The sequence below is a fragment of the Strix aluco genome, chromosome Z (genome assembly GCF_031877795.1).
Source record: "Strix aluco isolate bStrAlu1 chromosome Z, bStrAlu1.hap1, whole genome shotgun sequence".
Classification (NCBI taxonomy): Eukaryota; Metazoa; Chordata; class Aves; order Strigiformes; family Strigidae; genus Strix; species Strix aluco.
In genome coordinates, this window is record NC_133971.1 from 27,254,418 (window position 1) to 27,326,506 (window position 72,089).

General features: G+C 42.0%; 1 protein-coding gene across 1 annotated transcript; it reads left to right on the plus strand.

The window, feature by feature from the left end:
• The first annotated feature begins 351 nt into the window (after positions 1-351).
• On the plus strand, positions 352-13,982 carry ENC1 (ectodermal-neural cortex 1). The gene is made up of 3 exons (XM_074812787.1): positions 352-580; positions 5,193-7,005; positions 10,695-13,982. The coding sequence occupies exon 2, from the start codon at positions 5,205-5,207 to the stop codon at positions 6,972-6,974; it is 1,770 nt and encodes a 589-aa protein (XP_074668888.1). The 5' UTR covers positions 352-580; positions 5,193-5,204; the 3' UTR covers positions 6,975-7,005; positions 10,695-13,982.
• Positions 13,983-72,089: the final 58,107 nt, after the last annotated feature.

Sequence of the window (72,089 nt, forward strand, 5' to 3'; positions counted from 1 at the left end):
CCCACTGCGCGGCCCGCGGGCAGGGGAGGCCGTCCTGCAGCCCCCGGCGGGGCGGCGCGGGGGCACCTTTGCACCTTCCCTGCCGCCGGCCGGGACAAGACAGCGCAGCGCTGCTGCTGCTGCTGCTGCTGCTGCTGCTGCCGCCGCCGCCAGCCGCCGCCGCCGCTGCTGCTGCTGCTGCTGCTGCTGCTGCCGCTGCCGCGCTGCCCGCCTCCGCCTCCGCCTCCTCCTCCTCCTCCTCCCCCCGTCCCTCCCCCGCCTGTCACTCACTCGCTTTGCATAAACGCTCCCCCCGCCCCCAGCCCTTATACCCTTTCTCCGCGCTGCCGCCGGGGCAGAGCTGCGGCCGGCGGTGCGAGCAGCGGCAGCCGTCCCCTTCTCACCTTCCTTCCGTCCCTTTTTCCCACCTCCCGCCCTCCTTCCGCGTCCCGCCTCCCGCCAGCGGCACCACCTCCGCTGGCGCTGCGCTGCCGCTTCTCCGCGGTACCGCCGAGCCGGCAGCCGTGCTTCCCGCCCATGCGCGGCGCTGCGCCGCCCGCGGAGGCCGAGGGACGCCCGCGCTCGCCCAGGAGCCGCTGCCGTAAGTCGGTGCCCGCCGACCTGTTGCCGCGCCGGCCGAGGCGGGGGGCGGGCGGGCAGCGCGGGTCCGCGGGGGGCGGCCGGGCGGCGGGGCTGCCCCACGCGCGGGGCAGGCGCTGCCTGGGTCTCCGCTGCGCCCGGAGCCGGGCTGCCCCGCTGGTCCCCGGCGCAGCCGGCGCCCGGCCCTCCTCCGCTTCGCCCGGAGCGCCGGGGAGCATCGGCCCTTCTGCAGGCAGCGGGGCGCTGGACGGGCGGTGCGTTGACATCCGTGGTAGCTGTTGTCTCCGGTATGCGGCTGCCCTCGGACAGGGCCAGCTCCTGTTAGGAAGCCTGATCGCCTTCCCGGTGGGCTTCGGCGTCCTCCTCGGGGCCCCGGGAGGTGCAGAGCATCCCTCGCGGGCGGGAGGCAGGGCAGGGGAATGAGCGAGCGCCTGGCTGCTCCCGGAGCTGGCTGCGACGCTGCTCTCCCCGCGCTGGTGGAGAAACTTTTGCACGAGGTTATTGCTCTATAAAGGAAACCAAATGCATTTTAACTTCTCATACTGTTTCTTTATCAAGTTGGGAAGAAATCCAGCAAGTTCCTTTTCAGAGACGGAGTTGTTCAGGCGTTATGATGGAGTGAACTGGGGGGGGAGAATTTAGAGTTTGGTTTCTTTGTCTGCGTGTGGTGAACAGTAGTGTATTCGTAGCAGGAGCAGCGTGTTCTGCTTTCCGTCTCACTGCAGGTACTAGGAAGCCACTGAGTTTGTGGCTTAGAGGACTTGAGGTAGGGTCAGGGTTTGGCTCTGCAAAACTGATAGTATCGCTGCAGATTTAGCAGTTGAAAGCGGTATTAGTTAAATCGATGGGCTGTTTAGCAGATTTCCTCTCCTTCAGCGGGTTCGCTGGTTCTAAACAAAACACAACCACTACCCTGTAATTACAGAGTCATATTAAAATAGGCTACATCAGGGATGTGTCAGTAATTTGAAAATACTTGATTTTTCATTTGATTTAGGCTGAGACCTGCATGCTGCAGAGCTGTTAAGTAGGGCAGGGAGTCTGTTGTTCAGTCTTAAAGTAGTGTTCACTACTGGGGCTGCTGTGACAAGCAGCCTGTTGAAGTGTAATTATAAATCAAAGTCTTGGTTCAACCTCTATTCCTAGATAAAATCTGTATCTGTAATTTACTGACCACTTCTTGTCTTTTGCATACAAATATTATTTCTAAGGAAAAAGTGCCTGAAGGGAGTTGACTCATATTATTCAAGATGAACATTTGCTTACTGACTGTAAATTACCTCTGCTGAAGTATTTGAGTCTTGCATAATTTCCAACACCAAATAGAGAAATCAGAGATTTATACACTTTAATATTCTTGTAAGATTTTGGACTGAGCTAAGTGTCAGGAATTGCAAAAGGACATACTTACAGAAACAGTCTGTTAGTAAATTATGATAATTGCTTGTAAGGATGTTTGTTCGACTAGTCCATGTGTAAACTCATCTCGGCAACCACAGTGGAGGAAAAAGATATATATAGATATGTATCTTTGTTCTGTTTGGGGAAATACATTAGCTTATCTTAAACGTGAATTGTCATACTTTGAATTGTTCTCAGTAGATGACATTGTGATGATAAAGGCAGTATTACTAGAATAAAGACCAGTATATATAAAATCTGCAAGTGCTTCCTGAGAAATGGCATTGATCACTGAAAAAAAAATCTTCTATTTTAGTGGGGTGAAATGTTGAGCGTCTTATTCAGTGGCTGTCAGTGGCTCTTAGTTTTTTTACAGTGCTGTCTGTAACTGTGGCTGTGGGTGGGCTTGGGTAACACACAGTGATCTGTTCCTCCCATCTGCATATTGTCTGTAGCCTCCAATGTATGCATCACTGCAGGGTGGGTTTTTATGTTTGATTCTATTTTGTTGTGGTTATGGGCTCATTCTGAATGATGCTGAGCAAGTGATGCTGGCAAGAGTGCAGAGTCTGCTGAAAGATCTGAATGCCTGTGTTTGCAGCGTCTGATGTGAACTTTAACTGCCCTATTTCTGAACCCTGCGTGCATGATAAAAGAAAGTTTCCAGTATATGCCAAATTCTCCCAATGTGTGGGGGGAAAGGAGAAGAGCTGTGTTTTCGTGGATGTTTTGATATGCCTAGATTGTGGCCTATACACATTGACTTAACCGAGGTGGAGAGCAGGGGGGCAATGAGCATCTTCAGATCCTGGTGACTCTATTGTCTTTGATTAGTGGGTGTTTAGCTCCCATCCTGCTCCCTGGTGAGGAAACCTTGCAGGAGTAGGTCCTCAGTGTGAGGAAAGCCGATCTGTAGAGATCCATTAAATTGCATTGCATCATAAAATGGTAAAGTGCCTGGAAAAGTTTGAAAAAATTGCAGGAGGTGCTTTGTCAATAAAGGGTTTACCTTCCCATCCGTGTTTCCAAACTGTGTACTAGTATTTCAAGCCGTGACCCTTTCTGTAATCCTTCAGTTCCAGCAGGTTTCAACCTGTATATAGTCAGTATAACCTTTTTGGCTATAGATTAAATGGGTAATTTTAGTCTGAGATTAGTGCTCAGTATCCTTGAATGCCATCTGAGTCTTTATTTGCCAGACAATACAATTGCATTAAAGGTAATTTAATTTTTCTTGTAACAGGATTTGTAATTTGAAGACATACCAGCCTCCTTAATGGTCATTCTTAGTGCATTTAATAGGTTGGTCTAAGGAGCATTGGTAAAATACCTTTCCTTGTGGCTGTGATGGGAAGGATTCCTCTCTGTTCTGGAGGATTTTGAGTTGAGTACTGTATATTGAGCTGTGTTGGTTGTTCTTTTCAATCCCAGTTAAGTTTCATCAGGGAGGTCATGTTTCAGTTTAAAGGAAATGGGCTATGGTAGTTTTACAGTAAGATATCTCTTTGTTCCTTAATTGATACTGGTTTGTGGGGCTTTTTTGCTGTGACTGAAGGGAAAGATGTATCACAAACTTGCTGTTGGATGGGACAAAATCCAATTATTCTGTATGTTAGCACAGCCAGCAAGGAGGCTATGCTGCATTTATTCTGTAGGTGTTGCATATTGCATATGCACAGATCACTTGTTCTGAAATGGAGTCTGCTGCCCAAATTAATGGCTTCGATCTTGTTAAAGGTTCTGGTCTTACGAATCTAGAAAAATATGTGTTATTTATTAAAAAATGGGGGGAGGGGGTTTTGAGGCTTGTAAAGCTCTTGTGTTGAAGGATGAAGTGTGGGAGTAGAGTTGTACAGTTCTGTACTGCTTAAACATGCTCAGGAATATGAAAATGTTTGAGTCTGTGAGAGAGGGAAGTATATCCACATTAAAAACCTCCACGAGTGGCCTCAGGTCATGCTCTGACTTTGAGCATTGGGCGCTTCCCAGATAGACTTTTGCCCTGTTCCTTATTTGAAGGTGCAGTAAAAGGGACTCTGGGCATACGAGTATCATAGTATTTAGGGAAGTTTGGTTCTCGTATTTCTCCAAGCTTCCTCTGCAGTTTGGAGAGAGAGAAGTGAAAGTATTACAGTAATGGTCACAGCCACAGCTTGCACTGGGCTCTGTATGCTTCACCTCCTATTACTTGCCCTGTGGCTTTTTGGCCATTAGCTTTATATGGCTGCCAGTATTCCTCCCTTTCCTTATACTCCATGCTACTTTGGCTTGGCTCTTAATTAAATCTGGAAACTTGCTGCTGTAATCATACGTAGACCTGCATATCATGGCAGGTAACAGTAACATTCATCTCCAAACAGGGACCAAAGAGCATTGTGTTTGTTAGGAATAGAGTAGGATGGGATAGATCTTCTGTTTTATGCCTCCTCCAAACCTCGGAATGAACCAATGGCTTGTGGTCTGAGTACCTGACTCAAGGCAGCTTCAGAGGTGATACCTCGGAGACTTCAGCTGATAGTCAAAACACATTGTTCTGCTGACTCTGCCAATGTGTGTATATGCTGTATCACTATAGCAGGCAGCTGCTGGCAGAGTTTGAGATGTAATCTCTGAAATTTGTCTTCTTTTTTTTTTTTTTTTATGATTTCACGAGTCTAAATTTATGATCATTGCTAGGTTTTTATTTTAAAGTTCCCTTTTTTTCATTCTCTGCTGTTGCATATGGAATTATTATATCAAAGGGAAGTTTCCTAATGGGATTAGTAGGTTTTTTGTTCCCTGTGCAGCTTTTGACATTCCTTAGGTATTCTGTCTGGTAGCTCTTCCTGCTATGATTCAGTACAGGAGAATGTTTCAAGCATATGCATGTGTACGTATGTAATGAATCAACTGGTCTAGGTTGGGGAAGGGTGAGAAAATCGGTCCTCGCTCCTTTTCTTTCTCCTCTGACTTACTTGCTTACTGTATTGCTATGAAAGTTGGAGATCAGGTTTCCCAAGATAAACCTGCTCTTGGGCAACAAATTTGGAGTATGTCATTTATGAAACTCATCTTACAAAAAATAAACACATGCCAAAGGTAGATGCAATTCTCTGTCCACTCATCTATAAATTAAGGCTTTTTTTCCCATCTTATAGTGAATAACAGATACACTTTTTGATATGTAAAAATAACTCTCATTAATCTTATTAATTTATTTTCTTTGTTTATAGGTGTGAAAGAAAATGTCAGTCAGCATGCATGAAAATCGCAAATCTAGGGCCAGTACTGGCTCCATAAACATATACTTGTTCCACAAGTCATCCTATGCTGATAGTGTCCTTACTCACCTGAACCTTCTGCGTCAGCAGCGTCTCTTTACAGATGTACTTCTGCATGCTGGGAACAGGTCATTCCCCTGCCACAGAGCCGTTCTAGCTGCTTGTAGCCGCTATTTCGAAGCAATGTTCAGTGGAGGACTGAAAGAGAGCCAGGACAGTGAAGTCAACTTTCATAATTCGATTCATCCTGAAGTCTTGGAGCTTCTTCTGGACTATGCGTATTCCTCCAGGGTTATCATCAATGAGGAGAATGCAGAGTCGCTGCTGGAGGCCGGTGACATGCTGGAGTTTCAGGACATTAGGGATGCTTGTGCAGAATTTCTGGAGAAAAACCTTCATCCCACCAACTGTCTTGGCATGCTGCTGCTGTCGGATGCTCACCAGTGCACCAAGCTCTATGAACTCTCTTGGAGGATGTGCCTTAGCAACTTCCAGAGTATCAGTAAAAGTGAAGACTTTCTTCAGCTGCCAAAAGACATGGTAGTGCAGCTCCTTTCCAGTGAAGAATTAGAAACTGAAGATGAAAGGCTAGTATATGAATCGGTTATCAACTGGGTCAACTATGACCTGAGTAAGCGTCACTGTTACCTGCCCGAGCTGTTGCAGACAGTGAGACTGGCCCTCTTGCCAGCCATATACCTTATGGAGAATGTGGCCATGGAAGAACTTATCACCAAGCAAAGGAAAAGCAAAGAGATTGTAGAAGAATCAATACGATGCAAGTTAAAGATCTTACAGAATGATGGAGTGGTCACTAGTTTGTGTGCCAGACCCCGTAAAACTGGCCATTCGCTTTTTCTTTTGGGTGGCCAAACCTTTATGTGTGACAAGCTGTACTTGGTGGACCAAAAGGCAAAGGAGATCATTCCAAAGGCCGACATACCAAGTCCACGGAAAGAATTCAGTGCTTGTGCCATAGGCTGCAAAGTGTATATCACTGGAGGACGAGGGTCAGAAAATGGAGTCTCCAAAGACGTGTGGGTGTATGATACCCTTCATGAGGAGTGGTCAAAGGCTGCTCCCATGCTGGTAGCTAGGTTTGGGCATGGCTCTGCCGAGCTTAAGCACTGTTTGTATGTAGTAGGAGGACACACTGCAGCAACTGGTTGCCTTCCAGCTTCCCCTTCAGTATCCTTAAAGCAAGTAGAACAATATGACCCTGTGACCAACAAATGGACCATGGTCGCCCCATTGCGAGAGGGAGTAAGCAATGCAGCTGTAGTCAGTGCAAAGCTTAAGCTGTTTGCTTTTGGAGGTACCAGCGTTAGCCATGACAAGCTGCCCAAAGTTCAGTGCTATGATCAGTGTGAAAACAGGTGGACAGTACCAGCCACCTGCCCCCAGCCCTGGCGCTACACAGCTGCAGCTGTTCTGGGTAACCAGATTTTTATTATGGGTGGAGATACCGAATTCTCTGCGTGCTCCGCTTATAAATTCAACAGTGAAGCATACCAGTGGACTAAGGTGGGAGATGTGACAGCAAAGCGAATGAGCTGCCATGCAGTAGCATCTGGAAACAAGTTGTATGTGGTTGGAGGCTACTTTGGCATTCAGAGATGCAAAACGTTGGACTGCTATGATCCCACGTTGGATGTATGGAACAGCATAACAACTGTGCCCTATTCGTTAATTCCCACAGCGTTTGTCAGCACATGGAAGCACCTCCCCTCATAATTGTGTGTATGTTGCAATTACAAATGACCAGGTAAGAAATAACACCTTTGAATTACACTGTAATAATGCTTTTCACGTCTCTGAGGAGTGTGAGTATATTCAATCCAATTTTATAGGTGGAACAACTGAGACACATACATTCACAGGCTGTTATAAGCCAGGCACTATGTCTGTGACAAAGCCACATACTGGAAGTAGTTTGCCACGTATCTTGCACCCACTTCTCTTTATGTGGCCTTTTCCTGCATGATTGAGATATAAAGGACTGAGCAAAAATAACGCTTTCAACCTGTGGGGAAATGCAGATAATCTTTTGGAAATCAAATCCTGCTCAGTGTTTAAATACTAAATGCATGCTAAACATGGGTTTGGTGCCATTTTCCTGACAACAGAGGCTAGGTCACTCTATATATCCAGAAACAGTGCCCAAAAAAGATACTGTAAATTCTGATCTGAAGCCTGATAGTGAATTCACTTGAATTTCCAGGCAGACAGCATGCTTTCTCCATGCAGATAGCCATTAAGGAAACTTGCTGCCTTATGAAAGGTGTTTCACAGGCACTTCAGGCCTAATTTTCCATCTCACCCAGATAGGTGAGATAGGTTGCACCTGCATGGACCAACATTGTATTTGCTCCACTGATACACTTTAAAATACAGATTTCTTTAAAATAGTTATGGTCATATATGTTGGACTAGATATAGTGTCAGGAAGACATATAATTAATACTGCTGGCTGAAATAATTACTGGTCTATAGCACACACTGTTCCAAAACAATTTAATTATACATAATGGGCCAAGCTCTTACCAGATGCAACTTCAGCATTGTATCTTCTCACCAGCAAGTCTGAATTTGGCCTTGGTTGGTTGTTGTGAATTTCTGATTTTTAGAAGGAGCAAAGATTCACGAAAAAAACCCACTAAAAAATCTGGGTACTTACACATACTGCCAATATTTTTCAAATCTGTTTATTTCATCCTAAGTACTAACTGTTACTTCAAGTGTTTCTCATTTTTTCTTAGTTTTATCTTTTCTAGAGATATATCACTTTTGTCACTGACATTTTCCAGAACTATTAATCTGTATATTTTACAACAAATCTGGCAGTATCCTGTTAGTGTTGTGTTGCTCTCTTCCCCCATTCCACCCTTGGGACTTCAGTTCAGAATCACAGTTGCCACCAGCCAACCAACCAAATATAGTGGTATGCTTACTCCTAAATAATCCATGCCCTGTGAGTGGTAGTTCCTTTTTGGATTTGAACAGTGTATAGCATAACCATGAAGGCAGGCAGGTTAAAAGCAACAAGGCAAGTACAGTTGCAGTAATTCAACAAGCTCTGTGTTTGCATCTAAGTTACCTAGGCTCTCCAGAAAATAGGAAGAAAGCTTGTGTATGAAGACTTACCTAGGTTCTTCTGTTTGGGACAGATGGTTTTATTTTTTCTGGTGTCTTTTGCAGCTGGAGACATTTGCCTGACTCTTGCAGTAAACATGAAACCCAAATGTCTTTGAAGCAGTGTAGTTAGAACTATATACCTAGAAATTAAGGATAGTTGTGAAATTCCTTTCTCTGTGTTACAGGATTTATCTCATAGTTGCCTTTCAGCTGACTGGGAGCTTTGGTTAAGTCAAGAATACAAGGTTGGGCCCATGCAAAGCAGCAGGTCAGCATGGAAATCTAGTGTGAAATTGGGCTGTGTTGTGCCATCAGCTACTCTTGTCCCAGGTGGTTGTTTGTCTTGAAGACACTGCCCTCTCTCCTCTCCTTACTTCATTTTTCCCAGATTTACTTTTGGGAAAGAAGGACAAACCCTTGAGACTTACCAGATCCTGGGTGCTGGGAGTAATCACACCCCTGACAACCAGCAAATGGAAGCCCCGATTTCTGTGTGGTGGCTTCCTCCCTAGCTGGGAACAATGTCTTGACATCTTCAGTTAATTTCTATTATTACTGACTTTCAGCAGTGATCAGTGTTATCAGAGTAGCAGTACTGAATGCCCGAACTCTGGTCTGTGCCAAGAAAAATATTGACTTATCCTTCTGAGACTGACTTAATTGTTCTGAAGTTTACAGTACATGAGAGGGAGTGTTTTATTTTGAAAAAGAGTCCTCAGAATATAACGGTGTAAAAAGCTTTCCTTTGCTGTGTGGTATCTTGTTAAAAGCCATTATTTTAGCTTAACTCACACACAAGATAACTGGCTGAACACAGCCGTAGACTGAAATCTCTCCAATGCTGTGTGCTCATCCAGCAAGTAGTTTTGTTGTTTTTTTTTTTTTTTCTACTGACTCCTGCTGCTTTGTCAGTGGGTGGGAAGGACAAAAAGGAAATTACTTCTGATTACCCTCTGTTTTCATGGTGCTGTGTGGCCCCAGTCTGACAGCTTTTAGGAAGACTTCAGTCTGCTTTGTCTCATTCCTCAAACTTGGGGCTTCTGAGTAGGATTTTTTCCCCCCCCTCCGTTTCAGACTTGTTTATAATTTTTTTAAAGTTCATCCCATGACAAGGAACATTGTTTTGGCTTCAGTGTTGGTAATCCCTTTCAGTGGAAAGAACGACATGCTATGCTAAAGAATGTCTAGGAAAGACTAATCAACACTAAGTGCAGAGACCTTTTTTCAGACATAACAAAGATAGTGTGTTTCAAGCCCACAGTTGCAAAGAGTCTTGGTGCTGTGGGCTGTTATGTAGGCTGTGGTGTCTCCTGTGAGTGTTCCCTGTTGTTCTTAGACATCACAGCTTGAGAGAGATGTGGTATTATGTTCAAGTGAACTGTGAGTTCGCTGGAGCTCCTTTGCATCGTAATGATGTAGGATTTGCCTCCTAAAATCCTAGCAGTGCAATCAGAAATGACTATGATGAGCTGATGATGGTTTGGAAGCTGGAATTTTAATACAGATTCAGAGTGTTAAGCAAAGCAGGATCTCAGCATCCAAAGGCTGAATTTCTCATTAAAAATTATTTATTCATAAAGGACTCTAGGGTGGAGTTATTGATGCGTGGTACGTTGCTGTGTGAAAAGAAATGAGGCAGACTTCTGCTCTAATGAATAGTAGATAAGTTTTAAGTAAGGGGATTATATGTCCTTTTCTATATTGTGAATCAATTAAATTCAGAATTCTTCATGGTGAACGGAGGCATTGGGGTGAGACACCTTCACCTCCCCTTCTGCTTTATTCCAACCAGGTTTGTGTTGGCCCAGGGATAGAAAAAACTCTTTGTACTAAGTGTTCATGGGAGCTTTTGTGGAAAAGAAGTTGCACAATGTTATGTTTGCTTGAAACAAATCCACAAACCTTTAAGATTTTGGGTGAACACAGAACTGTTAAAAGTATGCAGGATGCAGAGCCCATCATGTTGAACTGTATTGGGCCAGTTTGATTTAGGTTTCAAATGACTGACTTTATAGCCAAAAAATGAAATGGTCTTTCTGGGGTCAGTAGGATGGTAAAATATAATAATAAAGACAGAATCTGACCCTAAATAATTATGGTTTTGGCTGGCTTATTTATCAGTAGTTGGCTATCACACAGGAATGGGGGAGGGTGGGGGGTGCAGGGGGTGGGAAAGCCATCAACTGGATTGTATCCTAAGCCTAGCTTTTAGATTTTCTTTGACATCTAACAAAAACCTTATGGTACATTGTCTCAGCAAAACCCTTTAAGTCTTTTTTCTCTTCTTTTTATTTTTTTCCCCTTTTCCCATGCTTTTAGTTTACTCCTTTATTTGGAGAGGAGAATTGGAACCTCAGATCTGGAGAAAAGGTTTTAATGAAGAAAAATCGTTCAGCGTCTCTTGCATTTGAAGAAAATCATCAGCACCTTGTAAATTATCTAACCCAGACATGAAGGAATGGGAAGAAAAAAAACCTGTCTTTAATGCTTCAGCACGTGGTTTAAATATGAATGGACAAACCTATGATCAGGTCCTTGTGCTAGTAATTGTGGATTAATGCCAATATTAATCAGTCCTTCAAAGGAGAAAAAGAAGAGACAGAACTTCTCTGAGCTGTGCAGCACACAGCACTCAATTTCCATGGACTCCGCTGTTTGTATGTGAAATTTGAAATGGTTGTCACCTTGCTTTGTGGTGGTTTGAAGTGCCAGCGCCAGCTGCAGGGGAAGCAGGCCAGATCTGAAACAGTGCGATGCTGCTGTGAATGAAGAGACAGCGCTATTGCTGCTGAACTCTAACTGGAGCATGCTTGTCTGTGGGCAGTGCCTACATCTTTTAGATCCCATGTTGCATTGTCCTGTGTGCAGTGAGTGACCTTCCACTTGATAAGGAACAGACCAGTGGTGAAATGTTTTTGCAACAGTGGGGAACAAAAATTACATCCCCCAAATGCTCCTTGTTCCTTTTCCTCCCTGTATTTATAAGTAATTCAAACTGTCCCCTTCCTGTTATGTTACTTGTAGATATAGTTATTTATTGTTCAGTGCTTGCATGCTGAAGCAATGCCTGCAATGGTCTTCATGTTGCAAGGGCTTGTGTGAATTGTATGTTTTGCACATTTTGTGATCGCTGACTTGCTCTGCTGCACAAAGAAAGAAAACTGTTGGATAACAGTTGGAAGTGGGAGGGAGGGGTGGCTTCCCAGTCGGAAATGAAAGAATTACAAGGCAGGATCTTAAATTACACGCGTACTAAAGGAAGAAGCCATGGAGGTCACTTTCTCAGGCCACCGGCTCCCCAGGTTGCATGTGGTGTGTCTTGTAGATGGTGTCCTTGCTACATTTCATTTGTTGGTCATGCCTTTCAATTTCTAATCTGGAAATAGCCAAAATCTCTTGCAGCTCTCTCTTTGTGCAGCTTCCTGATTGCAACGCAAATACTGTGGAAGAGCTTCTGGATACCAAGCCCAGATGAAGTCATTGTCCAAAGTTATTTATTTATTTATTGGGTTGGAGGAGGGGTACCTACAATATAGCCACATTGACCTGAATGAGTGGAGTATGGTGATTCAAGAATAAAAACAAAAAACCTCAAGATAGGTTAGTGATGAAGTCTTTAAAAACAAACAAAAAACAAACAAACAAAAAAACAAAACAAAACAAAAAAAAAAAACCAAGAGCAGCAATTTTGCACTGACTGGATTGCCTCATCCATCTGGATTTCAGATGATCATCTGAGTGGCCAGGTGTCAAAGACCTAAGTGCTCTGGCAAAATTCTTATGGGGATAGAAAATGAATTTCAAACCTCTTAATCTTAAAAATAGCCCTCAAACTCTGCTGCCTTTTATTTTCCTTAGCCAGGTGTGTCTTTAAACACTTGGTTGCTCAGAAGCGTCAGACACAATCCTGAGAAACCAAACTGATTTTTACATAAATTTATTTATCAGTCTGGTCTTGAGACAGATGAAGCTACTGTTTTTCTTCTGGATTTCAGAAGCTTATGTTTCACAGGTGCTTTCTTTGCCAAATCCTGTCATGAAGCCTGTATTGTATTGTGGTTTTTTGTAAATGTTTCTGGAGCCCAACTTAACAGGCACATTCAGTAACATGGTGTGTGCTGTGGTATAAGTAAACAGCTGCATGCGTGCATGCAAAACAAAAATAATCACATTGGTGATGCTTGCCTTTCTTTGTGTGACAGTGATGTAGCTGTATTTGTGAAAGTTTTGTCATCTGAAAATGTTTACACTGGTCACTGGAAGTTTCTCTGTGCTGCCTTACATTTGACTTGCTGTTTGGAGTAGACCCTTACATTTCAGAAATAAGAGTATTTGGAGTTCTGTGAATACTGAGAGAACATTGATTAATTAGCAAAGGCATTACCATTTTTTTAAAGGGTGAGGCCCAGCTAGATGTGAACAGTTACAGTTCCTCTGGTTAAACTGATTTCTTGAAATGATAGATTTAAAAAAGGTGTTTAAGCCTTCCCTTCCCCCCTCCCCCAGCATTGGTTCTTTTCACTTAGATGGCTTTTAAGCAATAGGAAAACATCCTAAATAGGGTATCTCTCCTTTCTATGTCCCTGTACTTGCACAGGTTGCCCTATTGAAGCAAACAGCCTTGAATTGCTTTTGCCTTTCATCTTACGGATCACTCCTGGGAGTGGGAAGAGAGCCATAAAATCAGACTTCCTGTGTTTTGCATGTCCTCTCCCCAGGCGCTAGTGAGTGCAGGAGGTACAAGGAAGAGAAGAACTGGGTCCCCAGGGGCCCTCTTGTTTGAATAAGGGCATACAGGTTTGAGACCTGTTTTCTGCATCGAGCTGATTAGAGTCCAGACATGAAGCTGCACTGCATCTACATCTACTTAGCTTATGAAATCTGTTTTGTAGCACCATGCAACTTCCAAAAGTGGGATGAATTTTCTGCAGCTGTTTCCAAAGTTGTGGTCTGCTTTCAAGTCCTCGATTAATTCCTGTGTGTAGGCTGAAGGAAGCCAAAGTCAGGGTGGGCCTCTGGCTCTGCATGGTATATGCTAGGCTCTTGCTGTTTGAATTGATGTGGGAATCCTGGCTAGCTAGTTGACCATTCCAGTCCTGCAAAACACCCCACACTTTGAAGCAAAAGCAGTTCACAGAAGAGTGCACACAAAAACCCTGGCATAAGACAGGAAGGTTCCTCTTATTTTGCAGGCTGGTTGCTGTAGAAACATATAACAAAGGACAGCCTTCCTCTTCTGGTATAATTGTGCAGCCCCTTTTCTCTAGGTCTGACACCTGTCTGAACAAGAGTGATTAGAGCAGAATAATGTTCCCTTCCTTGGCTTTTGAAGATGTGGTTCATGTGCTAAAAGAAAAGTGTGCAAGTGAAGAAGTAAAATTGTCTGTGTTGTATCTTTTTGTTTGCTACTACATTTTAAGGTTTTGTAAAACTTGCTTTTTTTTTCACAATGTGAAACTGAAGGTCAATAAATTATTAGAGATTTTGTCTCCATGGAACATTTACTTCAAGAATTGTCTCTTCCTCCCCTCCCTCCCCACCCCCAAATGCTTTGAATGCCTTATAATGTCCTTTACATATTCTCTTAATAAAAGCACATCAACAACATATAGTTTACTGCCTTGGTTTAAGCTTCTGCTTCAGTTGCACTTCCCTTCCCTTTGTTCTTTTGTGTTGCTGTTACTATGATCTTTATCTCAAAGTTCAGCAGTTAAGACTCAAAACATTTAAGAACAGGAAATGCAAGTTTGTTGGTGCTTGCAGTAGAGTTTAGCTAGAGAGCTAGTGCCTGATACGACTTGGAAGTGGTATTAGGTCATCTTGAACCCTTCCTAATTATTCTCAAGGCAAAAAGTGCTGGCTGTGTGTAAAACATTCCAGTTGTTCTATATAATGCACACATAAAGCCGATCTTTTAAGCTTACTTATATTTTTATGTGTACACAGGGTGGTGGTTTGTTGTTTTGGTTTTTATAAATGCTGTTGAGTTTCTGTGTTGGCTTAGAGCCCTCTGGCCTTAAGGTGTTGCTGACTACTGTCCAGGTCTAAAATAACATCATGCAGGGGCATTCATGCACATACCATGGAGGTTCAGTTGCGCAGGTCTGCTGAGTATTGACTGCTGTCTGCCTAGAAAAGAATGTTCCTCAAGTGTGCATCTGTTGCACTGGAGCAAAGGAACAGGGCCTTTCTTCCTACTTGGGTTGTTTCACTACCTACCATCTCATCCCTTTGCCTATACAGCTCTGAAGGAAGAAGTAAAAGAGAAGGTGTCCACAGGTCACAGCACAGTGCAGCAAGGATGCTGATACTTCAGTTGTCATCACTAGCCTATACAGCGTGACTTGTGTAACTTGAGCACCTGGGTTCCTGGCCCTGGAAATGAAATTGTAGTGCTTGTTTAGCAAAGATAAAGGCAAGATATCCGCAGGAAGTATTGCTTTCTGCAAGAATCTGTAAAATCTTCTGATCTACCTCTTAAAATTTATACAGCTGCCCTCTGAAACTCACAGGTTTCTTCAGGGTGTTTACTTGCCCAAAAGAGACAGGGCCATATACTGACTTTCAGGCCTCAGCAGTGCTCAGTTAACCTGGGTTTGAGGTGTTTGCAATCAGTTTTGGCTGTGAGAGTGGGACACTTACCTCAGAGAATCTTGAAATATGAAGGATACTGCAAGAAATCAGCCTTCTCAAGAACAGGATAAGGTTAAATCAGTTACAGTGCTCATTGCAAGCTTTTTGCTGGACAGTAAGCTAGGTTAGGTTTTTTAATTCAGATTTCACCAGAGCCTGGGATGCTTACTGCAGCACTGGGAATAAACAGACTGCTGTAGAGTGACTCACAGGTGTCATTTTAGGGCATCAGGTTACTTATTGGATGATTTTTGTCTGGTCATGGATTCAGACTCCGTTGCTTGGCTCTGCATGTGGAAGACTTCTCAGACTGGAGGTCCAATATTTATAATGAGAATTTAAAATAGATAATTACATTTAGATTTAAAACAGCTGATAATTTGTAAAATAGACACCTGCAAGGTGTTGCTTCTATTCACAGTACATATGAATACTAAATGCCTTGAGAGATTAGAAAGGAATCAGCTCATTAGCATTGAGTATGGTTCCATCAAGGATACCTGGGTCATCAGCCCTGATCTGGAAGTCTCAAAAGGCTCTGTCTATGCTACTAAATTGAACATACTTTGGAATGGTCTCTGACATTGAGGCCAGCTGCCATGAAACAGCCATAAACTCTTCGAGCAGTCCCTTGTCCTGGAAAGACAGGGTGTCTGCATGCAAGCTGCTTGGGGTGACTTCTGGAGTGCTCTGGCTCTTGAACCCTGCCTGGGAATGCTACAGAGGAGTACAAGTTGGCATGGACCAAAACCATGATGGGGCTGCTCAAACAGTTTAGCAGAACTGATGATCTCCTTCCAGTGCCTGGGAACATTCCTGAGCGCAATTTAATATATTGCCATCATCCCAGCAGGGACATCTTGAGTAACATCACGTTTAGGTCCTGGATAACTGGGTGGAAGTTGTCTGACCCAGCATTAGTGACCTAAATGCTGTTGGAAGGTGGAGGAAGGAATGCTGTCTCTGAGTCACCTGGACCTTGATAAGTGGAAAAGATGGGTCCCAAAGAGGGGGAGACACGCCACTTCTTCAGATACCATGACACAAAGCTTTGGAAGTGAGGAGGGGAGAGGGCAGGAGTGCCCACATGTAGGTGAAGAATGGTTGGTGTGCCTGAAGGTAGGAGGTGGCAGTGCCCTGCAGGCTTTGCAGCAGCAGCATGGTGTCTTCTGGTTTGAAAAAAAAAAAAAAAAAGGAGCAGAGCTCTGTTGCAAAGAGACAGCTCAAGTGTCCATGTGGGAATGCGTATGCGTTCCCATACTCCTGGCTAGCAAACACCGAATGAGACAAAGTTAAGACTTTTGTTTTAAAGGATCACTAGTCCCCAGCTTTACCAGCATATTGTCACTTTTGGCCCTTACACTGCTGTAAGACTTGCATCGTTTATTCCCCTTTGCAGTGTGAAAGTCTGTGATCTGAAATGGTAATCTGGTCTATCATCTGTGTATGTGCGTGCACATAAACCATACAGAAACATAAATGTCATAGAAAAATTATGTGTTTATTCAAATCTTTACAGTTATGTGTGGGTGTGTCATGAAGCAAAGTAAAACTGCCTCAATGGTAACATATGCACATACACAACAGGACCATCTGTCCTCTATGTGTCTTTAATAATGGTCTGTGAATGTTAATGTGTCACTATTTGTTAAAACTACATTTAAATATGAGAATTACTCTTAAAACTAAAAATGTATGTAAGGCATGACTGTGAGTTAAAATCAGTGATTAAATACATTACAAATCTCTTTCATAATCATGTTTAGACTATGCTCCTAGCCGGACAATCCTCTGACAGTCTCAGGAAACTAAATTAGACAATGTGTCCTTTTTTGTGTGTGTGTGTCTAGTTACCCTAGAAACCATAATCTTTATCTCTTAAGCGATGGGGAGCTGTGAAGGAGGAAAAGCCACAGGAATTTCTGCCAGTACTCCTCCTAATCCTACTCTTACATTATCAGACATTTAGTAAATTACTTAACGCTTGTGTATTAGATGAAGTTCATTAGATATTTTGTAATCACTGTGCGGAATTTGTGAGTCATAGCCCATGATCTGATTCAGAGTTAAAGTTTATGGTTGACTGTGTTACTTAATTGCAATTATATATTTATATAAGCCAGAGTCACAAATACAGACTAAGATTTTACAGATCTGCAGTTCTTTCCATGAGATTTCAACATACCTCATCACATTTCATCCCAACAGGTTTATGAGGAAGCAAAAATATTTAGTCCCAGGCTTGGGCCAGGAAGCTGCGGCATGGGGGATTTGTTGAGGGATGCAACAGGAATCGCAGCAGACCCTCCTCAGGTGTCCTGGCACTTTTTCCTGGAGCCACTGCATGCACTGCACTAGTCAGTGAGATGTCAGGCTGCTTTGCGAGACTGGCTGTGAAAACTTGTCATCTCATTCACATTGTTAATTGGCTTGAGAACAGGTTAAATTGTTTACAGAGATGTTGTCTCTCAGGACTAACAGAAGTAGGGAGAACTTGCCACAAGGTAAACAAAAGTGAGCTGGCTTTTTGTATAGTGGTGAGGAACCATAGTTCTTTCAGGCAGATGGTTACTCTTTAGCTAAAGAGCGCTGATGGGAAGCAGACAGGTTTAGGGAGCTGCTAGTAGCAGAGTATTTACACAGACTCAAAATGTTATCCTGCTCCTCGGCATCCCTCCTAGTATGGAGAGGTACTGAGCAAAAGAAAGAAGCAGGCTGGACTTTTTATCTTAAACGCAATAGGCTTTCTTTCCATTCAAAAAATAGAAACATCTTGTTTTACAGATACTGGAAAGAGTATTTCAAATCCTGGGAATCACTGTAAGGGGACTTAGGCAATGCAGATTTTCTCCTAGGTTGAGAGTGGCCTCGCTCAGGGTTTGAGAAACAGCTGGGCAAGAGGAGGTCAGTGGGTTGGTGGAAGTGTCACTGGCAGCACAGGATAGTGGTCCAGCTTTCATTTCCATGCCAACTTAGCACTTACTGTCTTTCACCCTTGTATTTGCTCTTTCAACCTGTTCCTTTGTAAACTCCTAGATCCATTGCCCCAGCCCATACACTTGGATGGGGGGAAGCAGTGAATCTTGCAGACGTTAGGAGGAAGAAAGGTAGAAAGCTTTTAATGACATTTGCTTACATGTTGCCATTGAATGTGGTCCAGGAGTTGTATCCCACAGCCTGATAATCCTGCAGAGGATCTACCTTTGTCTCGCTCTACCTGAACAGAAGAGCTTTAGCCCCTTTCTCACACAGCTTGCGGCTATTAGGTGTTTGCAACCCTGTTTGGCAAAGGCCTGTATCTAGCTGTTTCTGGTTAACTTTGCAAAAACCCTGAGAATACTCATGTCATAAGGTAAGATCCGATGTGTTGTGTTAGCTGGTGTTTTGTTAGCTTTAAAAGCGTTAGCTATCAGCGCTGATGTATGTCCTCTTCTGTTTAGCTGAAACATGCCTTTCACCCTTGATCCTGCTAACGGGCTTCTGGAACAGTCAGGCGCATGCAGACACTCTCACAGGGACCACCTTGACCTGCTCGCAGGCATCCAAACACCCTCCCTGTTACTGGGGGTACTTTATGTTGGGATTTATTAGCCACTGTGCATTTTCAACAAATTGATTCAGGTTGATAAGAAACAGGTTCCCTTCTCCCCACCTCCCACCCAGATGAAAATACCACCCCTTTAGTCACAGAGTAGTTAAGTCTGTCTTTCCTCACGTGGTAATTTTTGCAGATTTTTTTTTGCCAGTCTCTTTGTGATGGTTTGCTTGTTTTTCTGTATAGAAGTGGAGCTTTTTTCCAAAGTGTGACTTGGCAGTGGCCAAGAAACCCACCTACTTGTGTCCTCCTGGCCACAGCATCACAGCGAGGTGGGCACTGTGGGATGGAGGGAGATCTGCTTGGGTAAAAAGCAGCTGTTTGTGGGAGATGCTCTGGGTGTGCAGCCCAGGAGGTAGGGATGGAGGCATTGATAGCACAAGTGGTGGCTGCGGCACCTTGAGAAATACAGGAGCTTTTTTCTAGTTGGAGCAGACCTAACAGATCCTCTGCTGAAGGAAGAGTTTCCTAGGGACCCAGAGGAGATTTTATGAGGTTTCTTCAATGCTCACAGTTGCTGGACTAGTGGGCAAGACCATAGAAAAAAAAAAAATTTTTCTGTCTCACACTCTTCTTCCAAGAAAACACTGTATTTATGACCAAGCATCTCCACTTTGTTCACCTCACACAGTGCATTTGGGTGTTTCTATTTAAAAGTGATTTTATTTGATGCTTTAGTAAAATATGACTTTATTGATCAAAAGTCTGTGGGTATCTGTGGTCCATGTCACTTTCAGGAAAGACTAGGGCACACTCACCTCAAGCCTCTGCGTCATTCAGCGTCATGTTGAGCTGCCACTTGGCATTTCTTGCCCAGGACAATGACCAGAAAACAGGGAGAAATGACCTTGCTGAAATTGCTGGCTCTGTTGGACAGAAGGCTCAGAGCTGATTGCAGCCCCAGAAATGTGTCCTGCAGCCCTGGATCCTGGCTGTGTGCTGAGACTTAAGATAACTACAAATGCAGCTGCCAATAAGCTGAGGCACATTTTCCCACTCCTTGCAGCTACTTCAGTCCATGGAAGAACAAGGCATTTCTTTCTCCTGCTCTGATCCATTTCAAAGGCTCAAGGAGGAAAAATATTTATGGTTAAAAAAAAACCATTAAAAGTTGTGATACCAGCTTTATAGATTCAGAGGTAAACTAGCTGGTTGTTTAAACAATTGTACAGTCAAGCACCATAATAAGAACATTTAAATAAAAAGGTGTGAGTGATTTTAACTTAGTTGGAATAGCAAACAGTGGATTCATTTTGATCTCTAAAATAGAGAAATAGTTTTTTCCCTATTTTTTGTTGAGCTATTCTGGTTAAAAACTGGCCTATAAAATGCTTCAGCTTTCCCCTTGTCAACTCAGATGCAATGTTTACCCTGTGAGCGTGTCTGTGTGTGCTTAACTTCACAGTCAGTGGATTCATTCAGAGACCATAATGTTAGCATATGTCAGTTGCAGGATTAAGGCCTGTGCTAATAGGAAAAAAATTCATGATGGAGAACTGCAGGGTACTGATAGAAAGGGTTGAGGGATGGCCAAACTCTTTAATTTTTCTATTGAGGACATCAAAAAGATTGTTCCTGTGGCAAACAGAAATTATCTGCTCCTAAGGGTGCTTGAACAACACAATAGACAGAGAGCAACTAAGATGGCTTGGAAAATTCTAATACCAAGCATGTAAACAATACTGTTTAAATAGTTTTAGATTGCCATTGTTAGAATTTATTTAGCATTCTTTTCTAGTTATGTTATATTCATTTCTATACAGGATAAAATGCAAAAACATAGTATGTGTTCACTGAAGATTCCCCTGTAAGTGGTGTGTGCATTAAAAAAAATGTATAAAATACTTTCCATCAGGTTGCCAAGAACTGTATTGGCAGAGGGAAATGACATTACTTCTTCTCAATAGGAGGAGACTAGCTACTTAGTCATCTTGACAGCCAAATCTGAGAGTTCACAATATTTGAGAAGAATTAGATGCAAAAGTCTTAAATTTATTTATTTCTGTCTTACAGCTGTGACCACTAGTGATCCACCCGTTCTCTGGTGCTGTTGAACACCAGCAGCACCTCTGATGGAGACGTGCTCAGTGAACGTCCTGTTAGCACTGAGCATATCTTGGGATCAGGTGCATAGACTAGGGCTACCATCAGGCTGGGGCACACAGTTGTTGCTCTAGTTCAGCATCCTGCATGGATTATCACCTTATGAAATGCATCAGAGCAGTTGCAAGAAATGCTGCATTAGGCACCAGTGGCATAACTATCCTTCCTGAGAAGTTTCTCTTTGATTTCCTGGATACAAAAGAGCTTCCTTGAAGTCACCTAGGTTGAGTACTGCCTCTCTCACAGCAGCCTGTGACAAGTCTTGGAGTTATCCTGTCTGCCAGCAGCCACAGCTCAGGAAGACACTCTGCCTTCATCTCATTTATCACCAGAGCCTGCAGCAAGGGACAGAAGGTCTCAACCCAGGACCTGAGTGCATGTAGGACCTGGAAAATGGTGCATATATTAATTTTACAGTTTTATTATTATGAAGAGCTGAAAATGAGTGTCTATGTTCAAGCATCACACAGTCACTGAATCTGAGAAGGACTGAGGTTGGAAGGGGCCTCTGGGAATGGTGCAGTCCAAACTCTGCCCCAGCTCCCAGCAGGGTCACCCATAGCAGGTTGCTCAGGGTCATGACCAGTCAGTCAGATTTGAGTATCTGTCTCCAAGGGTGGAGGTGATACAACCTCTCTGGGCAACCTATGCCTGTGCTTTACCACCCTCACAGTAAACTGGTTTTGTTTATGGTTAAGTGGAATTTCTTATATTTCAGTTTGTGCCCATTGCCTCTTGTGCTGTCACTGGGCACTACTCTGAAATGTCCAGATATGTCTCCACACTCTCAGGTCATTGACTACATAGAATCATAGAATTATTTGGGTTGGAAGGGACCTTAAAGATCACCTAGTTCCAACCTCCCTGCCATGGGCAGGGACACCTTCCACCAGATCAGGCTGCTCAAAGCCTCATCAAACCTGGCCTTGAACACTTCCAGGGAGGGGGCAGCCACAACTTCTCTGGGCAACCTGTTCCAGTGTCTCACCACCCTCACAGGAAAGAATTTCTTCCTTACATCTAATCTAAATTTACCCTCTCTCAGTTTAAAACCATTACTCCTCATCCTATCACTACACTCCCCGATAAAGAGACCCTCCCCATCTTTCCTGTAGGCCCCCTTTAAGTACTGGAAGGCTGGTCTAAGGTTGAACAATCCCAACTCTCTCAGCCTGCCTTCACAGGAGTGGTGGTCCATGTCTCTGATCATCTTCATGGCCCTCCTCTGGACTTGCTTGAGCAGGTCCATGTCCTTCTTATGTTGGGGTACTCCAGGTGGGGTCTCACAAGAGCAGAGTAGAGGGGTAGAATCACCTCCCTCAAGCTGCTGACCACACTTCTCTTGATGCAGCCCAGGATACAGTTGGCTTTCTGGGCCACATTGCTGGCTTATACTCTGTTTTTCATCCACCAACACCCCCAAGTCCTTCTCCACAGGACTGCTCTCAATCTACTCATGACCCAGCCTGTATTTGTGCTTGGGATTACCTCAACCCATCTTTTTAATTCATCTGTGTTATAATAATAGACAAATATGTCTCTTTTTTAAATAATCTGCTGAAATGGTATTGTAGTAGAAAGGATGTTTTATTGAAGATGTTTACAGTGAATGTTTACAGTGAATTGCATAAGCCAGTAGAGGCTAGCTATGACCCATCTAACCAAGATTAGTACTAAATTAAAATGAGAATGATATATTATAACAGAGCTGCTGAATTTAGAGTATCTTGTGGAACAGGTGATATCTATTAAATTACAAACTTCATCTACTGTGTCTTCTTTCCCCAGGACTTTTACTGTAAGAACTCTGAATATATTAACCATGTATACGAGCTTCAGTGATAAAGTCTGCTGCTCCAACACTTAAAATATATTTTCAGAATGGAATAAAATAAGGATCAGTCTTTTTATTGTAAGTCAGAAACCTAGAAATCGGTGTTATTTTATAGACAGGTTGTATCTTTCTAATGGACATGGTAGATAATCTCTGGGCTAGGGGGGTTGGCTAGCAAATACATTAAAATTTGTGAGGTTTGGAAGGAAAATATTTCTTGTCATTAGCTGATAAGTGTCCTTTTATGCCAGTAGCTGAGATCTTTATTCTGTATCTTTTTGGTAATGTAGTACTCATGAAGAAATTAGTAGGAAATGTGTTTGTGAAACAGACCAGGACTTATGTAGATCTGTAGCCAACAAAGTACAAAACTTGCTAATAGTGCTAATTGTTATGGCACTGATATATTGTAGGCAGAGAAGGTGTTGCTGCAAGTTCTAAAATGATGGTATGAGAGGCTTTGTTAGGAGGAATACATTTATTAGCAAGTGACTAAATAGTGTATTGTATTTGACACAGGATAGAAGACATGGTTTATTCACCAGACCAACATGTAGAGATGCAACGCAAGTCATCAAGAAAGGTATAAGCCCTTACGAAAATAATGATTTCAGACCTAAACCTTCCTGTTGTGTTTCAGATCTCCATACCTCCACATGCACACTGTTGTGCAACTAGAGGGTGGCAACAATGGTGCTGTTGGGATTTTTAAGACCAAAAGATTGTTTTTATTTAACTGGATAGTTGTAGCCAAATGTCTTATATTTCAGTAGGGATCTGGGATGGAAAAGTGCTGTTCAGCCTCCACATGTTATTAGCTAAATCATGAAACCAAAGCTACAAAAACAGTTTGCCATGAAGGCAAGACAGGCCTTCAGGTAGTTAACTGCTGATTTTAATTTAAAAAGTGAATTAGTTAACCTGTGTTATAGATCAGAGAGAGCTAGTTGTTTTTGTCTTGACTGTGCTGCTGGCATTTAGTGAATACTTTCAACAATACTCCTGAAAAAAGAAAAAAAAAAGTAAAATTGTGGGGTTTGACTTGACTGTGGCCCTTGTCCACAAGAATTCTCTTAAACAGGTCTACGCGGGTAAAGAGATCTCCAGAACAGGGAGAATTTTCTAGGCAACAGACTTTGCAGATTCAAGGCTCAGATTTATCTTTTTTCCCCTCTTCCATGAAGTGAAGTCTGCAGCCAAAGACTTCCACCTACCGTTTTCATTCCCCCACGATTTAAAAAAAAAAAATTATTTTCAACCAAAAAGTTTAACATTATTTCTTCAAGATATCCACCACTCAAAAAACATGCTTAGAATAGTCTTGGATGTTCATGTTTTTCTCTTTGCATTAAAAAACCTGATCACAGTGATATAGGGCATAGCTACAAAGGGATTAATGAGCTGTAGAGAGTTGCTAGGTGTATCTGATCAGTGCACATCCAATTCCACTTTCCTCTGATCATACACAATCTCTCAGCAGTCTTCTCAACAGCGTAGCTTTTGTTCAAAAGCCCCGCTGAAGGTGTTCAGGAACTGGAATCTCTCTGTCTCCAATGGAAAAATCTCCAACTTGCTGGTGACATTGAAATTGGCATTTAAATTAATTTAAAAGTTGCTTTTTATTAGCTTGAGAAACTCAAAAACTTCTTATGCTGCTACTTCTCCCCAAAATAAGTATGTTTTTAAATCTACAGGAGTGGCTGCACACAGCGAAAATGTAGCATTATGCAAACCCATGTTCTCTGCTCAAGACTTGTTCCTGTCTGTAAAGCCAATGAGATTCCAGGTCTAACTTTGCTAAAAATCTTAAATGTACATCTGGTAGAATCAAGTGAAAACTGTTCATTTTTGGTTATGAAGACTAAAAGGGTGGAAGCAACTGACTGTTCTTATCATATAATCTCTAAAGGATAAGAAGTCTCTCCCATCTGGAGGCAGCCATAACTCTATATAATGTAATCAAATTATCTTGTTTGTATCATTCTATTGCCTTTAAATGTTAATTGTTGTTGTTACAGAGAACAGGCATTCCCCTCTGTGTTTCCAGAGAGATGGAGTTACTTGGGAAACACCAAGTGACAGCTGAGCGTGACTGGGAACTGAAATTCAGAGCTTAAGAGACCCTTCCAAGGATATGTAACCGGTTAGATGTACAGCTAACTTGAATGGTCACACTGATATGTAAGCAAACAAAAGCCTAAAGATCCCTCTTCTTTTTCTTTGGACCTCTTTCCTTATGTTTTAGAGGCAATTTTCTGAAGTAGCCTTCACAAATAACCCTCTTTTTCCAAGAGAGGGGATTTTTCTTTACCTGATGCTTCATGCCTGTTTTTCCCAAATGCTGAGGACATGCTTACATGTTTTAAATAGTCTTGTGTTTTGTGTCCAGTTCATGATAGAGTATTGGATATCTTTGGCTAAAGAGTGGCTAGTACTGCTTGGCTGTACTTGCTGTCAGCAAGGAGTGGTTTGGACTGGATGTGACTGCTGCTGCAGGACATCACAGGGTTGTGCAGAGGGGATGCTCTGTGACCTCTGTATGCTCTGGCCTGTGAGTAATGGAAGAATGAGACTTCATAACTTTTTGACTGTTTTGGCCACCAGAAGCTGATGGGGAACTGTGATGTGCTCCAAAGGGAAGGTGAGACTTAGGCACTGATAGGAAACATACTTTTGGGGAGAATCTGGGAGCAAAGAGAAAAGGCTGCTTGTTTCCCAGAGGAGAAAGAAAGGGCTGAGAAAGTGGTGGGATGAGGAAATGTTTATGAAAGGTGGCCTTTGTCAGCAACTTTCACCTCTTGATTGATGCTGGGCGTTTGAGTGACTTATACAAACAGAGTAAGATGCATGGCATTGCACTTCACTGACTTTAACCACAGCAGGGTTTGCCTTTTGCAGGTTGTGATCAGTTTTTGATCAGTGAATTGAGACAGATTATTCCTGTTGGAAAGTATGCAATGAAGAAGTAAAACATCCCATTACAAGAACAGAACCTGCTAATCAATCAATAATGTATACAAACAAGTAATATTTAGGAGAATGTGAATTTGCCCTGGCAGAAAGTATACCTAGACCTGTTGTAACAGTTAAGCACAACAGATTAGTGGTTTAATTTACTGGCAAATGTGTAGCCCATGGGTTCTAGTTTGCTCAGCTGTGGGAAAAGGCCAGGTTGTCAGTCCTTCTTCTTGCTAGGGGACAAGTGATGACAGCTGAAGATTTACTTGTCTGTCACACTTCCCTGCTATGGATGAGAAAGGAATCCAAAGGGAGGATTAAATAAATAGAATGACTGAAAGGAGATATGTGGGGAGGGCTGAGGAGGCTGAGGTAGAGCTTTCCAAAAGTTAACCTGGCTGGTAGAGAAAGAAACTTCCTAACAGCCACAACTATACAGAGGACAGGGAGATGTTCAAGCCAGTGGAGATAGGACACTATGCCTGCTGGAAAAGAAAATTACTATGGGATAGCAAGAGCCAGGAACAAGGCAGAAGGCCCTCTAAAGACCAGGAGTATAGTTTTGGGCTGAATTCAGGACTGTGAATGCAACCAGCACAGGGAGCACCACCATACATCTGTCTCTGCAGACCTTTTATGCAGCCTCTATTCCGAAATACTTAGAAAGATTTAAGCATATGAAAAAAGGTAGCTGTTTCAGGTACACAATACAAGCAGGAAGGATGCTGGAGAATTTTTTTAACAACAAACTGTAGAGAATTGAAGTCCCTACAATATATTGTGGCTAGACCACCACTTTTTCTGTTCATGGCCTGAACTGACAGAAAGTTGTGTAGGAGTAGGTAACACTATTCTAAATCTGAGGAATTAAGCCTTATAGAGGGTCAGAGTATATTAGCTGAAGCAGTAACAGCTTGTGCTTGGACTGTACTGACCTGCACACAGTGCTGCTTGTTGGTTTGAGGCAGGAAGAGGACTCACTTCTGTCCAACTGAATGACGCCCTGCAAATAATTCAGCACTGGATCTGCAAGAACTCACCTTTAATTGATTAGTTGCATTAGCAAAATGTTTGGCTTTGAAAAGTCTGTTTTTGCAGTTTAGTGTTAGGATCTAAGAACAGCCCATACATGCTCCTCTGGCTGATACAGCTATTTCGTGTCCACTGAAATGGATCCCAGAAACCAGAGGTTTCTAGTGTATTTGTTCTTATAACAGGTCCGTGAGCAGAGGCCCCATGCTGTGTAAAGACGGACGGAGACTCTCATGTTTGTGAGGTAATTTTACTTGTGTACGTGAGGCAATCACTTAAGGACAGGGACTCACAAGAGTGTAATCATGTAAGCTGTAATTTGTACTGTCTTATGCTGTGATAATAAGGGGTTACAAAGGAAGTTTGTGGTGTGGGACAGAAAAAAATACTGATCTTCCAGAGCCTTAAATAGCATCCAAACTGCCGGAGCACCCTTACTCTGAAAATTAATGAGCTCAATGGCTAGACTGAAACATAGGAAAGTTTGTTCAAAGTGAAATAATGTTGACATCTAAAGATACCACATACTTTTTCCTCTATCAGTCTGACAGTTATGAAGTTGTGCTAATACTGCAGCTGTGCTAATCTGTCCCTTACTGTCCTTGCACCTCTCTTGTACAGTATGTCGCTAGACACCTGGAGTATGCTCAGGGTGCCCTGTCGTGTTGATAACAGAGTGACCTGTCGTGCAGCCAATGCATGTGAGAGTCCAGGTGCACTGACACCCTAGCTCGTTGCCCACTCCAGTTAGGGCACAGGGCCCTGGTAAGCTCAGTTTTGCCCACAAAGCTGTTAGAAGACATGCGCCTGCCTTCTTACCCTTGGCTGTATCAAAAGAAACAAGACATTTCAAAACACAGCCACACATGAGCTAGTGGATAAATGTAAATCTTTGCTTTTGGTTAGACACTAGCCAATAATTTCAGCCTTGCATTCTTTTTTTTTAAATGTCTGTTCTGAAAGGGCTTAAGAAACAGTCTTTAATTAACCAGTAAATAGAGTCTCTTGCCACTGAGAAGGAGATTTAGACAATCCCTTTAATTAGTGGAACCAGATTGAAGTTTGATTGCAAATAGCAGTTTACTCCCTGTTCAAGTGAAGTGAGGTGCTGGTAAAGTGTTAAAAAAAGCTTTTTTCTGTATCCTCCCTCCACTCCAGCTGAAGCTGCTATTACATAAAGGGAGGACTTGTTTAAATCCACATATCCATGTAGTTCTGTTGTTTGAACTGGAAAGGCAGGTGAAATTGGATTCACATAATGACTTATGAAATTTAAAGTGGTCTTCTCATGGCTGACTTCTCCTTGTTATGCAATTAATACCTTACAGTCCAACCGTACAAGCCAGAAGTTGATGAAGAACCTTGCTATATTAAATGGATGCCCTAGGTCAAGGTTTATTAGCATTCAAAGAACTTCCTAACTGACAACATTTTTCTAGGACTCCAGATGGTGAGTTCCTTGTCTTGTCTTCCAAGTAAGCACCAAAGGCTGCCAATGTATTACTATTTTCCTCCCATGCTTTAGCCCCCCTGCTTAGGTACATAAAATTATGTTAATCCTGCTTCTCTCAGTGCCCCTCCTTTTTGGAATCATCTGGTTTAAGTTTTGCTTACCTGCCTAGTGTGAAACAAGTCTTCTCTGCCTGACTGCATAAGGAAGTCACAAGTCATTAACAGCTTATGTTAAAGTACCTGGTGGGAATATGCACTTTGCTTACAATAATTTGTTTTCTTAAGGTGGGGAAAAAATGTACTGAATGCTGCAAACGAAGAATGATGATTGACTTAGGGAGATAGTTGTAGCACTTTGCCCTGTCCCAAAAATCATTTACAGTTGCCTGGAGAAAACGCAAACTGTTGTAAAATATTTCCATTTAAAACATCAGATCCCCTCCAGCAGCAGCTTCACTGGAGTTGCTTGCCCTCAAAGCCAGAAGCTGTTGTTAGAACAGGTTTGACCAGTTACTGCAATTCAGAGGACAGTTTAAATAGTTATATACTAGTGTTGCTGGATTAATCTGTGTGAAAATACCACTATTGCTCTAGTCACCACCACAGTGCACTAGGATGAACCTTTACCTCTGTTTCAAGAGTTATGGAGCACCCTTGGTGCCTGGGGTCAGCCCAATCACCACATCAGCAGCAGTAGTACCCAAATCCCCAAGTCGACAAGCATGGCACTGAGAAGAGCTAAGGGAGCAGGAGGAAAATATTTAACTGGAACAGCTGTGGAAGAACATGATAAGGTCCTGTGGCTCTTTCTTCAGGGGAATGATCTCTCTCCTGCTCTTTCCCTCTCTGTTGCTTCAGGGTATATGTCAGCCAGCTCTGCTTTTGGGTGTAATTTGAAAACAGCTAGTAAATAATGAGCTGCAGAGCAAAGGCTTTCAGCTCTTAGTAATGGCCAAATTATGGAAGGAAAAGAGATGATCAATGGGTATTTTTGGACAGAAGGGGAACAGAGGAAAGCATTCAATAGTAAATGGTAAATGGTGGGGAACAACACAAACAGAAAAGATCCAGGTCTACTGCCTTCACATCATAGCTGGGATAAATGGTTGCAGTATCTCTAGCTATTATTAAATACAAAAAAAGAAAATATAATTTCCTATTGGCCACATGACAGGATATCCCACCTCACACAATGACATCTGCCTGGTGCATGCAGATGTTCTAATGTGGACCAAAAGATGACTCCTACACCCCAAGCAAGCTGTCCAGCACGGGAAACAAACAATGAGTGTTGTCAGATGTCAGAGTGTAAGGGAAGAGTGGAAAGGTCAAATGGAGATATGTTTTGGTGGCTCTGCCATTATGCTGCTGCAGAGAAGTTAGAAACATTAGGCCAGGGCTACTGATTCTTAAATGCTCATGCTCAGGGCTACTGCCACATTTCCAGTTCTTTTATTCTCCTTAGCAGGGTGTGGTGGCAATGTCCTATTTTTCTTGCTTCTCCAAAATCTGCTCAGAACCAGCTAGAGTGAAAGCAGGCCAGAATATATCAGCCTCTGATTTGGCCTACCAGCCAGATTGCTGCAACAGTGTCTGTCAGATTTTATCTCAGAGATCTCTACATCGACTGACGTTTTAATGTGTTATTCCAGGCTTCATATCACAAATGTTGATGTGAACTTTGGTTTCAAAGGAATTATGATCAAGTTTTCACTGGAGGAAGAAAAAAGGCCAACAGCTGAAACTGATTTTCTTAGATAAAACAATAGTCGGGAGGTTGGTGGCTTAGACTCAGGGCTCATAGATCTCTGGTTAGAACTGACTGAAGGCTGTTGTTTCTCATGCATGAGCTGAAAACTGATTTCCCAGTAGGCTGGTGTCAATGTTGCAGAACTGTATGAGAGTTCTCAAACCATGGGTATGTGAAGAAGTCACTGGAGGTAACAGGTTACTCTACATCAGCTGGTCTGCAGGTTCCCACGCCTGCTCCTCCTCCATGATAAGGGTGAGGTAGTTTGAAATTGTGTGCTCTTTGATGAAAAATGGATCGACCAGTTTGCGTTTGCCAAGTAATATTGTGGGATGAAAACACACATGAAGGGACAGTTTCTATGAAAAAAAATTCATGACTGCTAGCTTGCTATTCAATGGTTACATGTTATGTGTCCTTCACAGTATCCACAGAGTATAAAGCAGAGTGCAGAAAGTGTTAACAGCTGTGGCAGCCGTGCTGTGTTGCTCTCTCATGTGAAGGGATCCATAGTAGTGGGACCTAAGGTGATTACTGCTTAAGATATATCTTTTCTTGGCTAGTGGAAAGATGAGTGCTTCCAGAGCTATCAATCCAGTTTACTTTGAGAATATCATAAAAAACAGCAGTCACCACAATACATGCTTCTGTTTCATTAGTATATTGGCTGCTAATGGCCTTTAAACATAAAATCCATATGGAGAAAAACACAAAGAATTCCTCAGTTCTTTGAATCTTTTTAAAAATTGCGACTACTTCAATTTAAAAAATTTGCTCTTCCTCAGCCCTATCCTAATAGTTGTCAGGATGGCTAGATAAGCTATTATTCTTTCATCTATATAATACACTTTTGGCCTGAAGCAAAACTTGGAGTTGCTCAGTAATGTCAGGAGAACCACACTAAATAAACATCCACTTCTGATGTAATTTCTTCAAAGCTTTCCGTTGTGTGCAAAGTACTCAAAGTCCAGCTGAAAGTTGGGGTAACTTCTTCAGGCAATGGCTTTTGCTTTCGTGTTAGGAAAAGACAATTACAAGGATTATCGCTCAAAGGGACAAGGTACTGATTCTCCTCTCATTTTCACCAGCCTGGATCAGAACTAATTCTACTAACTTCAAGGATTTAGTCACTGTGAGGAAAGAATGTGGGTGAAAAGGTGCTCATAAAGCTGCAGCAGCATTTTGATGCCAATTAGCACTGTTAAACACTAGCAATCTGCTGTTGCCAACAAGTAGTTTTCTAGAATTAGAAAGGGTGCTCTGAGCACAGCAACAATCAAGAGTTCACTTGCACCAGGGCCAGGCTTTTAAAGAAATATTTGATAAAATGTATACCAGTGCCTTTTCCTGCTTGTCCTGTATAGCCTTTTGAAAAACCCCTTCTTTTCTGTTTTGCTTACATGTTTCTGAAGCATTGATCTTTATGGTGAAGTTTAACATCTCCCTTCCTATCTTACTTCCGTCCTGTCAAATACAGTTTCAAATAACTGGAGCCACTTGTCTTTCATGATCAAAGTGATAGAGGGACTTGTGTTCTCAAGCTTTCTTGGCAACACGTCAAGAACAAACCCTTCTTGTGCGTAGTATATAATAATATGATTTGTTGCATGGACTGTATTTGTTTGAAGAAAGGGTAACTGCATAGATTTTAGGAAGGTTTTGAGAGATATAGTTTAAGGAATACAGAGAAAACTAAAATCAGACACAGAGTGACTTAGCTTTGGTACAGGAAAATAACAGAGATTCATAGACTGTAAGGTCAGATATGGTCTTATGATCTCACCATTTGACCGGCTATATAATTTAGGTTGCAGAATGTCATTTAGTATTTCTTGCAGTGAGAATTACTTGTGCCCTTCATGAGCTTTCCCAATTAGTGATAATTTCTTAGTAATTTGTTTAAATTCAATGGCAATCAAATAAAATGCAGAGTAAATTTAACAGTTATTTTTCTAATTTCATGTGCTGTGGGGTCAGTGACCTGCAAACCCCTTTATGATCCCTGTGTTGTGAGAAGAACTCAAGGACTGAAGTCATGGTGCCCTCTGAGTCTCAAGAAAATCTACAGGTCAATAACCTTTTATTTCTGACCTTTTAATGGGCTCTAGTGGGCCATGAAGACCTAAATGCCAGCTTTTTCAGATTCCTGGGAAGCTTCAAGCCTCTTGAATTTAATTCTCTCTGAGAGTTTTGCTCTCATATATTCAGGTCACTGATACTGCAAGAGCAACTTGCAGCCATGTGTGAGGGGGAAGGTTTGGGGCATCAAGTATTGTGCAGCTAGTGCTACATGATGAGTCCAGGGCAGCCATGTAGCTCAGGAATTACACTTCTGCCTGGGAGTAACTCATAGCTATGTCTCACCTAACTGTGTCTTTCTGAGGAAAAGAGCAGTGATGCAGATTCCTCATGTGTTTTATCTGGATGAGGCCAATCGATCCACTGGTCATGGAGGAGCTTCTCTTCCACTCTACTGTGTTCTCCATTACAAACTCCACTACTTGCTTTTTAGTCATCCTATCTTTCCCCTTATTTCTAAGAATGGCTTGTCTAATTATATTTAAATCAATCATCTATTCTCCTAACTGTTTTATTAATTTCTATTCTGCAGAATTCAAAAAAATATTATAAATTGCCTCGGCCATTTTGAAGACAACTTCAAGACATGTTGATTTGAGGGATGTGTCCAACACGACCAGTGTGCAGCTACTGTACTGGTGGAGAGGGAGTTGACCTTTATGAGACTTGTCCTCTGTTCACTCTTTTGAACACATGCATACAGATGCACATACACACACATCCATACTGAATGGGGAAATACTGTCATACAGAGTCATATTCTTTTATTTTGCTTTTTCCTCTGCCATCACTTAAAGCAACTATTATCTTACTGTGGGGTAACAGTCTCTCTCCTGTCTCCCAGAAGAGGGAAGATCCTGTGGAAATGGCAGCACCCATCTACACTGATTGCTCCTGGTTACTTCCCAAGTGAGAGTGTGGGAATGTCACATCGGGGACACCTTGGGGACCTCCCTCAAGACCAATCCTACCAGGCACTGAGGCTATGAGCCATGATGGCATTGCAGCTGAGGACTGCTCTGCACAGCACAGAGGGGCCAATGCACTTGTGTGCACTCAGGTGGATCACAGATACTTTTAAGTGCCTGCCACAGCATTGGTGTAGAGGCAATATTGTAGTACAGAGTTATCGCTGTTATTTCAGAATAGATCAGCTGCTGCCCTGCACTCCTTTGATGGCTGCTCTGGAAGGCCTCCTTCTCTTTCAGTACAAATGCATGTGAAATACTGTGCTGTCACTCTTGTAACCATGAGGGCATTCCTTAAAATCAAGAAGGTAAATCCCATTTGCATGTCACCCTCATCTTTGTTCTTTAAGTAAGTTGGTACCTGTGTTGAACTGAGTTCTGAAAGATAATAAAAAATTATTTTTACCACCTAAGGAGGCAATGGGATGTCTGTTGTTGGATGTTTTTTACAACAGATTAGAAAAATATCTGTCAGGAATGGTTTAGGTAGAGCTGAGCTTACCCAGGGGCAGGGGAACAGATGAGGTGATCTCTTGCAGTCCGTTCCAGCCCTATTTTGTACAATCTTCTGCCTCCTTACTGGAATGCAGTCAGTGCGCAATTTGTGCAGAACAATTCACATGTTCATTGTGGCAGAAGAGCCTGAATTCCCTGATCACCAGTCAGCCATATGGGTTTGGGTGCACTGTGGGAGTTGGTGCTCAATGCTGCTCTGGCAGGAGGTTCATTCAGTGTGTTTGCTCTCTTCAGTGCAGTCATTCCTGACAGCTCATAAGGAAAAAGGCAGTCAACTTCACTAGAGCTGTTAGGAGCCTGGGGTCAGAATGACAATTCCACATACTGTAAAACTGCTGCTATTCGAGGACTTGCTGGTCCCAAGGCTCAAGAAGACCAAGTTTCTAGGGTCACAGTTCTGGGTTCTGGGTCGCTGGAGAATGTAGCAATTAATTGATCTTTTCAGGTTTAGCTGTCTGGGTCACCGGAAACCAGTTAGTTTCTAGGGAGTGTTTCAGGGCCATGGGATCCTAAAGCATCTGTGGCCCTTTTGTGATGGTCCGTTGCACTAAAAGCCTGGAGGAGCTTCAGCTATGACAGCTCAACCCTATCTTTCCTCCCTGTTCTGAACTGGGGACATGCTGGAACAGGCCATTGTGGGCAGCGGCGCTGTGTGGGCAGCGGCGCTGTCCAGGCTTACAGTTGCAGTTCTTGGGCTAACTCCAGGACCAGAGGATGACAGGACAGTTGTCGTCTGTAACCACCCTCTCCCTATAGGTGCAGAGAGCACAGAGCACCACATTTGTTCCCTTGAGGAACAAATCAATTTTGGTTTCAATGGTGTATCAGGGGCTGGATCTTCTTAGTAATACTCTTGAAATAAGCTGGATCTCTTCAAGAGAGCCACACAAGTGTCAAAGTAGGATAATCACTAGGTACCTTTTGGTTTTGAATTTTAATAAGCTATGATTTTTTTAATGCAGGTAGGTATATCTTGTACTGGCCCAGCCTGCTGGTTATGCAGAGACAGCCTAACCAAAGCCTGCTGAAATGTATAGCAATCTTTCCATGGACTTTGGTGGGGTGCCAGGAACATTGCTGTCTGAGACAGACTGCTGCTACATAAGAAAAAGCCAGGGCTTTAACTTCAAGGGCTTGCACACACAGGTAATGAGGCTTTATTTGCATGACAAGCTAAATGGTATCAGCAAAGTGTAAGGATAAACTTCTGCCTGTCTCAGAGGATTTTCTTACTAAGGCTGAGTGGGAAAATTTTCCTGCCATGAGAAACAGTATTATAAAATGTTGATTTGTTGAAAAGGAAACTTGCTTGAGAAACATATCAGCTCTGTTGAAGCTATGGGTAGGAAACGCTTTTTTCTCATAGAGGACTGGGACTTCAGGAGAAAGTGCTGGAGAAAAGGGGGAGAATGAAATGGGGGAGCACATACATCTGACTCCACTGGATCAGACCAAAAATCCTATTTTCTGCCAAGTTGGAACTAGATGTCCATGGAAAGAATTTGACAGAGGATGTATATGGTGATCCTCCTTCCCATAATCCCCATTGAAAGGCAATGGGAAGAGAGAGAAGTTAAACACATTCAAGCCAGACAGCAGCCCAGTGGTAAGGGCTCTCACCTGCAGGTCCTGAGTCTGGTCTCAGATCAGATTAAACAAAAGCTGCAGTCTGGGTTTCCCAGTAGGTGAGTGCCCTGAAGAGTGTCACTGGCAGTGTGTATGTGCAGCTCTAGCCTTTCATCAAACATTCATTCTGATTTAGAAAGAAAACATTTTCCAAACCCATGCAGTTTCCCAGGAAGTCAGATTTGCATGCTGTGGCCAGTTCTGGGCTTGTTCCACCACTGCTGTCACATGCTGTCTGCTAGAGTCAGAAGTATCTTTCCCACTCTGGTGGCAGGGAGCTTTGTACAACATTGCTGCCTCCACCATCTCCCTCTTTGCTCTTCCCATCAGATAATCAGATAAGTTTCTTCCTCATTGCTCTTGGGTGTGGTGGTACCATATCAAAAGAGACTATTAGGGCCTTTGATACAAAGGCAGTGCAGCAGTGTGATCTACCTGGGTAAGAAAATAGTACCTATTAATAACGGGCAAATGTTAAAAGCAACACCTCTCATAGTCTGGGCAAATGAGTTGCACATCTCTTTGATAAGTGGGAACATACTAGGACGGGAGCATCTGAATTTCTTTTCCAAGCTCTGAGGTGAGTCCACGGTTGCTACCTACCTCTTGGTGCTGGCCCACCAAACTGTCTGTTTCCCATCTCAGAGTTTGGTCCCTTCTCCAGGGGGTCAGAGAGGACACTCCACTGGCCTGGTGACATAAGCTGGGTTTGATGGCAAGAAATCAAAGATTTTGGACAAAAGAATTCATGTGAAATTATAGCAGTATCATTTTACTATGGTGGACTGCTTTTCTGATATATATATATTTTCCTCATTAATACTTCTGTGCTACATTTTATATAACTGAAGGACACAACAAGAAAAAATGTATCCATCTTTCCACCCTACATAACTTTTTGCTAACTTGCCTTAAAATCTGATGTGTCTTCAGCAGCAGCAAAACAGTTTGGAGTGCAAAACTGTAAAGTGATGTGTTGCTAATTATGCAACAGCATGGATCACTATGTCTTTGTTTTCTAACTGGCTTTAGAATGACACCTTGAAACACAATATTGATGGGCCTGCAGTTACTGATTTATACTCCCAAAGTGCATTTTTTTTTTCTGATATAAATAATACAATAAAAAACTGTAACGGGAAAGGTTACAGTCAAAGACATGTTTCTACATGTTTCTCTTCTTGATAAAATACTTTTGTTACCCAGGAGACTTCTCCCTCACTCCAGAAATATAATACTCTGGTTTAACATAAAGTGACAGGCAAAGTGTCACAAGGAAAACACAGGCTCAGCAATACCAGAAAAGCCATGAGAAATACAGATTCTTGCATGAGAGATTTTATGTGTGATATACATGTTCACACTGTATGGATGCCTTGTCAGAGCATTGCAGACCTGGAGAGAGCAGGAGGGTTTAAAAGAGGATTGAGACCTGATGCTTGGATGGTTTAAAATGACAAGATTAGGAATTTAATCCCAAATTAAGTCCCCCAAATTATATCTGCCACATTGGGTCCAAATGGGAGTGGGAATAGAGTATGCATGAAAGGGAATGATGTGGGGTAGGAGAAAAGGAAATTACTTGCTAAGGTGTCTGAGCCATGGTTCCTGTCTACTTTTGCTGCAGTTACTGTCCCTGTCTTTCCAGCCACCCTCTTGCCAAAGGGCACCACGCTGCACAACCCTGCCTACAGTTTAAACTACTATCCACTTGGGTTCAAATTGTCAGGCAATCTGTGTGATCTGCCTCTTCTAAAGTGGTAAATTTTAACTGAGGGCTCACAGACACTGGGGATTTTAACCCATCTCAAGTACTGCCATTGAAACCAGCAGGAAATGCAAGTAAAAGCCTAACACCCTCAGACTGCCAAAAAAAAAAATAAAGCTACCCCTTTTCTAATCAAAAAGGGAAATGGAATTCTACCATGTTCCTCATGGCTTCAAATAATCAACATTAGCACACTGGAGGTCTACCCACTTCTGTACTGTCTACTTTATTCTGCACAGGCAAACTTGAGAAATTCCAATCCAGATTATTTATTCACAGACTCTCCTGCAAGACTCTCACTCTAGAGTCACCTGAAGTGACTTTGAATGACAAACTATTCCTGTTGTTCTTATGAAAAGCCAATATGTTACGCAGCCTGCCTTTTCTTCCAAATCACCTGATATAGTTTAATATGCCACCCTAGAAATTTATTTTTAGTGTCAAAGATAGTACCTTATCATTAACTGTGGAATTCAGGAAGCACAATGAGTAATCTATCTTTAGTCAGTCATTCTTCTACAAATCCTTCAGAGCTGTAACAATTTCCCATTATGTCATTCCTACTAAGACAGATGTGGCTGAAAGATAAGCCTTGGGGAAGAAGGCAAAGTTGCAGAACAGTCTTAAATGCACAGAGTAACCTACAGACATTGCTTCTTACTAACAGTTTTTCTGATTTATAATAATGTATCTTATGCATTAGATCCCATATCCTTAAGACATGAGGAATGAAAGAAATGAAAATGTAATTTGTTTCATATGCTGGTGAGTTATGTACTTTTAAGTGGGTTCTGCTGCTCTGTGAAACAAGATTTCTTTGACAGATTGCTCTGCTACTGTATTTGATTTCAATTTCCCACTGAATAGTGCCAAATGAAATCTGTTGTGCTTTAAGTTGTGATATGACTTTCTCCAGCACTGTCCTCATATCAATCATCCCAAGCCTTTTTTTTTTTTTTTTTTTCAGCTAGATGCTTAAAAATGAAATTAATACAGGGCCCATATTTCAATCAGTTACAGGCCAAACCCTGGGCAAGTACCCTTCTGCCCTTCATAAGCATCAAGGAGAAATGAAGACTACGAATCAAAACTATTTCAGCACAGAGACCCAACTTTTTTGTGTATCACAGAGACACTCTGCTTGCCCTCAGTGAGATACCTTGTGAGGCATCTGACTGCATTTACCTCATTGCAACTGAGATCATCCACCATCAAAACAGAAATGTACTGGCTGGAGGAACTTGTAGATTGCCAGACTTTTTGTTTGTTCTCTTCAGATTTGTTTGTGCATCGTTTTGGAAAAGGTTCAGATAACTTTTTGCTAGTAGAAAGCAGCAGGAAACAATCTCCATTTCCAAGAACCCAGCCTGCTGACTGCTGAAAAGACTTGTCTTCTCACAGCTGTGGGGATGCAGAAGTGAGTGATCATACAAGGCATGGGTTGTTCTTGGCTGCTATCTGACTTTGTTCACACTGGGAAGGGGATAGGGGGGAGCTGTGAGGTGAATGTAGTGGAACTGTCCCTGCAGATTTCCTTAGTGCAGGATGGGAACAAAACCCAAGGGAGATGTATAAACCTGTAGTTATCATCTGACAAAATGCGAAAGGGTCAATCAAAAGTGCAGAGATAAGGGGATGATATTTTCCTAAGCTCAGATGGACTTTAGTCACTGCAGCTCACCAGGGCAATTCTGGGGAGGAGTTTCCCACAACCCACACCATTACGCTCTGCTTGTCCTCTGACTTCTAGTGACCCATGGTGTGTCCAGTCTGGGCTTCCCTTCCTCTTCTGGGTGATGTAAGAAGTGCTCCAGAGGCTTTCTTGCTCATGTTAGTGATATCTGGCTTCTCTGAGAGAAGGAAATATGTCTTAATATGAGTATGCAAATACAGGAAAGGGCTGTAGAGAGAGGGTTTTCTCATATGCAGAGTCAGTATTATTGCAGTTGGGCTAGTGAGAGTGGAATTGGAAGTTTCATTTAACAGTATTCATTCTTCCAAAATTTGTCCAGAAGTCAGTTCACAAGCCTACTGAAAGAAATGATTAAACATCTCTTGCCATTTGGTAACAATCACATTGAAGATCTTGGCTTTTCTTGTAGTAGAACATTTCATTTATGATTTCAAAGTGCCTTGAAATAGCTAAGGTAGATCAAAAGATCTTTGGTGGGGTTTTTAGTGGCATAGCTCCCCACTTTTCCTCCTCTTTTACCTATGATGGACTTTGCAATTTTCTATCTATGGAATATTGTAAAGCTGCCACTGGGATCTTTTAAAATGTTTCCTTCAAGTGTTTTATCTGCTCAGAAGTCATTACCTTCAGCCATGTTTCTTTTTCTATATTCTTTGCATTACCATATATTTTTATTTTACTCTATCTTGCCCCTTCTGTCTTAGTATAAGAATTACTTACTTTGGAAAGGACTCCTGACTATCCTGTATTCAGAGTGAGTTGATCTAAACCCTAAGTTCTGCAGGTCCTTTGTTCCTTTTATGGCCTTGTCACTTCATTGTCCGTTGAATGAGATTATTTTCCTAATATTTGTTTTATCCACATTGCTTCCCCTGAAACTTTCTTGGGAAAACTTGTTCTGTCTATACTGTCTCCTACTATGTTTTGTCATTTAAATGTGAGTACCTTCCTTTTTTGTATTGATCTAGTAAATGCCTTGTATCTTGTGATACTCTTTTTCTTGTTTGTGCAGTTCTCTGTGTAAGCAGACAGTCTCATGCTTTAATCCCTAATAATCTTGGTTCTACAAAGGGCTAATTGAGAGCCAAATGTTGGTAACAATTGTGCTCTGGCATTTATATCACTGTGCTATCTCAGCTCCTTCTGATGTCGAAGAAATCTTTTGGAATGACCCCTTCAATTCCTGCCACAATAGAGGAGTCTTACTGGGCATTTTTTACATAGCGGAGGGTTTTTTGGTTTTTGTTTGGTTTGTTTTTTTCAATGCAGCTTTTTTGCACTTATGACTACCCACCAGTAAACACATGATTCAGCAGAATTATGGGTTATGCAAGGAAAAGAAAGGTAAGTTTACCCTAATGATAATTTTGTTCTGTTCTTCTGAGATACAATTCTTTTACTACTAACGACATAGGTTTTGTAATGCATGGGTTATGTGCACAGAAAAACACTATTACTTTGAGAGTTATTCGGTCTGGAATGCTGTTCTGTTTAATTCTGTTTTGTCTTTAGTTTCTCTGTCCCACACAATTTGGGTCACATAACTTCTGTACAAAACAGAGTCTAAAGAAGAGCAAACTATTTCTGATGACTGGGTTACATCCTGGCTCCATTAGAATTAACATGAGTTTTGCCACTGATTACCTGGAATTAACTGAACTATCTACTTAAGGAAGTAATGAGGTTGATCAAAATATAGCTCTTCTTTTATGCCATTTCTGCCTAAAGAATGACAAAAAATGTTTCATTCTCTTCATTCTCTACATATTTTGCTTTCTCTGGTAATCAGATCAAGAGATCACAGTACTTACGAAGCAATACTAATTCATGCAGACTCTGAAATCCCCACAATCTCCTAGAAAACATGAAGCTACCTGGGGACAACCAGAGTGTCGTGCCCAGCACTAGGAGAATGAATGGATGTGGTCAAACAGAGACAGTCCATTCTGTGGTTGCACTTAAGTTGAACAGTTTGTGCCTCTCAACTGTTTACTTTTTTGCAGTGGACATGACCATTATATATAGGAGAGGGCTGGGGGGAAGCTGGGGCAGAAGCACTTATATGGGATTTCCATATTTCTGTGTTGTAGCCCCAGGCAGAGGCACTGTGCCACCTGAGACTGCTGTTCAGTTGGTTAATGTGAGCGTGGTAAATCTGATGTGTTTAGGAGATGGGATTTCTGTGCATGCTCAAATGCACTGTGTAACACATCAGTTAGAGACCCAGTGCCTTCTGGATGTACTGCACAGTCTACGTATACAAACTGCATGTTCAAATGGACATTCATGTGTGGCTTCAGGGCATTGATTGACTTGGCTGGTGGGGCTGGGGAACATACAGAGATTCTGGTCAAAGTCACTGTACCTGTTTTTCAACCTGTTTTATGTTGCCATTAGCCAATCCTGAATTAATCTGGTGATAGCACCTGAGTGGGTTTTGTCATGTTGGTGCAATTTCTTTGTACAGAACACAGCTGGTGTATCACCCGAGTGTGGCTTTGTAGTACAGGTCGAAGATAGATGTAAAAGCCCTTTGTCTCAAAAAGTCTGTTCAAACTACGTGCTTGGCAACAGTAGTCTGGAAAAAGCTGTATAATCTTCCCTCTTACCAAAAAGATTTCCTAAGAACTGATCTGAGGCCTCTAGCAGTAGTTAAACTGATTATTCTGTGATCGCCCACATGTTTGTGTAGCTGTGCTGGCTCATGTTATGGATACGGGAGGGGTAATAATTGGCAGGACAGCAGATAAGAAAAATCTTTCCCACCTGAGGATGTTGTTCCATGTGTTTTCTTCAACAACAAAGCTTGAGAAACCTCTCTTCCTCCTCAGCCATTCATTCATTCATTCATTTATTCTTTCCCACCCTCCTCATAGTGCTCATAGGACATGCTGCAAACCAGGTTGCAGACAGGAATGCATGGCACAACTGAGGGCATGCAAGGCTGTGGTGTAGCAGAGAAATGGGCAGCACTTGGGAGGGACAAACAATAACTTCTAAATCAGCTTTGCCAAGAAGAAAATGTGTTATCAATGACATCCTTCAGCATTGCTAACATAGCCATTCCCATGTGTACATGGCTGCATGAGCCGTGAAGTGTGCAGTATACAGGAGAGTCATTTTGAATGGACAAAAGAAATGAAGCAAGTTGTATATGGACTTGGAGAAGATGGGAAGGCAGAACACTAACTCATTATCTGTTTGCCTGGCATGTCTAGGGCTTGGGATTTATGTAAAAAAAAAAGGAGTACTTGGGTGGAACTTTGTTCACTAGAAAGCCATGTCTGGTGTCTTGCCTATACATAGAGAGTCATGGCAGAAGGACTGAAAGGAGTCAGTGAATTGACATGATTGGAGGGATAAGAGAGCTGTTGCGGTCAATCAGGTGGCATTAAATAGTCCAAATGGGACTTGCTGTATGACAGGTGCTGTACTGTAGACCATCATGATCCTGAAATACTTGTATGGTAAGATGCAAGATCCAGTGCAGATGTGATGGACCCCAGACATCCTTGAAGATGAAAAGTTTAAAGAGAACTGTGCACCTATGGCTATCCCAGTAACAAAGTATTTACTGTAATGAATTCACTTTAAATGCCTTCCCTTCAGACGGTTCATATGCAAACCTCTGAAGTGTGAGAGTGCTGTGTGAGCTGTTACGTGCATATTGGGCAATAGCCTCTCCAGCTTACTCAGAGTTTGGCAGGTAACTTTTTTCTCATGGGTACCTGAGCTATTTTTAGATAATGCAGCTGGCACCTTTCTGAAGGCCCTATAATGAGTTAGGAATGTGCATCTCAAGCACGTGTATTTGTTCCTTCTTCAAGGCAAGCAAAACTGTCAGGGATCAACAGAGAGATTTATGAGCCTCTCTGGAAGCCGGGGGTTTCCCGGCATTGTTCTCAGCAGGGATGGTGTAGGAAGGGACACCCTCCCACCTTGCGTGAGCCCTGAGGGGAAGACTTTTGCAGATAGTGACTATGGGAACCAGTTCTTTAGTACGTGCCTGTCAATAAAATATTCAATATCCCCTCTGGAATGCACCTGCAGACAGTTCCTGGGGATTTAGAATCGTGGAAGATGGTAACAGGAAATAAAAAAAAGCATGTGCACTCTGCATGTTAGACAGCCAGCAGAGGCATATAGATGAACAAATGAGCACAGCAGAGATCTTGTGGAAGCACACTCAGAATGAGAGACAGGGGACTTGGCCTCTCTGCATCCTAATCCCCAGGTTGAGATTTTTGTTTGCATCTTGACAAGGAAGACTTCTCCAATGGGGCATCTTCCCCCTTGGAAGATACTCAGATGGGGCATCTTCCAAGAGCAAGGGCAGCAGAGGAGAGCAGGGAGGTTGTGGTTATAAGGCTGCAGTCAGGTTATAAGGATGTTCTGGGGAAGTAACATCATGGGAGAAGAAGGCTGGCACCCATTCTGTTCTTTGGGATCTGATCCCACCTTCATACAAATATCTGGTAAAACTCCCAGTGAGCTGAACGGGATGCCACGGGAGCAGCAGAGGCCTGGGGACCAGATGCCATCCTTGAAGCCATTTGTTGGACCTGCCAGGCATCTGGTAGTCAGCATGTCACACTGGCTGCCTGAAGGGCAGCAACTGACAGACTTGTGGCACACACCTTCCCATTCCCGAATTCCTGGGTGGTTGGCCCTATTGCCACATGCATACCAGCTAGTGCCTGAGTGGCTCCACACCAGTTATGGTGCATACACGCTGCTCCTTGACAAATGATGTTATGGAACCGGGGTTGGGGCTGTAGGAGAATAGTGGGGAAGGATCTTCAAGGTGCTGTAGGGAGCACAGGAGAGAGAGGGATAGCTGAGGCTGTCACCTCAGGAGGCAGGGGATGTGGGGAGGAAGTGAAGGGGGTTATGGTCTAGGTAGGGAAGTTGGGGGACCTGGGGGTGTTGCAGTGGGGGTGTAGGTGAGATAGGTTGACTGCAGTCTGAGTGTGACCTATATTTGGTATCTATGGTATTCTCTAGGAAAATTCAGTAAACCGAGGACATTGCAACAAAAGGGGAAGGAACATGGGCAAGATGTGTATAAAGAATGAGGAGGTGGTGATGAAGGATATGAGAATGCTGTGGAGTGTAGGAGTCATGGAGTGAAAAGCACGTATTAGGGAAAGGATTACATGTTCAGAAATAAGGCCCTTCATGGCCTATTCCTTACCTTGAATTGGGGATTTGTCGAGCATTGCCCATACAGATTATATCCAGCCTTGCACTGGATGCTGCCTCTAGACTAAAGTAGGGTTTCTTTCCTTATTTTGAAATAACAGGATGCTGACTAATAGCCACAGGCTTTCAGATAATGGATAAAGTATGCCAGTCAGAACTAATCCAATTATCATTTAATTTTCAAAGATTTTTAAATTTACCATAACAATATAGGTCCACACTCCTAGATCCATCCTTTTCATTTGTGCTTTATCAGAAATGCTGAATTCCCATGCTGGCAGCTGGAAGTACCAGGACACTTGAAAGGAAGGAGCCTGTCCTTACAGATTTTTAGTTTCAAATATAATAGATTTCTGGGCATATCTCCCTGAAAACAAGAACAGTAGATGGTTATTTTTTAATATTTAGTAATTTTAGCCGTGTTAGTACTTTTTGAGGAAGTGTGGCTTGAGAGACAGAGTTGCTTCTTCAGTTGAGGAATGGAACAGTGACTAGAGGAAGAGTTTCCTGAGATAGCTGCCATGCTTGTCACTGTGGTATCTAGTGATGCGTAGTGCAACAGCACTGCAAGGAATTTGAATGCACTGCCACCTTTGTAACTGGTTATGTCCTTGTTTACCGATGACTTTGATCAGGAGTTTTGCTTCATATTGACTTAGAATATGAGACATCAGTAATTAAAACAAAGGTTAGGAAAAATGTTGTTCTACAAAGAAGCATCAGTTCTGGATAAGACTGAAAGTTCTGCGAGGAATGGTGAGAACAGGGTCTGATATAAGTGTGCATTCAATGCTGAACAGACTCCACACAAGGATTGTTTTCCCACAACCTTTGTGAGTGACCTAAACTATTGTTTATTCTATCTGAGCCTTAGTTTCCTGCCTCAAATTCTCACCTTTGTACATGTCCTGGGAGGATGAACCTGCCAAAGGCTGTGAAGTTCTTTACTATGCTACAGACAGCCATAAAACATATGATACCCCTGGATTATTTTTATCAAGGAGGGTAAATCAAGCAAAGAAGCTGCCACCAGAAGCCCTGTTCTTCAGCAAAGAAAACCCTTTGTTCCCAAGCCCCAGGCATGGCTGAAATTCTTTGCTAACTTTGACTTCAGCAGAGTTATAACAGCAGAAAACTTGTCTCAGTCTCTTCCACTCTACTCCAGGTAATCTCATAATTTTAATTCCCTCCTTGTATGTTCATGCTGTAATATGAGCTGTGGGCTTCAAGCATGTACTATGAAGTGCCCAGGTGTGAAAAAAATGCTATGATTGACTTTTTGCAGACACTTGCAAGGGGATGTTTATGTAAGATACAGTAGGGACCTGTTCTCCCAGCTAAGAATTGCGCTTTGAAATCAAAGGCATTAAACTTTGGCTTGTCATCTGTCATAGCAAGATTTTTACTCCTTTTTAACACCCAGACTCATTGCTAAACCTACATAATCCTGAAATTTAACTTTTAATTGTGATTTATGATTATAATGAGATTTATTGTATCAAGTCGCTGTTGTAAAACCCCTTGTTTTCTTAGGAAGGTGGGGCTGTAAATATCCTGGGAACAGTAGAACTGGGATGATATTGCATAGTTTATTCTAAAAGCTTTTTCATTTCAAAGCCAACTAGAAGAAATAACACCACCATCCCCCCTGAAAAAAAAAAACCCAAAACTGTCACGTAACAAAATCCCATGTAATGTTTAGTTATCTAATGTCAGTAGATAAAAAACAAAAAAAAAGCTGAACACAAACCAGCCTGTAAGGGCCAGAAAAAGAAGGCACAGATTCAAGTTTTAACTGTGAGAACAAAAATGTTTTCAGAGTAACTGTCAGCTTCCCCAGATGTGAAATGCATAGACTCTAAATTGTAACATCACTGGGAAATTAGACGGATCTTTTGTCCCTTCCCCTTGCTCACAGGGGGCATTGTGATGAAATGAGAATACTGCAGATATTTTGCAAAATAAATTTATCAGTGCCTCAGACCATGGCTTGCAGCTGCCAAAGGTCTGGATTGTATTCCGGAGATTGTAGGAAGTCATGCAAAACAAATGTGAAAAAGAAGAACAAATGTTTTTCCAACATAAACCCTTGTAGTGGTGTTTTCATTTCAAGGCTGCCATCTTGCTATAACCCTGGAATAGGAGCTTGCAATTGAGTGTACGTGCATGTGTAAGTCACTAAAGCCTTTACTGATAGAAAAACATCACTAAGTGCTCCTGGTTTGGATGTGTAGCGCTCTGGGGGAGCAAGCTGCTTGCTTGTGGCTGAGCAAGAAAAAGTGTTGCCTTTCCCCCAGTCTGGATCCTGTACACAGGTCACCCTATTTCCATCAAGCTTCCTTTCTTATAACTGACATTCCCTTTCTGTATTCCCATGCTTATGAGGCAGTTTGAAGCTGGTCATGATGACATAATTTTGTCTGCTCATCAACAGGATTCGAGGTATTTTTCACGCAGCAGAACAGGGGAGGCATTGCATAGCACGGACCATGTACAGAGGTAATTTGGGAAATACAGATCTATTTTGCTTCTCTAGGGGAGAGAGAGGAAAGGCAGACTTTGGCAGGGGGAAGAAGGGCCATTCTTGGGGACAGAGCCCCACTCCATATGGGGCTGGGAGGGAGAACAGGCTCTCTGCAGGGAGGCTGTTTGGGTCTTCAAGAGCACTCTTTCCAGGGATGTACCTTGACAGCGATCATGACACAGTACATCTACAGACCTATCCACTGTAAGGAATCAGGAGTTCAGTCAGGGTTCAATAGTTGTTCTCAGTCAGCCGGGGCTCTCCTTGCATTTTCAGTAGGACTTTTGAAGTGTTTGACTCTGAAGTGCTCTAATCACAGGAAGAGGACAACAGGAAACCTCACCTCGGGAGAGCTGGTCAGTGGGAAAGGCTGGCCTAGCAGAAGTAAAGAAAAATATTTTAATTGCCTGTGAGAATACCAAACAGAAAAGTGGGAGGGAGATCTGGCAGTTCGCTTGTCATTGAGACTGCTGAAATGTTCCTAGGAAGTTGGAACAGAGAGGTGGGATGTTGGTATCCTGCACCATTTCCATGTTTATCTTTTGCGTAATCTTTTGTTGAACAGTGGACTCCTCTGCACCCCAGGACCATGCAAGCTGACCACCAAAATTACAGTTCTCTTTGGTCCTTTTGTCATTGCACTGAGAAACAGCCTGAGGGCCTGACAAAATCAGTTCCAGTGTCTTCACTCAAATACTCAATTATGTCACTTCTGGGTTTTTTTGAGAGACAGATAGTGTGTATCTGACTGTGACCAGAATTCAGTGGTTATGTTAAAAGTAAGAACCTAGGTTGTGTAAGACAAAAAGCAAACAAGCCTGATTTTCCATTGGGTAATGCCACAGAGGTGTTTGCACATGAGTGCTTAAAAACACACCATGTACCATATAGACAAATAAAATACACAGCCTTGCCTCAAGGAGTATGGACTGTAGTTTGGTTTTCTGCTGGAAAGGTGTTTTCTGTCCTGGCTTTGTTATAAAAACAACCCATTTAATAATAAAAAAGCGCCCAAAAACCTAGCAGTGCAGTCCAGAATGATGAGCCATTTTCATTAGTTTGTGCCACTTAAGCATTTTCTTCAGTTTAAATTTCTTGGACTGCTGATCAGGAGATGGATCCAAAAATGAAACAGAATAATGCTGCTCCCCAGCTCTATGAAATTTCTGTCAGGGTCAAAGGTTTGAGTGAATGTCGTATATGAAAAAACAGCTTTCATCTCATACAGAGGCTCTATTGTGCTTCAGAAAGAGTTTTAGAGTCATCCAAATTTTTGCTTCTTACCCAAGAGTACACAGCCTCAGATGGCTTGTTGTGTCTGTAATCACATCGAGTCCGGCTAGAACCGCTCCTCCGACATTGACAAATATTTGGTTTTACCCTAAATTGTAATGTGAGCTGAAAAACGAGAAGCCTGCCTGAAAGGTTATCAGATCTAATGCACTTTTACTGGGATGAGGAAGAAATACAGCGGTGGTAAACAAATATAAGAACCTATTGTGACTGCGGCTTAGAATCACCAGGAGACCAATTAACACCTTTTTGTTAGGATTAACCATTATGATGTTTGCAGCAAGAGCCTTAAATTGGTACTTTCTTGTAGTTCAAAGTGTGACTACATTGCAGTTACAAGGGAAGTGGAGATCAAAGCTCCCAGAACAAATAATTACATGAAGGTAAATTCCATCTGATGTAGGAAGCAGCAGAAGCCTCTAAAGAATAGCAAACAGTCTGGCAGGGAGCAGCCTGTAGGAGTGTGAGCAACACAAAAGGCAGGCTTTCAAAGGGAGAAACGCCTCTCAAAGTGATGGAGTGAATCGACCGCTCTGAAACCATTTTGATATACGGGGCTGCTCTTTGCTGTGTCAGCATCTCTATTATGAAGCTTTTTATTTTCTGAGGTTCATCACTCAGCTGAACCGGTGCTAATACATAGCATAGAAAGCCTGTGTGGGGTCTCTGTGCTTGGCTGGGAATTTTAAAGGTAATTAAGGAGGAAAAAGCCCATTGTGTTATATTTGGTGACTGTTTTATTTTCTTGGTGTTGGTCCTGTGCCCAGGAGAGGAGGTTGGAGGGTGGGAATAATGGAATTCCCCTCGTTGCCTCCATGTTCCTCTTGAGGCCCTTCAGTGGTAGTTTGCTAATGAGAAACTTTCATTTAAATAAATAACTCTGGAATTAATTGAAGTCTCAGCTTTGATGTAGTGTGCACTTAGATGATATTGTCTCTAATTTAGTCCCTGAGCCTAAAGGAGAGAGGACTTTCTTTTTCTTACCTAAAATACCAAAAAAAAGCTCCAGGCCATAAGTAAATGGTTACAGTGGTTTAGTGTTTTTTCTGACGAATCATTTATTTATTTATTTATTTTTGCTGAGAAGCACCGCTGAAATGGGTAAATGACAGCTGAGGAAGCCAGAAGTTTGCATTGCTTCAAAGAATAACAGGTTATGTAAGAAGAAAAAAACCCCAATCAAACAAGACAGAAGCAAAATTTCAAAAAATCTCGATTTTTCCATTTTGTCATTTTTCAAAGCTTAATATTTCTTTGTTATTTATTTTTTTCCCCCAGCTTGAAAGGTGCTAAAATGCACCTTTAAATAAAGGGTTAAAGTGAAGGAAAATGCGTAGTACAAACAAAAAAAAAAAAGTGTTCTGTTTTGGTTGGCATATGAATGAAAATTATACAGCACAAATGTACTTGTCCTGAAAATGAAAGAAATTATTAAGATCTCTATAAATGACACTGCAATTACTCTCCTTCTACTTAGAAGCTGGGAACATTTAATTCCATAAGCAGCCTCCTCCTTTTTCTCCTCGGTTATAAAAGATGTAAAGATGTATTCCTTCAAAGACTGGGCGTCATGGAATAATAAGCTAACACTTCAGTATGGGGTTGACTCACCTGTTTTTTCTCAGCTTACACTTAGCTGACCACCTGTATTCCTGTCAGCCTCCTGAGGCAGATAAAATATCTGTCATACGATTAAATATTTATTGTGTCCTAAGGGTATTATGGGTGAGATTTGCACTAGGTTAGGAGAAGGTGTGTGATAGCTGAGTTGGTCCAAAAAGTTGCACTGACAGCCTTAACATAACTTGATTCAACCTCTTCAATTTAACTTAAACTGACTGGAATTAATATAAATATAACTATGTACAGTGTGGCTTTAATGATAAGAGATTTGAAGCCATCTAATTAACCTAGTTTAAATAAAATATTAGTTATGATACTGCAACTTTTTTTCCCAATGTGTTGGTTAAAAGAAAATTATTTAGGCCAATTCATTTTTCCTCCCTTCTCATGATCAATGCAGGGATTAGCTGCCACCTTCTTAATCTAGGAGCAAGTACCAGTGCCCAATGATTTTACACATATAGCATCCATATGGGAACAAGAAAAATATTTCCTACAAAAGTAAAAATATTTCTAGGTAATTTTCCCTCCCTCCCCATCCCCCCTAGTTTGTCTTTTTGCCTACTGGGAAATCTACTACACTATTGACTATCAAGTCAGTGTTCATAAAAGTAATTTAACTTTTAGAATTAAATGAACGTTTTTCAGGCCATTCATCCTTTGTCTGACTCCTTGAGCTACCAGCACACTGCTGCAGCCATTGATGGGCCAGGTGGGTACCCCTAACTAGCTGGGGACAGGCTTCCTGAGCCTGTGGGGGTGCACAGGGCTGCTGCTGAGTGGAAGAGCTGTGCTTCAGTGTGAGGGATGGTGTGTGCCCAAGTCCCTCCTGCTAGGGAATAAGGAAGGTTTTGTCCCTTGTGTAGCACCAAGGTGTCTAAAGAGGTGAGTGTTTCAGGTCAGCCCCGATAGTCCCTCCACCACATCAAGCCCCTTCTCCCTTGGGCAGCACAGCAGCATGGTCCTTCAAACCCAGCCTGTACACCTGCCTCCCACCCAGAAGAGCTCGTGATGCTCATGAGGTGAAGATGAGGGGAATTCTGGCATGCCTGCAATAAAGCTCTTGACTTTTTTTGTATAAGGACAAGCTGAACAAATGAGACCATTTGCTACTCAGGGGACCTGCCTCTGTGCATGTGCTGGGAGGTGTCCACCCTGGGGGGCAGTGGGTCACCACTGGGACATGCTCTCTGTCCCTGGGAGCCAGGGCAGGCACTGTGGCCATGTGTCATCCCTCCCTGAAGCTGACAGAGCCACAAGGGGAAGATGGGTGCGCCTTTCTTTCTTCTCTGCATGCAAGGCCATTTTTAAACAGGGCAAATCTGGTGTTCAGGTCAGGTCGATGTTTTGACACCGTCTGACAAAAGCCAGGAAGTGCACACTTTGCGCTGATCCTGGGCACCTAGCTAACTCCCGTGTGTTTGTGTTCACAACAGCTCAGGCTAAGGGCTGGATTTAACTTTTGGATTTCCTGGCTTTTGTCAGTTTGCCCTACAGCCATAACTGGTTTGAACATATTTCTTTCCATATTTAATATTAATGATGGAAGTGCTATTTACAATAGCCATTTTCTAATGAGTGGGAAAGAGTACAAAGCCTTTCTGGAGGGGTAGCAAAGTGTTTGAAACTGGTAACAGGCATGCAGGCTGTTGGCAGAGGATCACTTATAATAAATGATCTTTTTGTTTTTATTCATTAAGGGGTCAGTTCCATAAAAAAGAACCCTTCTTACTCTTTTAGATGCTCTTATCACAAAAAGGGCTATTCTTTTATTTACTGCCCTGCAGAGGCAGAAAGGGAATTATTTGTATCAAAGAATGATTATGAAACATGTCTTAAAAGACCATGTAAAAATAAAGAGTATGTTTGTTGGAACACGTAAAGGAGGAACTCTTGCTTGGTTCACTTTGATGAATTTGACTGTAACATCTCTTGATGGCTCTTTTTTCCCTTCTTTTTTCTTTTTTTTCCCTCCGAGGTCTGAGTATAAAAGCTTGCAATCCCCTTGCAAGTTGATGGGAGATTCCCTCTTACATGAGTTGGGCAAAATTCATGCTTCTCTTGAAACCAGTAGCATTAATCATCAGAGATGACTTACTAGCAATGTATTATCACAGAACTCAAGCTGCATCTAGAACAGTATTTTATATGCAGTAATTGAGACAGACTTACCTCATCACTCGTTCTGTGACCGTTTTCTTCTGTTACTAACATGGTTGTCCAGGAATTAAAAAAAAAAAAAAAAAAGAGAGAAGAAAGAAAAAAAAAGTCATTAGAAAAATGCTGAAAATAGACAACTCAGAATGACTCTAAATTATGGTTTCTCAGAAACAGTCCTGAATGCCACAGGTGCTGAGTCACAGGCACTGTGACCTTCCTCTGTGCTTCTGAACCAGGTCTTGATGTGTGGTATCAATTGCATTACATTCACTTCCTTGTGGTCTTTTCTCTCATGTGATGCATCCATAGCATACAGGAGGACCCACGTGTTAGAACTGGTTCCTGTGCAATTCTTGCACCTTCTGATCGAGTTATCTCTCTTTTTTTTTTTTTTTTTTTTTTTTTCTCTTTTCCTCTTTTCCTTTTCCATGTTTTCAATGGGAGAAGAATCCTTCTGGACTTTGCTGAGATGGATTTAACAGAGCTCTTTGCAAATAAATTATTTCTTCCCTCTCCTCCCAGTCTAGAGTTTCTAGTTGCCTAGAAAGCTTAGAGAAAGAGCCCCCTGCAGCTGACTTAGCTTCTGATGCCACATGGCTTGCCTTAGTGTAGCCATCCAACTCCCTGGTCTTTGGGGTTGTAATGCACTCTGCAAATTCAAGTCATGTTTTCATCTGGCACAGACCTTACGTTATTTTACAATATAATGACTATTAATACAGAACATTAAATGATAAACGGAGTCCACATGGCATGTCCTCATGTTCTGTTTCTTCAATTATTGGTATTTAATTGTTTCAACATAGCTATAATTCGCTGTTATTTAGGCCATCAGCCAGCCTCAGGGGTCCAGAGGGGTACCGTGCTGAACGGCCCCTGACGGGGAACATTGTCGCTGGGAGCTGGCTGAGCCCGTTTCCTGGAGGAGGGAGCTTTTGTTCTCCCAAGCAGACATCCTGACCCATTGTGGAAGGCTGGCAGGGCAGCAAGCTGACATAGAGCTTGACACTGCCTGCAGAGATTGTGTTCAGACCCTAGAGATATAGAAATTGTCATTTGCTTGTTAGCCTCCTGCTGGCTGAAGCTCTATTTCCCTTTGTTTTGAGCTAAAGGCTCCCTTTCCCTCTCTCAGCTCTTAAAGGTTTCTCCATAAGAACGAAATAAGGGGGTTCTCCATAGAAGAAAAGGTTTTTTGGACAATGGGTAGAGTTACAAAGGAGTGAATGACAGGCTTCCTTTGCCTGACAAGCAGCTGGAGTGAGGAGCCTTTGAGGGTGCAAATAGAAATCATTGTGCTGGGTATTTGTGGAGTTTCTTATTCATTAGGTCTCTTTTCACTAGGTTAATGAACTTATACAGCCTGCTCCTGTTTCTAATTTAGTTGGTGTCAGTCACAGTTCTGCAGAGTTTGGGACAGATCACTGGATTTCTAAACTAATCCCACTCAGGCCACCGAATTTTACTTGCATACTGATGCTTGGCTGGGGTAAAAAATCTCTCAGAGTTCTCTTCAGAAAGGCATTCAGGCTTGATTCAAAAGCATGGGGAGAGGAGAATCTACCCTTCCTTTGGTAGCTTGTTCCAGAGGTTAGCAAACCACCTTGTTACACTATTTTGAGTATATCTGGCTTCACCTTTTACCTGTTGATTCTTGTTGTGCCTTTCCCAACTAGATAAAAAAGTGTTTTAGCATCCAGCACTACTCACTCAATTATTCACAGTTGTGCTTTTTTCTTATTACTTTTGTGATTCTTTGCCACCTCTCCAGTTTTGCAACATCCCTTAAAAGTAGAGAGTAGAACATGGATATTGCTCCCAGCAGCACTTCATACTCAAGGAAAATTACTTCCTTTTTTTAAAAAAAATATTTACTAGCCCCAGTTTATAGGATTGCAGTATAAAGTTAGCTCTTACAGTAAGCAAAACTCTTCATTTCTGAAAGTTTGGCAATCGAGATTACCTTAGTGCTGAAAGCTGAGGGTTTGAACACCTTCCTCACTCCTATCCCTATCAGGCTGTCTGCTGAACCAGGGACTGTCAGAGGTCAGAGGATGGTGAGTTAAACAAGAATATCAAAGTAAGACTTTTTTTCTCCAGTTTCACAGTGAAATAAACTGGGTTTCATCATTCAGAAGTTTTTGTAGTATTGAAATAACCTGGATACTTAAATATGTCTGCATAAATGGCTTGTGTGATTGCAAAGTACTATTAGTTTTAAGAAGGCAAAAATTTTGTCACCCTTCTAAGACCCTAATGAGTCTTAATTTTCCTAGCGTTCAGGCACATTCACCTAGGGGTTTCTACTTGGTACCAGAAGAGAAACCTGTTAGGGCAGCTTAGACTTTGTACACATTGTGAAGTCTTACTGATCACACTGTAATGGTTTAATTTCTGTAGTCATATGGGTTTAAGGAGTAGTTCCCTCTGTCCCAACAATTATCAATATTATTGGAGGGATATTATATTTCTAAAATAATATAAAGTAAAACTAGAAAAAATATGTTTGTATGAGAACAGGGTTGTCCAGCAGGACACTGCATCAGTTGGTATTAAAATTCAAATTATGTTGATACAAATTTCCAGGGTAGACAAGCCAATTGAGTTGATTTACACAAGCTGATGATCAGTTCTTCATTCTTAATATTTCAAATATTATGTATACATTAATATATTAATTATATACCAATACATTAAATTAATTCAATATAAATGTATTAATATTAAATTATTCAAATATTTTATTAATATTTCAAAGCTGATAATGACATGCTTAGGCTCCTGTACTTTGTAATGTCAATTGATCCACATTAACTGAACTGAGAAGGTTTTGATTCCCATGGTGTCCCAAGGGGAATGATTATAAAGTGTAGGTGATGGAGGGGTTATAGCATCTAAAGGTATGGTGTGTACAAAATCCATGCTGGCCAGGGAAGGGTCATCAAAAGCCAGTAAATGAGGTGTGAATGCAGCTGAACTGAGGGCAGATTGAGATGAGGGATAGGTTACCCTCTGGCCGCTGGTGGGAGAAACTGGTATTGAGAATTTGAGGCAGTCTGTGGTTTATCAGGACCCATCTGTGGCTATATAGTCCTGAAGCCCAGGAATCTTGTTTGCAATACCTTGCTTGTTGGTGCTGTGAGATAGAGTTTCCAGTTGTGAAATGCTCTGAAGGCTATGGGGTTGGGGTAACTGGTCTGAAACAAGGTGTTACAAGGTGACACAGTGTGAGAGCTACTGAAGGAGAAGCACTTCTTTCTCTTCATGGCTGTTGTGGCTGTGTACTTTCTGTCCTCGCTTTTGTTTTGTCCCTTATGTTCGCTGTGAGTTGGTTTAATTCACTCAGCCTGCAGAGCATTAGCTTAGTCATCCCTTACCTGCCTCAGAGAGAAAAAAGAAAACAGTTTTCCAGTGGGTTACCAATGTGAGTCAGCTCAGAAGGACTCTGACATGTGCTGAGGGAGTGGAAACCAGTGGACAAAAGCAGGAGTGAGAGAAGGAGGGAGGAGAAAGAAAGTGGGGTGGCAGAGATTCTCTCAGCTGGAAGAGCTGCTTGAGAGTCCTGATGAGTGCTTCTGAGAAACATATGTGCTGAGCAAAAGGACAGGGTCCAACTTTGATTTTAATTATGTTTTATTTCAGAAGTTGGCACCTGGATCTCAGCCGGATACCGCCATCTGCAGACATGATTGCTGGTGGCTGTGTAGGAGGAAAATTGAGGTAAGGTGACTAAAGCCATGGAAACACAGTGGGACTTTGTAGAGGCTGAACTTGTTGTATATAGGTACCTGAGCTTTCTTACCAGATGCTTAATGAAGGTCTTGACTCTCCAGGAGATGAGCTGATAGGTTCTACTGAGACCCTTGCATTGGCTAATGCCTTGTCTATGGACTTTTAACTTTGCTAAAAATTGTACTGCTCCTCTTATTTAAATAATGAGTATGGCTCAGTAACTTCCAAATGTTTTAAAATATAGTTATAGGATCACTCCTAATGTCTAGATGTACTGAAATGTTTGGTATTGAAGACCCAGCATCCCTACTATGTACATTTTGTCACTGATCTGTGTATATCAATCTATATGTGTGTGTATATATATCTTACACTTTCAAGAAGCTCCAGTCTGGTCCTGTGAGCTGAAAGTCCATTGATGCTTAAAGAGTACTAGGTGTGCTCTCAGCATGTATCCTCTGGTTTAGTTTCATCCAAAAGGAAGCCAGTTTTATCCTCCGAGACCACCTTCAGCGCAAATCAAAATACTGATTGTATGGACTATCATGAGATTGGTGTCAGAAGTGTGTCTCTCATCCAAAGTAAAATACTACTGTAAGCATTCACTTCTTCTTTTGATGGTGATGTAATTGTGAAAATGAGCATCAGAATACATGGTTAAAATAAAACTGCTTTATTTTCCTGATGAATAACAATGCCTTGTTTTGGAGACTGCCAGAAGCCATGGATCTGTTTTGCAAAGTATTTAGATTATGGCAGTGGAAGATTACTATTTGTTCCTACAGACTTCAGGCAACATTTGGAATTTGTTGTAGTACATGGTAACTAACCACATGTAAGAAGGTCTCCAGGCTTGCCTCCCAACAGATAAACGAGACTGAGCAGAGGCAAAATTGTGCTTAATCATCAGTTTAAACACAAAGAACTGAAATACAGCTCTGAAAGAGCTTTTCCAAAGTCAGCTGGGAAGCCTGCAGCAAAACTGGCAAATTTTCTTAAGAATCTAGATCAACTGTCCTGTTACTACACAATACTGCATATTGATATATCTATACAATCCCTGACAGAACACAGTGGGATGCTTTGTCATGACTCAAATCACAGTATGGGCTAGCTGATGAGCCAGGAGTCAGAAGGGACCTCCTGTTAAAGGAGTTTCAGTAGAAGAACCCTATTTATATTCATTACAAGCAAACCCTCCTTTTCTTTTTAAAGTCCTCAAAGAAGAAAATGAGGGCATCGCAAAAGATTTTGAGGTGACTACAATCAGAGTGTAGGCTGCTCATACTTGGTTATAGCTCTCTGGACTTCACTGCTTGTACAGGAGATACGGTTGGATCAGCAATTTTGATATAAGCCTCAAAATGGTTTTTTTTGTCTAGAACAATAGCATAAGAATACAATGATATAATCTGCTTACCATCTTGGCATAAACAGGGTCTTGGCTTTCCAGGGTCTAATTTTTCTGCACAATGACATACTATTGTTGTCTTCAGGGTATCTCATAAATTCATCATCATTGGCATTAGTGCAACTAACTGAGCTTAATATTGTTATTTTCTATTTTAATTTTAAGTGCAACACTGTTTTCTCTCCTCTCAGGTTGACATTAATCACTTCAGGAAACACTTTGCTTTGTAGCCAGGGGCCCTCACTCTTGCAAGTGTTCAGCCAGTAGTGATCTGATCAGTGCTGAAAGTACTTTGTGAAAGAGATTTCATTTATCTTGAATATCGGGTAACAAATTGTCAAGATTTCTTTTCCTTTTTAACACATCATTTCTTTACAACTTAGACATCAGACAGAACAAATATCCAGACCAGGAAAGTGAAAAGGTGCAGTTGAATGAAACACACTACTGAGCTCTTAGTTTTCTTGCCTAGAAAATGCAAAGGAAATCCTATATAATTAGGTTAGCACGTTTGACTCACACCATCCAGTTTGTACATCAAATCATCCAAACAATGCATTAATATATGACTTCTTTCGTTTGAAGTTCTATGTACCAGCACAATACTAGAATGAAACTCAATTGTTAGTTATGATATCAAAACAGAGGTAAAGGTGTTTGTTTTGTTTTGTTTTTTAAAAAAGAAGGGCTGCATGGCTTGAATTCAAGCACGGTTTCAATTCAGATAAAACTTACAAGGCCCAAGGAAAAACGAAATGGAAAACAGAATTAAAAAGACTTAAAAAGCACTAGCAGCCTTTGCCAACCAGGCATATGAAAATCTACGAATTTTGATGATTTGTGTTCCCAAACCTTGAAGCTATTTAAAAGGCTCAGACTTTGAGGTAGTGGCTACATGTTTAAGGAGTTCCAAATCAGACACCTGAAGCTCTGGTTCTTTTGATTTAAATAAACAACCCCTGTTTTGTTTTGATTTTAATTCACTTTTACATTAAGTGTACTCATTGGTAGATACCTGACACATTTCTGGAGCCCTGTCCTTGCCCAATGGAAGCCATATTGGTAGGGGTGGAAGGGCGTTGTGTGACTCAACCTAGAGGAGTGGGGAGTTCAGAGCTATAATCCTGTCTTAGTCAGAGGTGTTCCCATGAAGCCTAGTTTCATTAATTAACTAGAATAGTCTTTAAATGGGATTAATTACATGGATCTAACTTCTAAAGCTTGCTGAATGTGAGAAATAATATGGTGGGTTATGGGAAATGCATCAGTAGGCAGTAGTTTAGGATGTTCATGAACCTTTCTCTGGGCTACAAAGCAACTCGCATCTGAGAAATGTTAACACAGACTGTGCAGCTCCTTTTATGTCTTAGTTTATCAATAAATGGACTTGCTTGTTCTGGCCTTTATTTTCTGCCTGGAGCCTGAAGCATTGTATTTGTGTATCAGTAGAAATAGTAGGAAACATATTCATTGTGGAATTGGCAGCCGTACAGGTGGAAATAATGAAAACACAAATATAAGCCACGAAATGACAGCTATATGGTATACTTTTGAAACAAAACATCAACTTGAGCTCTGCAGAAGGGATGAATTTGGTGGGCTCTGTACTTCTTCATTAACAGAAGTTGTTCTACAAATAACTTCTATGCTATTCAGGATTTATTTACTGGAAATTTGTTCTGAAAGGCATTTAGATAACCAGGCTCTCTCATTAAGGCAAGCATAAATCACAGTGTGCTAATAAGTGTCTTTAGGGTGTTTAGCACCTCTTGTACCATGTTATCAGATTTAACTTATGTTTCTGTTAACAGTCCCTGTGGTGTCCTATCCTCGACTTGCATTATAGCAATTTACTGGTTGTTGTTCAATTAGTATTCACTTTCTGGTTTGACTGTACTAATGTATAAATTGTGAATCAAGAGGAACATTAACCAAACAGCATTGTAAATCTGACCATCACGTTCTTACTTAGCATTTCTGTTGTAGGCTTCAGTGCTGGTTGCAACAGATGTTTGCAAGGTACAGTTCAGTCCTTTGATGATAGTCAGTATAAAAAGTGTACATTAGGCTAGAGGGATGAGGAGGAAACTGAAATAGTCTGTAAGGATTTTCCAAACAAACTACCTTACTTGGGAAAATGAATCTTGTAAGCAGCAGTATTGTCATTCTGTTTCGGTTTTAGTTCTGCAATTGTTGCTGACATTGGGGAACTACAGAGACAATGTAGAAAAAGTGTGAGATTCTTAATATTTATTGATCTCTGCTTCTAGCTTCTCCTACAGTAAGATGTGTGGCTGTAGGTTCCGTTTCATTCTTAAAAGGCCTGTCTTTCCCATGCATGAGAAAATGCAGTATTTCAAACAGGTCCTATTCCCTAGATGATACCTTTAAGTGTTACTGCAGTACAAACAAACAATACTGCTGGGCATACAGTTTACAAATCTTGCTCTCAGCTGGGCCAGCTGAGGGATTACTTGCCTATTGATGCTGAAAATGCTGTGTATTGCAGAGTTTTAATAAAAGCTTTCTTCGCTTTGTAAAGCAATCTCTGTGCAATTGGTTCATGATCTTGCAAAGCAGGCAGCTGGCTCATAGTATTTCATTGAGCTTTAATGGAGAAAAGACAGGTCTGAAGAAAATTAGTGTAGTAGTCTCAAATGTTTTAATAAGGTATAGACTTTCTATGAACTCAGTCTTATTATTTGGTTTAAAACTTGTCTTTAAAAAGAAGTGTCAAAGAAAACGCTCAACTGTCTGGGAAAAATCTCTAGAGTGAAGCAGGCTGTAATCTTGTTTTAGTCTAAAGTCAAATATGGCATAGTTTAGGAAGTTATTTACTGAGGCCAAATAGCCAAAAAGCTAAAGAACATGGAATATGCAACTAGTGCTCGTCCTTTTTTATTGATTTCTTTAAGGGAATAAAAATACATGTTCCATTAATTAAAACAATCCATCAGTCCTTCAAAAGCCTACTGCCCTTGCAGTCATCAGGTGCTACATCATTTAGAGAACAAACTTGCTCTGGGGCTTATGCTATTCTTTTGAATTATTAAGACCTGACCATTCTTTATTTGATTAACATTAAGCTGAAACCGGGCAATTGTTCTTTAATTGTATTTATCTTGATGTTTTTCTGCTTCTGTTTCAGACCTGAAAAGCTATTTTTGTTTAACATTTGTCCATTTTCTTCCCCCAACAGTAGCAGTTAGCCTAATATGTTATTACTACTTCTTATAAATCTTCCTGGACTTTTCTTATTTTTTTAAGTATTGTTTTGGAGCAATATGCTGACGTTTAATGTTTTCATTATTTGATTTGAACTAGAGGAAACAGATTTGCCACAAAGCAAATCTTGCCTATCAAAGAAGCTGTTAATTTTCAGTAAGCAGAGCACCATCCCAAAACTTTGAACATTAAGACCTGTTTAATTTCCCTGGGGAAAGGAGCTTTTCTCAGGATCACCATGCTATTCTTTATTTTGTTCACTGTGTAAGAAAGGCATGAACAGACGGATTGGACTACTTCTTAATTCAGGGGCTTAGTTGAAATGAAGTCTAGATGCATTTGTGTATATTTTGAACCATTAGAAATCTTCTCAGCTTGCAAGTCAATGAATACCAGGAATACATTCTGAATGCTATTGGTTCCTGCATGTATTTATTTCTAAGTTTACAATCTGTAATTTACCAATACAGCTATTTCCCACTGAGAAAACCATTCTTTAGTTTATGAAGAAGTTTTTTTGGCTTACACAGTCTAGCGCTGTTGGAAGCTAGTGGTTGGCATGTCTCCCTGCGATGCACAGATGAAGCACAGGCAGCAGAGGGTCAATCTGTCTCAGGAAGGAAGATGCCAAAAATGTGGTATGCTTGAAATTGCTGGTCAAGACAAAGAAATACAGTATTTGAAAGAATGATGGGAGGGATTGATTTACTGTGAGCATGTTTATGGAACAGCATGCATGTAAATTACAAGCCATCTTTATTTCCCAAATCTGCTTGTGTACTCTTCTAGACCCCAACTCTACTTGGTGCCAGCCAAAGGCAGTGTGAGTAACACCTCCCAGAATTCTTCATCCTGGGAAGAATTTCACTTCATCTGTGGTTCTACAAAATTGGAAGACAACAGTCATCTCTGAGTTATGTTGTTATCAAATCTTGCGGCCCATTATCTTTAGGCTATCAGTTAGTACTGATGTTTGCAAGTATCTTTCTAAGTGAGTGGACCAGAACAACTTCTTGGAGCCTACATGGCCTTTGTACATGGCTCAGGTTGTCTTGGCTTTAATGGGCTGCTGTCTTACATAACTTCTAGTTTTAACATATACTTTTTTACTATGAAGGGGTGCGTTTTATCTTGCTTTTTTGAATAGTCTATTGGGTCCTTAACTAGCAAAGATTTCATCAGGAAAAATGTCTTAAGTATACATCCAACTCCCATTGCCTTTGTCAATGTATCTTTATATTTCTGTAGGGTAGCATGATGCATATTTTCCCCATGTAGCCAAGGGGCAAGGAGTAAGTGTCTTGCCCAAGATCATCCATGGTGGTTTTAGGTGGTGAACCTGCATCTTCCAAGTCCTGGGCAGATTCCTGAGTCACTGGACAGCTTTCACCTTTACTGCTGCTTTTTATTGTTAACAGTAACTCAGGTCTGCTAGAATTGGCCATGTTGGGGTTGTATTATAAGCAAGAGAATAACTACTCCTTTTAATTCTCTGAACCAGTCCCTTTAATCCTTGAAACCTATTCAAATTAGGCTCAGTGGACAAGGTGCTAGAAACAGCTCTGGGAGTTGGAAATCTGCCTGTGGGAAGAGGATGTCCCTCTATGCAACAGTAAAATTGGAAGTGGTCACTGTGAACCACTGTGAAACAATAAGATGTTTCCCCTCTTACCACCTTCCATGATGTTTGTATTTACATTGCTCAGGGTAGAAGCAGGTACTTAGTGCTGTCATTTGGCCTGCCTGTGTGTATTAGGTTATACCTTGGCTCTATAGACTCTAAGTTGACTGTACTATGACTTCATTCTATTACTTGTGTTTGTTTTGATTTTGGTTGGGATAGAGTTAATTTTCTTCCTAGTAGCTGGTATAGGACAGTGTTTTGCATTTAGAATGAGAAGAATATTGATAGCATACTGATGTTTTAGTTGTTGCTGAGCAGTGCTTACACCAAGTCAAGGACTTTTCAGCTTCAAATACTGCCCTGCCAGTGAGGAGGCTGGTGGTGCACAAGAATCTGGGAGGGGACACAGTCAGGAGAGGTGACCCAAACTGGCCAAAGAGATATTCCATACCATATGGTGTCATGCTGAACAATAAAACTTGGGGGCGTTGGCCAGGGAGATGGTGTCCAGCTGCCCGAGTGAGCGAATGGCTGTGTGGTGTTTAGCTGCCTGCTGGGTGTTAAACTACAACAGTGTTATTACACACTGTTGTTTGTAGTGAGTAGGCGAGATACTACTTGGAATTTTCATACATCTCATCACCTGAGTCAAAAATATTCCAGAAAGCCCTTGCCCCCATAGGAAGAGCTAGTTCAGAATGCAGAAGTATAAAGATTTTCTTTCACAAGAGACCATTTGGATTTTTAGCACTGTTTCCAGAATGCAAGTACAGTTCTACAGTATTGCTGAATGTAATTTAGGCTTTGACTAAATGCTGGCAGGCATGGGTATTCTCTAACAGCAAATAAACACAGCTGCTTTGTTTAAAACACTGAACTATCAGGCCAAACCATTATCAGCAAAACCCAATCAGGATGATGGCTTTACTCTAAAAGCTGAAGTTGGATGCAAAGTTTGGATTCAGAAAGAGTTTTCTCCAGGTTACCATGTCTTGTCTTACTGCGGAAAATGCAGAAATGATACAGATAGGAGTCTGTCCAGTTTTCAGGAGATAGCAGTATTTTGAATTATGCCAGTTATGCCATGTAGAAGCAGCAAGCTTCACAGAAGTTAGTTTTAATAGATCTATGGTAGTATTTGGCAATTCATAAAATTTTAGATTATTATCCATAGTTTGCCTGACAATTTTTTGTCAGGTTACATATTCCCCAAACTAAATATCCTGAAAGAGAAAAACATTCTCTTGGACAGGGTACTTAAAGGCGGGACAGTGAGGGGCAGGGAGGGTGGAAATGTTATTTTAAAGCTTAGGGAATGTCTGAAAGTTTGGCAGTGTGGATGAGGTACTGAGCTTTTAACTCTTCTATATACACAAAAGCTCTCCTTCATAAACCTGTCTAGAATAAGGCTGCTGAAATGATGGACTCTAATCTACATTCAGACCAGGCATATACTTTGTTTGAACGTTGACATGATATTGTCTACTGTACCCCTGGAGGAGATCCTTCATTTCTTAGCAGTCTGTAGGGAATCAGCAGTAGGCTGCTGATGGCACACAGTGCTTGGCTGTTCTAATGGCTGGCTTCTGGATGAGCAAATTCTGACTAAAAAAAATTAACTGCTCTAGATTACTGTTCAGCTTCTACTCTGATTGAGGTCAGTGGTGCTGTTCACTTGGCATTCAATGTGAATTTCCTCTAGGCAACAAAACTACAGTGATTAAGAGCTCACAATTTGGGAGAAAGATTTGTTAAGAATTCATGGTCCAGAGATCCTGAGTTCTTGCTAACTTTGAAGATAACATTGACTTCCAGTTGCAGAGAATCGAGCATTGTTCACTATCAAGTCACACATTTGAATGTTCCACTTACGAAGTTTGCCTGGGTGTTGTGAAAGTCCTCATTAAATTCTTGGCTGAGGGTGGTGTCTTCTTTAATGAGCGAAGTCTGCTCAGACTGTCTAGACCAAGACTATTTCCATAGGATGACATGGCTTTGGGCTTTGATCAGTATTCATAGTGTCACTTCTTTTTAATATGGCACAGAGTTAAAACATATTTCTATTGCATCAGTGTACCACAAAGTGTGTACTTTGGGTCCCTCCCCACTGTCTATATGTGTCATACCATAATCCTTGAAACTAATGAAGCCTGATTTCCCAAAGGATTTGTGTTGTGTGTGCCTTAAACACTACTAACCTTCTCTTTGTAGCATCTTGTCTTCTTCCCATGGCCCTGGCGTTGCTCTCTGCAGTGCCATTCCCTGGTCCCAGTGTTTTCCCAGTTCCCCTCACACTGGTCCAGGTGAGTACTCATGTACACTACTGCTGACTGGAAGCTGGGCATGTGCAGATCAGCTGGCCAGCACTGGTGTGCTTATGGGCCAACTGATCTGCTAAGGGAAAGGTGGCTTTAAATCACCCCTCAAAAGGTGATTTAATCAATCCAAACATGAATTCTCACGTTTCTTGGAGATTTTGGTTTCTGAGCCTACAACCACATTTGACAGACAGGTAAAAGAGGTACAAAAGACAGACAGGTAAAAGATGTACAAAATTGAAGAAGTTGTTATAGGTGGAGAGAGATAGACAGAAGGACAATTAGAGAGATTAAATAGGTCTTGATTCCCCTGGAAACAGTGGAGTGAAGCAGATGAAACATACTTGCATGTGTTCCTTGAACTACTTATTACTGAAGGCCATTAAAGATACGTGATGGGATTGGGATGGGCCAGTGAAGGGTGGACTCTCACTGTATCAAACACTGTTCAAACACCAAGGAGTGCTACAGGGTCATGCCAGAAAATTTGGAAATCAAAGAGTGCTCCTCTCTGAGCCTGCAAGTAGTGGATGCTGGCAAAAAGAGAGGTGGTTGGATGTTTCAAATAATTCTTGGTTACTTTCTCTAATTTCTGTCTTTTAAGTTATTGGAGAAACTTGAGCACTGTGTTTTTTCCTAAGTGAAATTTAAGAAATATGACTTTAGATAGACTGCAGCAAAGATAACTAAAGATTAAGGCATAGCTGTACACTCAGGTGCATGGTAGAGCCACTTGTTATTATGCAGCACATACAGGCATGTTCATTCTGATCCCAAAAGCTGTACTGGTGTCATCATGACACTAGGTAATTACTGTGAACTTCCATGCTATTGCAGCCAATCTGAGTGTTTGCGTTGCATCCTCCATGGCATACTGCGGACTAGGGAAGTTCTGCTTGATCTTGGAGACTCAGAATTACTCCCATTAAAGCAACTGGCATTTGCCTCAGCAAAAGACACTGCCTAACCCTGAAGGTGTTTGAATGTCAAGCTTGACTGAAAAGCCAAAATTTGAGAAGAAGAGACCTGAAGCAGAAAGGCCTGTGGCTTCTGCAGTTGCTTGTTTTCTCTGGAGTTTCTGGCTCGTTACTCTCTTTTCAATCTTTCCCCAAGGTGATAATTTTGTGTAGCAGACTGAACCCCTGCCCTGCCCTGAATTGCTTCTGCCTATGTCTATTGGGTTGAACTGCAGCAAGTCAAACTTGAACTCAAGGTAAGTATCAGCTGAAGATACAGTTTCACACTTAACCTGCACAGCCTAGTCCCACCTGTATATGCAATATACAGCTGTAGCTGAATAATAAAAATTTCACTCAAAACAGACCACCTATGCCTGTACCAGAGAGGTTCCTGATGACTTCACCTGGGTTTCCAGACCTCTTAACAGTTTCTCACAGTGAGTGCACACTGAAACCTACTCTCAAGATCTTTTTTTCTTTCTTTTCCTTTGGTTTTTTTTTTTTTTTTTTTTTTTTCCCACCTACTATGTTGCATTATCAGGATAATAGTTCAGTCTGCTCATTTAGATACCTGCAAGGACAAAAACTGAATGCCTGCGCTCTTGGAGAGATACGATCTTCAATGAGACAGAAACAGATCCTCTACATTTAGACTGTACTAAGATGCTAGACTAATTTTGTGACAAAGCATTGTTCTGCACAAACCATATCTCAAACTGGTTTTGGAGTAACTTTGAAATGCGTCTTGACAAATGTGCTAGTATTGCTATGTTTTGGGTTTAAATGCATGAGAATTGATCCTGCTGGAATTGAGGTTATTAAAAAAAACCCCAAACAACAAAAAAAACCAAACCAAACACCCTCTCCCCCTTGCCCCCAACCCAAAACTTGATGATTTTTTTTTTTAAGTACTGATGGCCAGTCAGAAATTAGACTTACATAATTGCAAGAATCCAGGAATTTGCCTTCAAGAAAAATGTCAGATATTGTTGCAAACTGCACTTGCTTGTATTCTTTAAGATAGTGACTTGGCAGGTAAAAGAGTGTAAAGCCTGGTACCAGTACAGTTCTCAACACTGCTTAGCTCATCAGTGGCATACTCATTATTGGTAATGTCATTTTAAACTCATGACATAAAAATTTTATTTTACAGTTGGTTTTATATCATACTATGTAGCATACAATTTATGCATACACTTCTGTGTTTAAGATATCAGTGCAAGTATAATTAGAACTGCTTGTAATTTCCTGTATAATTAAAAATGCCATTTTCTACTCCTGGATAAAAATAGAATCCTGAAATTTTTGTAGTCTGCAAGATTTAAAATCTTTCACTTAGGAAACGCTGAAACTTACTAATGCTTTCCCTAAGGAAGATACTTATTTTTTTCCTCTAAAAAATTGTTTCACCTAAAATTCTGAATGTCTCTCTAGAATAAAATAACTCATGCAGCCAGCTGGATTTTTAAACATGGTCATTTATAGCACAGGGGCCAAAATTTTGTAACAAATCTTTCAACATCTTTTTGAGTGGCAGGTTATAAACATTATTCCCATCGATGCAGCACCTGACTAGCTCCAACAGTAAAAAAACCCACAATGTATCTCTTATTTTCCTGCCAAAAAAAGACCAGCTTGTAAACCTAGAAGACTGGGAGATTTGATATTAAGATACCATTGTATGCTCGTTTACCTGAATTGGGTGGGGATGTGCATTTAATTCTAAAGATGATAGTAATGTAACATTTGGTGGGAAAAAGCAAACCTGATTTTTTTTTTAATTGGCAAACTTTGCATCATGTGCAAATTTATGTGGATTTCAGAGAGTAGCTCTCTAGCTATAAGCAATGTCCAGAACAGCAAAGAATTGTACTACACAGCAAAAAAATGGTGGTGGCTACAGATACGCAGCTTCATGAGAACTGCAGGCTGTTATGGATGAAACTGATGTGACAGGTGATGGCCAGCTCCAGTGGTTGCCATGCTAACCTTGCATACCAGCAGCAACCATAACAGAGTTGAGCTTTACACCACTTTTTATATTGCATCGTACTTACCTAAATGTGTCTGGCTTGCTGTGACCTGGACAAAGGCTGGGGTGCAGGGGTCTACCAGGAGCCCAGTGGTGTGTCAGCCTGATGTGCTCATGAGCTGATGAGGATGGAGAACAGGTCTGGGAAGTGCTGTGAAAGAACCATTTCAGAGAAGCTGAAAACCCTTCTCTAATTCATTGATTCTGATTTCTGTGGCTCCCACTCCTTTAAGGCAACAGGCAGTGCCACGCACTTATCTGAAGTCAGTTAAATGTAAGATCTTTTAAATATTAATATTTCTTGGGGCCTCTGGGTAGATTCACCACCTGCTACCTCATATAGCAGCTGTCTAAAGCAGTTTTAGTCACTTAGTTTTTGTATTTTAAAACTTTAGTTTTGCTGAACTCCTCTTCACAGACTGATAAGACTTTAAGGACTAAAAACTACACAGCTGCCCCACCACAAGTGTTGTGAGCCCTAGGCTGTGCTAGTGGATATACTTCATATGTCATCTGTGCAGCTTTAAACCAGACAGTTAAACACAGTAAGTCTGCACAAGGGCAGTGAAGTCCCAGATTACATTACAGTGGCACACCAAATCCACTTCTTTGTATCTATCTTGAATGTTTTCAAAACACCCAGGTGTCTCACAGTGTTCTGCTTTTGTCAGAGAGGCAAGAGTGTCCAGCTGCTCCCAAATTACAGGAAAGCGGACATCAGCAAAGAGCAACCTGAGGACATACCAGGAGCGTCTGAGTGTCTTGTAAAAGTTTGTATAGTTTATTTTGTGAAGATTTGTCCAGTTTCATTGGCTTCACTTGAGCTAATTCCCTATTATAGAACAATGCTATGTGGACATTGCTTCCAAAACATTTCAGTTAGAAGTGAGATATGGACAGTTCCATCTACTAATTAAATCAAACTCAAGCTGTTGCAGTAAACAGTATGTGAATCTGCTGTATCAGCTTCTTTTAGGTGTAGCTGGAAGAAATTTTCTTAAGACAAAACTTCAGTCTAGTTCTGCTGCTGGCATCACTATGAAGCAAAAATTCAGAACATGGATTGTAACTGCTGGTTACAAACTGTTGGTTTACAAACTGCTGGTTACAGAATCACAGAATCGTCTAAGTTGGAAAAGACCTTGAAGATCATCCAGTCCAGCCATTAACCTAGCATTGACAGTTCTCAACTACAACATGTCCCTAAGAGCTATGTCGACCCGACTCTTAAATACCTCCAGGGATGGGGACTCCACCACCTCCCTGGGAAGCCCATTCCAACGCCTAACAACCCCTTCTGTAAAGAAATACTTCCTAATATCTAGTCTAAACCTTCCCTGGCGCAACTTGAGGCCATTACCTCTTGTCTTATCACTTTTTACTTGGTTAAAGAGACTCATCCCCAGTTCTCTGCAACCTCCTTTCAGATAGTTGTAGAGGGCGATGAGGTCTCCCCTCAGCCTCCTCTTCTCCAGACTAATCAACCCCAGTTCCCTCAGCTGCTCCCCGTACGACATGTGCTCCAGACCCTTCACCAGCTTCATTGCCCTTCTTTGGACACGCTCGAGTAATTCAAAGTCCTTTTTGCAGTGAGGGGCCCAAAACTGAACACAGTCATCAAGGTGTGGCCTCACCAGTGCTGAGTACAGGGGTAAGATCACTTCCCTGTCCCTGCTGGCCACACTATTGCTGATGCAAGCCAGGATGCCATTGGCCTTCTTGGCCACCTGGGCACACTCTGGCTCCTGTTCAGCCGGCTGTCAATCAACACCCCCAGGTCCCTCTCTGACTGGCAGCTCTCCAGCCACTCCTCCCCAAGCCTGTAGCACTGCTGGGGGTTGTTGTGGCCCAAGTGCAGCACCCGGCATTTGGCCTTATTGAAGCTCATACAGTTGGCCTTAGCCCATCGCTCCAGCCTGTCCAGATCTCTCTGCAGAGCCTCCCTACCCTCGAGCAGATCAACACTCCCACCCAACTTGGTATTGTCTGCAAACTTACTGAGGGTGCACTCGATCCCCTCGCCTAGATCATCAATAAAGATGTTAAACAGGAGTGGCCCCAAAACCGAGCCCTGGGGGACACCACTCGTGACCGGCAGCCAACTGGATTTAACTCCGTTCACCACAACTCTTTGGGCCCGGCCATCCAGACAGTTTTTTACCCAGCAAAGCATGCAATCATCCAAGCCATGAGCAGCCAGTTTTGCCAGGAGAATGCTGTGGGAAACATTACAAACTGATCCGGGAAATTACAGGCCTGTCAGCTTGACTTTGGTGCCCAGGAAGCTGATGGAGCAGCTCATCCTGAGTACCATCATACAACAGGTGTGGGACAACCAGATGATCAGGCCCAGTCAGCAGGGGTTTATGAAAGGCAGGTCCTGCTTGACAAACCTCATCTCCTTCTACAACAGGGTGACCCGCTTATTGGATGAGGGAAAGGCTGTGGATGTTGTCTACCTTGATTTTAGTAAGGCCGTTTCCCACAGCATTCTCCTGGAGAAACTGGCTGCTCATGGCTTGGATGGGCACACACTTCACTAGGTAAAAAACTGCCTGGATGGCCGGGCCCAAAGAGTTGTGGTGAATGGAGTTAAATCCAGTTGTCGGCCAGACACGAGTGGTGTCCCCCAGGGCTCGGTTTTGGGGCCACTCCTGTTTAACATCTTTATTGATGATCTAGATGAGGGGATCGAGTGCACCCTCAGTAAGTTTGCAGATGACACCAAGTTGGGTGGGAGTGTTGATCTGCTCGAGGGTAGGGAGGCTCTGCAGAGAGACCTGGATGGGCTGGAGCGATAGGCTAAGGCCAACTGTAGGAGTTTCAATAAGGCCAAATGCCGGGTGCTGCACTTGGGCCACAACAACCCCCAGCAGCGCTACAGGCTTGGGGAGGAGTGGCTGGAGAGCTGCCAGTCAGAGAGGGACCTGGGGGTGTTGATTGACAGCCGGCTGAACAGGAGCCAGCAGTGTGCCCAGGTGGCCAAGAAGGCCAATGGCATCCTGGCTTGCATCAGCAATAGTGTGGCCAGCAGGGACAGGGAAGTGATCTTACCCCTGTACTCAGCACTGGTGAGGCCGCACCTTGATGACTGTGTTCAGTTTTGGGCCCCTCACTGCAAAAAGGACTTTGAATTACTCGAGCGTGTCCAAAGAAGGGCAACGAAGCTGGTGAAGGGTCTGGAGCACATGTCGTACGAGGAGCGGCTGAGGGAACTGGGGTTGTTTAGTCTGGAGAAGAGGAGGCTGAGGGGAGACCTCATCGCCGTCTACAACTACTTGAAAGGAGGTTGCAGAGAGCTGGGGATGAGTCTCTTTAACCAAGTAATAAGCGATAGAAGAAGAGGTAATGGCCTCAAGTTGCGCCAGGGAAGGTTTAGACTAGATATTAGGAAGTATTTCTTTACAGAACGGGTTGTTGGGCGTTGGAATGGGCTTCCCAGGGAGGTGGTGGAGTCCCCATCCCTGGAGGTGTTTAAGAGTCGGGTCGACATAGCGCTTAGGGATATGGTGGAGTTAGGAAGTGTTAATGTTGGACTGGATGATCTTCAAGGTCTTTTCCAACCTAGACAATTCTGTGATTCTGTGATTCTGTGCTGTATCACCTACAAGGAATATCATCCAGCTATTTCAACTATTATTTAATGTACAAGCCTTGGCTTAATCACTGTTAGCATGTTAGTGGTGAGAACTGTGTAAGCTCCGTTCAGACTGGGAATAAACCTTTGTAATTAGCTAAATAACACTGCCCAAAATGTGGAGGCACTAGCTCTCTGTTCTTCCCATGTTTTTCTCAGTATATGATATTTACTATTGCACACACAACTATCATTTTAAAATGGCATCCTTAGTTCTTAAAAATCATCATGAGGACAGAGGTTTTTCTTGGACATAAGCTTTTGACTTGCTGAAGATCCTATAAGAAGAGCAGAGTGTTAAAGAGAAGTCTTCAGCTCTTAAAAGAAATCACATGGCTTGTGGTTATGGAAAATAGTACTGAAAATCATGTGTGTGCAGCACAGCATGGCTTTGAAATACTGAGGGTGGTCTGGAGAGACTCTCACCAGCGCCTAAATTTCCTTCCATGACTCAGTGACTTATCACCACCATAACTGGGAGCTCCTAGTTAGAAACAGGTTTCCCTTCATAGTGAGAGGTATAAATGCAAAACCACTTATGGAAAGACCAATAAAAAGGACAAATAACTAGACTAACATCACTGTGCTCTGAAAGTGCATGTCAGTGGAACCTTTCAGAGCACCGTGTGAAACCACAGATGAGTCTTTCTAAAACATCACAGGCAGTGCTTTCCTAAGAGCCTGGGAAACCTTGCCACCCCTCTAGTACCCTTTACTCCCTTTGGGGAAAACAAAACCTGGCACTCCTAATGCCACAGGACATTATCACCTTTGGATAAAATGCCCACCAATACTCCTTGCAATTTGGGCATTTACCACAATTAGTCAAAAGTATTTATTCATCATTCTGAATGCTGTCCTCTAACTTTGTTGGGTAAGTGGCTTTTTCTGTGGCTTCAGGGTCTGGTCATAGTGAAGTGAGTTGGGGGTACTGAATGAGAGGCCTGTAAATTAAACCATTGCTTTCTTTTATGGTATTTCACTGCTCTTGCTCTGTAATGACTGAGAAGAGCGTGTGTGGCAGCCTAAAGCATCATTTGCTCTTTCTTACAATAGCTGCAAATAAAAGTCTGAATATTCCTGCTTACAGGAACCTGGCTTCTTAATGTGGGCTTGATGATTCTTATCCATGTTTCAAATTACTGCTTGGCTTAGCATAAACATATTAAAGGTATCTAACCTTACTTATGACTAAAATTGTTGCAGTTGTGAAAGATGAAAGCCAGACCTTCGAGCTTAGTGCAACAAAGCCTTCTTTAAAGGGCCAAAGATATTGGCGAGGTGGGGGGACTTTTGTTTTTTCTTTTTTTTTTTTTTTCCTACACTGCCTCTGTGTTTTGATTTTATTGAAAATTTTTTAAAAAACCCTGTGCTTTCAATTCACAGTTTCCAGCTCAGATGAAAACAGTAGGGAAGAGAGGCACAACTGAAGTTTGAGCATATTCAGCATTGTCAACAGCAAAAGAAAGACCAGGGAGAGCCTCCATCCCCTGCTAGATGCAGGAGGAAACACGGCAATGAGTGATGAGGAAAAGGCTGAGGTGTTTAATGCCTTCTTTGCCTCAGTCTTTAATAACAAAACTAGTTGTACTGAGGGAATCCAGCCTCCTCAGCCAGAAGACAGACTGGGAGAAGGGCCCCCCCACAATCCAGGAGGAGATAGTCAGTGACCTACTGCATCACATAGACATACACCAGTCTATGGGACCAGATGGGTACACCCGAGGGTGCTGAAGGAGCTGGCTGGGTGTTCGCCAAGCTGCTTTCCAGCATTTACCAGCAGTCCTGGCTGACCAGGGAGGTCCCGACAGATTGGAAATTGGCCAATGTGACGCCCATATACAAGAAGGGTCAGAAGGATGATCCAGGAAATTACAGGCCTGTCAGCTTGACTTTGGTGCCCGGGAAGCTGATGGAGCAGCTCATCCTGAGTACCATCATACAACAGGTGTGGGACAACCAGATGATCA

What these genes read in the sequence shown, in the direction of transcription:
- ENC1 (XM_074812787.1), top strand. Translation starts at nt 5,205, where the DNA reads ATGTCAGTCAGCATGCATGAAAATCGCAAATCTAGGGCCAGTACTGGC.